We start from the raw sequence: 59,259 nt of genomic DNA, 5'->3' as shown, positions 1-59,259 counted from the left end.
GGGCGGCCCCCGCCAACCGGTTCCGGTTCAAGCGGGCGGTGCCGCCTCCCGCCGGGCGGCTGCGAGAGCGGCGGCCCCGGCCGTGCCCGCTCACGGGGGGCGGTGGAGGGGCCGCCCCGGCAGCCGCCGGCGGAGCCCGCCCCGGCTCCCGGCCCTCCCGCCCCGAGCGTCCCCGCCGACCCGCACACGGACGCTGTCCCACCGTCCCGGAGCTCAGCACGCTGGCGCTGAGGGGAGCGGGGGGTTCAGGCGCTCCCTTCCCCGCAGCGGTGCCTCCCGGCCCGGGGAGTCCTCGGGAAAGCCCCGTGCCCGTGACCGCGGCGGGGACCCCGCGGGGCCGCCCCTGGTCTAGGCCAGAGCCACCGCACCTGCCCCGCCGGGAGGGGCCCGCATCCTGTAGGGAAACATTCACTGGCGTCCCAGAGCTTTTTAGGGGCTGCGAACACTTTGAGAACTCGTTAGGTCTCCTGTAGACTGACGGTGCCAAAGAGAACAGGCCAAAGAGGAGTGTAATGCACCCCCTTCGTAGTACCTTCCCTGTGTTCAGGGCTTTCCCAGGCAAAATCCACTTTTGCTGTATCGGTGTAATGCTGAAGATGGGGATTGTGCATGGTTTTCATTAGTCTTTATTGTTTTGGTTTTTTTTTTCTTTAAATCTCTGTAATCTAAGCACATCTCATGACTGCTGGAGGTCTGAGTCATGGTAGTTGAATGGTTACACTGATAATTTGATAACAGAAACACACTTTTCTGTGTTTATAAAAAATGCTTTGACTTAAATCCCTGTGCCCAGGGAGCCGTTACTTGTTATTCTATCAGGCATCTCATGATATCTGATGTTTTCACAAGATTTGCTCAAGTCAGATGATTACATGAAAGACTTGCAAGTTTTCATCCTACATTTTTTTTCTCAGATCCCAAATTGCAAAGAAAAATTAATTTTTAATTTTCAACTACCTTTGAATGTTTATTTGATGCAAATAAAATGTGGGATACAAAGCATCAACAAGAAAGAAAAAGAGTGAAGTTTTTAAATGAAACTATTTTGAGGATGTTTTCTCTGACTAGTTTTGTGATACCCCCTCCTCAAGCATAGCTTGGCGGCAGATTTTGAGTTTCATCATCCCTTTGTGTTTGAGTAACTCAAATAAGGATAGGTTTACTATATTTTGTGTATTAGTGTCTTCAGTAGTTTGCATCAAGACCAAAGGAAATCAGATATTTGCTGGAGCTCTGATTTAGAAGTGTTGTCTTGTAGGATATCATGCTAGTGCTTCCACCACCATGTCATCACTTGCTGAGGGCACTTCAGCTCCTCCCTTGGAGCTCACCTTGGTCTTCAGATGAGCCTGAGCCTGTGCCCAGCTCGGTCTGCACAGACCAGGTCTGGGCTTAACCTGGTGGCAGGGTTGGTTAAACCTCACATGGGCATAGGCAACAATCAGAACATCTCAAACACGATTTTTTAAGAGTCAAATCATCTTAGTATATATACAATAGAACAGCAAGATGTTATTGAAGCACCTGGCTTATCACATCTCACAAGAGGACCTCAACAGAATTAGAGAGATCTCTGTGGAAGTATTATTATTATTATCTGTTTTCTTGCTTGCCATGGCTCCCTGACCTGCCCTGTTAAATTCTATCTTCCTGTAGGAAACAGGGACACATACTTATTTGTGGCCTTTTTGACCTGTAGTCTCCCAGCATGACATGGGCACTCAGGGCACCAGTGCCATTGTCTTTTAAATATGTGCTTGGGTAATGCTAACTGAGAAACCATTGTGTTGCCTTGCCTTGCTCTTTCAATCCCACTACATTTTTACATAAACATTTCATAACCCCTAATTATTTAGAAACTTTAACAGCTATATATCTATTGTAGCAAACTCTTGGACAAAACTTGCAGCTTAAACTTGTTCCATGATTTTCATAAGCTTTGAAACAGAACAGGCAACCACATGATGGAGATAGGTTAATTACAAAGTCTGCTTCTCTAAGTAGAGCTTTAAACAACATTTTCTTTATTAAAAAGGAATGATTTCAACTTTAGTTCATGTTTAAAACTAATATTCTAAAACTAAACATTTAAAATGTTTTAAATACTATTTAAAACTTGTGATCACCAGTTGTGACCATGTAATCACTATGTGATCAGTAGATGGATGATCTTTAAGATCTCTTCCAACCCAAACCATTCTATGATTCTATCCATCATTCTATCATTTTATGTAGCTACCTATTTTCTTACTTGCAGTCTTTCATTATGAATTTTTCATCTACCTTTATTCCTCCTCTTTTCACTCTAAGAGCTTGCTGAAGTACATTACAATGACAAAGGCACTAAAATACATATTTAAAGTCAAAGAAAAGGGATGCTGCTCCAGGGTAATGGTCTCCTGCTGGTATCTAAGAGCTGACAAGAGTACATAGGTGAAATACACACCAGGAAAACATAGTTTTGATTACTTTATTTCAGCTATCTCAAGTGTATGATGCAAATGTAGTTGCATTATTTGATAAATATTGGTACAGTAAAGCAAGAACTGTTCACTGTACCTTACTGGCATGCTTAGACATCATGTATATCTTTCTTTGATGGGAGACTTTTCTATTCTTGATGTTTACCATTATGTATTTTAACAAGTTTGCCCTCCTGAGCAACTGCATATGTCAGCTGAGTACCACATAAAGCTCCTTAAACCACGGCCAAGACTTTCAAGCTTGGTCAGTGCTGACATACCATGTTTACAAAGGGCTTATTCTTCCACAAAAATATTTTCAATCTGTAGCATCTCCCCTCTACAGAGGATACTCCACTATACAAAAGATAATGGATTTTAATACGCTAAAATTAATGATGTGACCCATTAAATTTTGTGCTTGAAATCTTCTTGGAACATTGTTGAAAAATATGAGTATTTCAAACCAGCAGATGTAGGTCAGTGTTTTGCTTAATATAAGCTTTTATCTGTTTTGAGTAGATAAAAATTGTAACAATTATTCAATCCAAAACTTTCTTCCTGCAAACCAAACAATTTGAGAAGCACAGTTAAAAAAAAAAATATCTTAAGATAAATGATTGGTGACAACCAGATCTTTTAATTCTGCTGGTCTTTCAAATACAGTCTGAGAAATTTGTGTCACACAATACCTTCCCCACACCGCCATCTGATGTTTAGTAAGAGTCCTACTCACAGTTTGGGCATCCACTCTAATGCCATCTTGCCAAATTTATCACATGTAATCATTGTTTGGAGTTTAAGCAAAAGCTTGAAATTAACATTGCTAGGTACACAGTGGTCTGGCTGGTCAGCTGAACCATACCCTAAACTTTGTTGATTGTAGTAGCTACATTTCTCTTGACTATAGTATTAAATTCCAAATCAACTAAACCACAGTCATGAACACATCTGAGGAATTCTTATTGTTAATATTTTATGTTTATTGTTACAAGTGTAAATTCAGTAGCATTAATACTTTCTTTCTCAAAGAAAGACCAGAGTGCATCCCAGTTGATTCTGCCCCAACCTGTATGGCAAAGCCTTTCACTGTGCTGCCTCTCAAGAGAATGAATTCATGGATCAGCTCTTAGATTCCCACCCCCATGGATCTGAATTGACTACTCCTGGGGCAGACTTCTCCTTTGCTGACGGTGTTGATTCTTCCAGGATTAAGGCAGTCTTTTTCTTCTTGGAGGTACAAATCCAGTGCTTGCCAGAAAACATCCTTTCAGCCTTGACACAAGTTGTCTGAAGCTCTGTCGATGCCAACCCCAACCATTGTGCCATCATCAGAGACATTTGGAGGTTTCTGTGGTACATTGCAGGGAGCTGCAGCTGCTGTTCATAGGAAACACATCCAGACGTAACAAGAAGCAGGTAAGAGATGGGAGCTACTGCTCCAGTGTTACCTGGCTTAAAAATACTCATGGTATCAGTGAAGTTAGTCCTCTGGTGAATGGCACACTTGTTTCACAGAAATCAAGTGCCTTACTTGAATCAGAGAGAAACATGCAGAGAGTAAATCAAGACTTCTTTTGGAGATCAAAGGAAAAATCTGGGCTACCTGGTTCATGTATTTAACTTTAGTGTGTAAATTGGGATATTATCTCATGCTAGCCAATGATGAGATACTATTCTAGGCAATAATGCAGAAAACAAAGTCACACTCGTACTCTGAAGTGTGTGGCAACCAGAGGACCCTGCCTATTTCCACTTACTGTACAGGAGAAAATAGTTGCTTCAAGAATAAAGGTGATAGACCAGAGAGCAGGTGTTACTATGGTTCTCTGAACATGCATAGCCCAGATAAGTGCATATTATGTTATATTATTACCTTTTTTATTATTGTGATGTTACTCACCAGCTTGAAATCACTGGAAAAAGAGGCAGTTTCCCCTCAGCTGGGGAAAGATTGTTCATTGTTTTAGGGGAAACACTTCAAGAACAGCTCTGCTGGAATATTAAAATAGATATGTAACTGTTTGGGGTTTTTTATTATTATTTCTTCAGGGATTGAACAAGATAAGATCTGCACTTGCAAGCAGCCAGAAAGCCACGCATTACCCATATGAGGGAAGATCACCCACACGGCACAGATCTGCCATGAGCATTGGGAGGGGAGGAGGCAGTTCAGCCAAGTGTACCATGGATGCCCTTGCATTGTGGAGAAAGGCACAAGCAATTGGATTTAACCAGCTGGGTGGAATTTGATTTGATTAACTTTGGCACAGTTTCACATACTCTCAATTCATCAGTGAATGGAGTAACTATATTGGAAAGCTACTGGGGAAAAACAACATTGCCCCTGATGCTGCTGTCACGGGCAGATAGAGCACAATCCCATACAGTCTCACTCTGTGTTTTTCTCTCTTCATTGTCTCCCTGGTTAGTTTTTTTGTGCCAGTGTGTGTCTTCCTGTATCAGGATTGGCTGCCTTTTCTTAGTCTGAGATCTTGGCATGGAAAGAGCAGTAATTACTCCATGGTATGACTCGATGACTATGAGCAAGGGTGGGAGTGCCCCCTCTTGAACAATAAAACCCCTTGTAGAGAAAAGCCTAACTAAACAAAACAAAATAATGTGTAAAACCAGGCAGTGCTGCCACAAAGCTCTTTGCCAGCCAGAGAGTCTATATGGAGTATGAATAAGAGCCTACTGTGTTTTATTCCGTTCTGCCTGTTAAAGATCCCATTCTATAAAGAGGTATCTGTTAGTCTGCTCTGATTTCATACAAGCCCAGGCAAATAAAACTTCTTTAGTTTCAATGAAGCTAGTCCTAATTTACAGTAAGAATGAGAACTGAACCAGCCCCAGCAATTTGGGATAGTATGTTCAGACAAAACTTTTTTTCTCAAATTCATCTTCAGAAAATAAAATCACCCACTTTTATTCAACTCTCAATACCTAGCAATTTTGAAAATCAGTCATGGCAGCTCACAGTTAGAAACATTTAAGTGTAGTATGAGCTTACAAGTCCTGTAATATAAGCTAATAGAGGTTAATATGCAGAAGATCAAAGTCTTTAGGAACACAGCTCACCAGAAAAGCACGTGTCTGTACATACATTTGCTCAGCTGTCTATACGAAGAAGAGCATCAGGGAAGTTTATTGCTTTATCCTACAGCTCCCCAGCAGACCAGCCTTTGTTTAAAGAATAGATTTGAAGAAAAGTTAAAGGTTTCAGAGACAGGGAATCAAGATAAATATGGTGAACTGTACAGACTCATCTCAAGAACTTTTTCTGTGAAACAGTCTCACACTGAGTAAAGTTCTCCTAAGTATTAACATCTGTATTGAGTGAAAATACTTTCCTTGGTTAACTTTCAAATCAAGAGGTGAAATTAAAAAGTAAGAACATTCTCAGTATGAGAATTAAAGCTCTTTAAGCATCCAAGTTTTCAATAGAGAAGTGTTCAGGCATGAGTCTTTTTGATTTTTAGCAAGGTACTACAACTGTAAATATGTAGGAAGTCAGAATTGTAGAGAAGCCAAAAATCACCCTTCTCCAGACAAAACCCCTGTGCATATGCCTGGAAAATACAGAAAATGGAAATATGGATCTTAGAGGTAAACAGCCAAAAATCAGTTAATGTACTTAACAAATGAACAACAGATATATAATTTTGAGTGTGTATTTCTGAGAGATTTTGTTCCATTTCCTCAGGTCCTGTATGGTATTAGGTAATACTTTTTCCTTTGAAAAATAATGCAAGATTGAAAACTATACACCAAAATGGGCCAAAAGTAGAAAGGAATAAAAGTAATGAAAACATTACCCCTTGGTAATCCAGAGTCCTTTCCCTCTCAATGAAAAAGTACCCAGGACATAACAAGCATACAGAACTAAAATTGAGGCTTCCATGTGAACATTTAAAAATTTCCTCTCAAATATGGCAAAAGCTGGCATGATCCTTAGAATCAGTTTCCATTATTTTGGGAAAAAAAAATCTGCTCCATTGCAGACTGTGTAAGACTCTTGAAAACCACTTAACCCCTGTATTTCAGGTCCCTTTCAGTGAATGGGAATCATAGAATCTCACCATAAGAAAGGGGATTTTTAAGACTAAAGTCTTTAAAACAGCAAGTTGTTCATGTGTTGCAGGAAAGGGGACCAAGTAAATAAAATGGATGTGCCATGGTATTTCTGACATGCACACCAACACTGCTGAATGCAGTGCCTGTACTGGTAATTAAATGTGAAACAAATTCTTGTCTGTTGTAATGCTTTTTGCCACTTGTGTAGTTTATTAGCTTTGCTGTCACCATCACTCAACAAGCAGATACATCAGTTGATAGAAGAAATGCCAACACGAAGATAGCAAGTTCATAGGTTAAAAAAGTCATCTTTTCTCTATAAATAGAGTTGGTATAAATCACCAGAGTCTGCAAAATGGGCTTGGGAAAATTAGTCACTGACCTACAAACACTTCCTGCTGGATGTATGGGAATCCATTTCACACAGTTAAGAGTGACAAGAACTAAAGCAGCTAAAGAAGCAGGACTTTATGGCAAAATAAAGAATAGAATGTCCTAGCAAACATGAAAATAAAACCAAGTCCAACTAATAAAAATACAGTTGTACTACTGTGGAAATATTCTAAATAATCAAAGGGTAAAATGAGCCATTTAAATCTACCATTTAATAAAAAAATAAGGGAATATTTTTTAAATTCTGAATGAGGAAATTATTATGTATTTTCAGTGTCCTGCAGTCCTTGTGGCAGCTCTGGAATTTCAGCAGCTGACCAGCCAGCAGGCCTCATGATATGCCATGATCTAGCAACGTGTGGTTAAACAGGGAACCCAGCACAGCAGCTTCTGTAGGAAACTGCTGACTAACTTGGGAAGAATCTAGTCAACTTGAATTATACTTCAAATTAAAGAGCATATAATTAATAAAGACATTTTTATCTCAAGTAAGGAACTAGCTTGCTGTTTTCCCTTCAAAGTTAATGCTACCCTTCACTGCTGGAACTCTTCAGCTAACATTATACCCAAGTGTCCTCTGCTGTCACTCAAAAAATACCCGTTAGGGAGTGCCACAGGAAATAAAATACATGCATTAAAACAGGTATTTTCTTAGCCCCAGCTCATTGAATCACCAGGTTTACTTCAGAAGACTTTTGTTGTGCTCACAATTGTGACACTTTCAAAACACTGACTAATTAAGTGATGAGTGTCTCTTTATTTTAAAGCTACTTCACTGCATAGGATTTAGAGACACCAGATTTTTACATTCCAGGAACTTTGAACTCTCACATAATTTGACAATTAAGTTCTAAAACATAACATTCAAACATATTACAAGATATGAATAAAAATTGCAGCCCTCCTAGATAAGTTTGGCTTCAAGCAGAAAAGACAGGCCTCCTCAAATTCATTTTGAAAAACAGAGAAGTGTCTTGTATAACATAGGACGGGATATCTGCACTTTTTTCAAATTTTGTAGTAAAACTTCTAAAATAGCATGAAGCCATTTCTAATAAATAGCAAAAGCCCAGTAAAAAATACTTGTTTGTTTCTGCAATCTCTGAGTTAAAATAATTTCTAATATTGTGTGAGTTACATGAATTGTAAAATTTGGTACAAGAGTACAAAACAAACTTCTTTCTTTGGAGTGCTTAGGCAATTCAGGTCAGATGTTTGCAGCTGCCCCTTAAAGATTTAAGGCAAATGAAATCCAGTCTGTATTCAAGCTTTACAAAGTCTCTAACCTCAACCTTAATTGTCTTTGTCCAAAATAAAGTTGCCAAGGATACATCTCACTGTTTAATAAGGTGGTTTATCCATAAAGGTAATATGGTATTTTCTCTTAGTCTGTTAACTAGTTTCATAATTCTCCCAGTTGTTCAGACTGAGATATGTTAAGAATTCACAGCTGCTTTGGCATTGCTTACATAGCTAAAATATGTGTCTTGATAATGGCTAATATCTCTCATCAAATATGTGTTGGCAAAGCATTTAGGTTCAGGATAAATCATGCTGCTAGCCACAGTGTAGTCAACAAAAGGATAAATATTATACATTATGTAATGCAAAATAAATTTTCCATAATTCATTGAGAGTGTTAGGGCTCACAGACTCCTTGAGTTTGATTTATACCTTTAATCATGCACAGTCCCATTGATAAGAGTTTAAAAAAGCCAAAAACAAACCAGAAAACCTAAACCAGCTTTGCAGACCAAAACTCCCCAGAACAAGCACTGGAAGAAGCAGAAATACAATCACTGAGTTAACTGTCTCATTGCAAGCCCTTGCACTTCAAAATATCCTGCTTTTAGATGTGCTTAAACTTAATGTACAATTCTGCAGATGCCATCAAAGCAGTAAATGTGTCAGGGGCCCCTGCAGAATACAGCACCACTAAAAGCTGCATGGTAGGGTCAGTCTTAGGGAGAATCCCAACAACTCCAAGACCTGCCCTGACCATTCCTTCAGCCCGGTTCTACCAATCAATTTTAGCAAGTCCATATTTAATAAGAATATTCCTTTTTGTTTTTTTTGTTCTTCCATAGAGGGCCAGTCATGTTGTAGAGTGTCTTTCCACTGACACTGCATCAAATCTCTTGGGCCCAATGACAGCAACACTTGCACATATGTAAGAGGGTCATTTCAGAAGGGAGATTTGCCATCCTGAGCTTTGGAGGTAAATATCTCCTTTCCAGTGAAAGTAAACAAGAACCAACAGCCTAAGTTTCATTGGCACCATTGGAAATCTCAGCTTAAACTGATGCATCCAGTGCACAGAACTTCTAGATCCCACTAATGGTATGCTGAACAACACTGGCCAACACTGAAAGACACAAACCTGTCCCTCTTCCCTTTCCCTGGGACAAGTACATAACCAGAGGAAGGAAAATCCTTGAGTGCTATTCCTTCTGCAGGCACATGAGTTGGGAACTTGTCCTGCCCTCAATGCTACCATTTCCCAACTCTGGCACTCGTCTCTTGAAAAAGCCAAAATATACTACCTGAAACTCACTCTAAATCACGTGTTCAGTGTTACAAACCCGGCTGTCCTCACCTTCCACATGCATGATCATGTCTGTTCCCCTCTGCTGATGTATTTGTATGGTTATACAGGAAGCTCCATCAGGAGCCTGCTCTGTTTGAAGCTAAATCAGCCAAAGGAGTTTTCAGCCAGTCTCTAACCCAGCTCACCATGTAATTGTGCTAACATTACTGCTAGCTCAAGAGAAGCAGTGGAAATATGCAACTGGGGAAAGATAACACTGTTTTTCTGGGTCATGGTCTCACTCAAGGGGCTTAAGTGACTGAGACAGCAGCCTAAATTTGGGAATCATGTCTGAAAGCAAATGTATTCTCATGAATCCTCTCTATTACTATTCCGATACTGCCACTTCCTTTTGTAGGACATTTCAGTGTTTTTCCTAAGTAAGATGCTGAAATAAAAGCAGGACAGTATTTTTAATCATGTGAATTTGACTGGTGCAGACAACTGTAGCTTAAGCAGTTTATTTGAAACCTTCCACCATGCTGTTCTCTCTGTATTGGTTATATCATTTGCTTCCACTTCATGAATCTGGAACATCAGACAGTATTGCTGAGCACAGACCAAGAATCAGAAATATATAATACAGATGCTGAAACAATCACTAGCTTTTTATTAATCCTGTTATGGTTATCTGTCATGCCGGAAATAATAATTCCAAATTATCTAATTTCACAAGCACAGTTACTGGACCTCTGCTTGTGCAATATTTGAAATGTATTTTTAAGTAAAAGATGCAAAGTTTTTTGCTGTGCCAAAGCATAATTAGAATTGTAATGTTCTGTCAAAGGAGGAGTTACATATTTTCTGACAAAAGAATAAAAAAAGTTTGGGGAAATGAGAGGCCATATAATCAAGTAAAACAATCTCCTTTCATGCCATTTCTGAGAAAAAAAATATTAACAGCTACTACACAATCACCCAACTTACCACTTCCAACCACTTCAACTTACTATTGGTTAGGCATGGGGAAATGACAAGCTACTGGTTTCTACTTCCAAAGTTGTGATGTCATGCTATCTTGACTTCTATCAATCTACTTGAGCATAAGGGAAGCTGATGCAGTAGAGAAGACTGCCAAGTATTTTATCTGACTGCTACCTTCACAAAACCAACAGAAATATGTTACATCAGGAAATAACCATTTATAATAAATTTGCAGCATTTTACCCTTTGAGGAAGGGCCTACAAATGCAAAGTTCTCTCAATTCCTTCTAACACTTCTGAGATTATATTGTATTTTTTATGAGAAGCTTTGGTATGAGAGTCCTAGAAAACTAATTTTCACACACTCATAGAACAAGCGTAGCCTTGAGGCTAAGAATTAAATCTTAGCTTCCTTGCAGTCAACTGAATTCCTCCTGAAATAAGAGAAAAATTATTCCTTCATTTCTTGAAGTCTAAGTCAAGAGTGGGCAGTTTTAGTTCTGAGTATTTTTGAGATAAAGATATTTGTGTATTGTCCTGCGTATCTCATTAATACTTTTATTTACAGATATACTTTTTTACCCTCACTCCAGTGGCATAAGACCTAAGCTGACTGTAGAACGAGTGAATTCAAACACTTGGCCCGAATAAACACAAACCCCAGCTCTCTAATAAGGCCTGAAACAGGGAAATTATGCACAACTAGGATTAGCATTTTTCAAATTATATCCATATATAAGATGTGGGACTAATGTTTTCAGCTCAAGTGTCTACACATAAAGACATGCTGTCTTCACTAACCACCCAACTCAGCAGAATTCTGGTGTTCTTACACAATTTCCTTTGCAAGACTGTCGTCCCCAAGAATTGGCCAGGAAGCTTAGGCCACAGACTAAGGTATCAAGACTTCTCATGTAATATTTAGACCTTGTTAGTTATCCATCCAAGAACTTGTTGGCTACAGTAGGAAGAGGAATTAACTTACAGGTTCACGGATTTGAGATTCTGAAGTCACAGAAGTAAACATCACAATGAGAGATGCATTATGCCATTAACTAAGCATTATTCAATACACATTTACAGTAAGCTCCATTCCCAGCATTTAATGCATGTAGCACAGAGATATTCTGTTCTGCTCATTCTCTTATTTTGAAATGCATCTTAGTTGCTTAGGCCTAGTCTTTCATCACATATCCAAGGGGAACGTAGGAATTGTCATAATGAGCAGGGACTGTAACCACCTTCCCTTCCTGCGTCACATCATGTAAATTAAACAGCATTTGTAGTATCAAAACAGTTTCCAACAAAAGGGTGCCCTGCTCACCTCATTTTATACTTCCTGGAGTTCATTTATGAAAAGCTATAAACCAGATGGCATCTTCACCACACCCACTGGTCTCTTCAGATCAAAAGAGACCAATGGAAGGTATCACAGGGAACTTTAATGTTCTACTCATTCTGGGGTTTCATACTCCTGTGCTGTCAAGTCAGAAGCCTTCACTGGCATTTTATATTTGTTTTGATTTCTTTTTCTATAAGAAAAGAGGTGAAATTATTCCATTGCAAACCAAGCATTTTTAGCCAGCCATAGCAGGAGGCAGCTGCCTTCATCACTAGGCAATTTCCTTTATATAATAAAGGGAAAAACACTGCTGAAGAAAGTACTGAGGTGCTGATGCCAGAAGAGACTAACTTAGTATCTGTGGGATTTTCTGAGGAAGAAGTACTCCTCTCTTTTTGGCAACTAAGGATCTCGGTTTTGTAACTCTTTATACCACTGCTACTTTCACCATTGAGTCAAGAGTTATTGCAGGTATGCATTGGAACCCTATTATGTATGTGATGTAACTGTGTGGACCAAAAACCCCACACATTTTTAGGGACTATTCTGACAGTTTTATTTCAACAAGCTGATCTGTAGTTCTGTATCCATATGTACTGGGCACCACCAATTAAAAGCCTTTGCTATCCTACCTACTAATACAAATCAATTTACATAAACAGAATGATGAGGTGCACAGAAACTGCAAGAGCATAAGATAACCACTGTTTTTCAGATAGGTTTGATTGGGTCAGGCACAAAGAATTAGAGAAGCAAGATCTGTAACAGCTCAGTAAGTCAAGATTTTTTGTGAGGTAGTGGTAAGACTGAAAGCATAAATACAGGATAACAAATAGGTTTCTGTCTCCACAGAGAAGTAATCACACATGTCCTAAAGCTGTCAGCAGCAGTGGCAAGTGGTACTGCAAATGAAGACAAAAATATCTTCAAACATTTTCAGATCTGCACTGATTATTAATTTATGTTGGTCATCTGAATAACATAACTTTTAAAGTTGACATCGGGAATCTACATAAACTAAATAACTATCTAGGTTAGACTAGAGATATGGGTTTGGGAACTTTACTGCAATATACGATTTGTACATTGTACAATGTTCAAATTTAAACCTTCCTCCCTAACAAATTTAAAAAAAGTGAAGAATTTTGGGGTTTTATTCTGAGACTGTTTCACAGGTAGCAGTGAATTCTCCTTTACCTAACATTGCTGACAACTAATTATTGACAAAAATACAACACACTTTAACAAGTTAACAACACTCTAGAATATCCTCCTGGGATTGTGTATTTTTAATTTCAAACAAATAGTTCACTCATTTGCAAGAGTCACAGAGTTACACTTTAGTTTAAGTCCTGTTTGTATTCTTATGCAATTGTTCAACTCTGTGAATATCCGTAAAATATTTCTAGAATACATTTGAAAGGTAGGAACTACTCAGAAATAATTTTTTACTTAATGCTAAATAAGGTAGAATATGCTAGCTGATAAAGAAGGGTAAAGAAAAGAGAAATAAAATAATCATTATCTAGTATTTAACAGTCATGGATATCTTTGTACTTCAGGCTTAATTATATCCACATTCACCAAAGTAGAAATATTAATGAGAACATCGTATTTGACTAAATACACTGCAACAGGGTCAGATCTAAAGACAAAGTTTTATTGTCTAAAATGGGATGTGAATGAACTTGGATATCTCAGTCTTAAGAGCTCTTGACATGGCTACAGTTTTGCTCCTGTTAAAAGCTACAATTTTTTCAGTGCTTATAGTGCTGCTACTTACACTCATCTAATCCAAACCCAGAACACAGGCCTGATACCATTAGGGGTTTAAATAAGCTTCAAAGTTATAAAACCTACCTCATACTTTCAGACCAAACTTGACCTATGAAGCCAACAAAGCTATTATTACCCTTTAAAATTACATAATCCACACCTGGGATGTTTTTGGAGCACCTTCTGTGGCACAGAATCAGGACTGCTGTCCTGAATGCTTAGGATACATTCAATTCCTCCTCTGCCTAAGAACATTAAATCTTACCTCTCCTGAGAAGTCTTTAGCTACCACACTGATCAGGGTCTGCCATCTGTACACCACCTCTACTTCTTACCATAGCTGTTCCTCTCGGGACTTTTTCTCAGGAAAGGTCAGGAATTCATAACCTTGGTGTTGGGTGTATTTTAATTAGCTTTAGTTATTGAAAAATCAGCCCTGTTTTCCTACCTCTTCTCTGAAGTGCTTGTTTGTTCAGTGGAAGGAAAGGGACTTCATCAAGGGCAAATAACTCCATCCTCAGAGTTATGGACCATACTGTGGAAACACTGCCTGCTATCCCACTGAAATACAACTTAGACTTCAGAGGAATACCCAGATTTTAGATTACCATTGTTAGATAAGACAAGTATTACTTGTATCAATTAACAAACTTGTCCAGGAGTCTGGAGAAAGAAGTCTTGGACTCTCCATGCCTATTCCTATAAACTTTTCTGAATTTTAATGTAAGTAGTCATGTACTGTGTAGACAGCTTGTGCACACAGAGATCTAGTTACCACACTCAGGACCGGATATCTAGAGTTTAGACATGCAACAATTTACAGTGCAGCCTAATGTCTGGCTCTTAAGATAAAAGTATTTCCCACAGCAGGCTCACAAATGCCATTGTAGTTCTCTTGGGTACCATCAGCGTGGGATGCTCTTCAAGGTTTCACCCCCTCTGGCACCTCTGCAGTGATGAGGCACAAGTACATCTGCAGCTCAGGTTCTGGCTCTGAAGGACTCTGTTCTCCAGGCAGTTCTGCTTCTCTCGCCATTGGACATATCAGCTTCACAAACACGGAAGGAAAACCAGACATAGCACTCCAGACTCATTTCGTACTACTCCTGAACACTGGGCTAAGACACTACTACCTTTTCCAGCCCATTTGTTGCAGTATATTCCTTTATTTTGCCACAGGTACCTACTGGGTTTGCCAGCCTTTTTGGTTTTTTTTTTAGCTTAGATGCTGCTTCTAGGTCCAACTAAGCTTTCTGCTACAATTATTGACTGATCTGAACAAACAAAACATGCTGATTTGGGCTAAATGTCACATAAATCACCTGGTCATGTATCGGCTACATTCCCTGTATTTTTGAATTCCTTTAATCCTACATTACATTGCTAAAGATTCTAAGCAGATGACTTAATCAGGAATATAATCTTTAATCACATTTAAAATGCATTTAGTCATTATCCTTGTGATTTTATTAATTTGATAGGCTTATTTCCTTATCAAGTATGTATTTTAAAACCAAGCTGCTGTCTTTACACCACATCTCTACATTATTGCAAAGTTCATATTTGATTTTAATAGGACTGTTTTTGTATCAGCAATTCCATTAAGTGTGTTTCACTTTGCTGGGCATCAGCCCAAGATCCCAGACAACTAATCTCTAAAAAGTGACCTACATACTTAACCATTGTCCTGCTCATATGCAACACTAATTGGCTCATATTTTATGTTTGATCTATACACAATTTCTCTTGTGCAGTTGCATAAATCATTACAAATTAGTAACTTTTCCATACATGAAGACTTTTCAAAGAGTTAATTCAGACAGATAAAATTGCCCCATATCTGAACCAAAAATTAAGTTTATAAGACATGGTTAAGCATGTTTTCCTCTGTCCCAAATACAGTCTTTCTGCAGCGAATAGTAAATCCATGTAAGCACTAGGTTTATTTGCTTAGAATTTTAGCAGAGGTAGGCATTACAATCAGATTTTTTACATAATCTCCTATAAACTGATTCTTTCAGACTCTTTAGACTGGCTGTACATCTGAAATCTTGTATTTTCAAAACTTTTCCAGAGGGCAGAGGAGTGTGTAAGGAAATACTTGGGCTAGATTTAAAATCTGTTATGAAACCTTAGAGTACAGCTTTGATAATTTTATTATGGGGGTGTTCTCTTCTTGTTGGGAGAAAACTTTCTCTACCTTCAAACTTGAGCCTATACTTTTACTTTACCTTAGTACACATGAAAAAGCTCTTGGATATCTTTGTAGGCATTCCCTTTGTGTGAAGTGTGTATGAAGAAGAGTAACAAGTTCTATTGCCCAAGGTGGAAGCTGACCACCTTGCTAGTGAAAAATGCAGACTTGAACATTGTTACCTAGAGGCAAGTAGGTCAAACTCCACTGCAAGAGCCATGGCACTGAGAAGATACTTTAAAAAACAAACTAAAAGGAGCTGATGGAAAGTGATACTTGCAGAAATCAGAATAACTTGAACAAGTTCTCTTGTATCTGATTTTGGGTAAATGTGCAGGAGAAAGCAGAGTTTCTTTTGTGAGTCATTTACTATGGGGATGTGCTACAAGCATGTCACTAGAGATGGCTCTGAGCTGAGGCCTGCAGATATTGCTGAGCATATTTGCATGAGTTGTTTCTCTTCTCCCCTCATACATTTCCAAGTCGGACAGTGAGACCTCTGCTGTTAGTAAAAGTGCTTTGCTGTGTTATGAGGGAAAATCCATTTCTGATCCTCAGGGAGTTAATGGCAAATGTGGGAGACCAAATAGAAGACTTAAGCATTTCCAGGGCTAAAATATCAGCTAAAAAAATGTAGCATTTATTTATTTCATTCTTGAAAGGGGGGTGTGTGTGAACTGGAAACAGAAAAACTGATCTACTCAAACAGCAAGAGCTAATGTAAGGTGTTGTTTGAGCAAAAAATTTCTAACCTCAGAAATGCTCCAGTCTGGGAAAGAGATCTACCACTGGCCAAACCAGCTAAGCTGAAAACAACTGGGACAGCAAATCAACTTCATAAGCTTTGCAGTCATACACTACAGTAAAAGTGGATATGACTCTCTTCAAACTGTATCAGTTGCAACACAAACTTTTTAAGAACTGCTTTAAACTGTGACCAAGTTAACATAACACTTATGACTAGAAATTGCATGACAATAGTAATTGATTTAAATGTCAAATTATATAAATATTTAAATTAATCTCTCACTCAATAACAACAATTCCCAAACCATGTCTCTTAATTTTTCACTGAATAGGCCCATAAACTTACCATATGGAAATTCATTTGTTGTTCTAGATCTTGACATCACATCTCATGTATTTGGCTAATTCTCTTGAATGTTTAGGTGTTCAGTTCACACCTCACAGGTGCTGTGGAAAAACACGACACAGTCCTATAGGAACCATGCATACAGACAGCCACTTGCAGACATGACTGTGGGGGACAGGATACTATATAATCATGGTTATAATGCAGAAGCGAGCAATTTATTAGAAAAGTGAAATCCATCTAGCCTGAAGAATGATTTTCTTCATCACTGTGCCTTTATCTTTTCCTGTGTTCTGCATTCCCTGTCTGTTTTTACCTCCCTCTTCTATTTGCAGAATATTTCCAAATGTCTCAATTAAAAGTGCATTATTTCATTTTCCCTTCACACCATTATGTTTCAAAAGATACTTAGATTTTTTATTATATTTAATGTTTGTGATCTAGAACTAATAACTACTGAGCTTCAACAGCCATATTTGTAATATCATTTTGATATCATTTGTAATCACATTTAGATAACATTTTATTATTATTATTATTATTTCTATAAATAAAAATTAAATAATTCTCATTTTGTCTTTCACTAAGTGGGACTATTGGTCAGGAAGACTATACATTTTAAAATTTATCAATATTATTTTTTCATCTCTTATAAGGCTATCAAATTATAAATCACTTATTTCTAACTACATGTGAACACAGGAACCACAGGAAAAATTAGTTTGTGTCCTCAATAGCCACAGAACACCCCACCCCCCCATATTTCCTCCACAGGATACTAGAAATTTCCTACTTCTAGAACATCCTTTGGCTTTCCATCGGTTTGGAAATAAAGTGCAGACATTTATACTCCACAAGGTGTCACTCTAAAACAGCTGGTAAAAACATAGTCACTTTTTTGCTTCAAACTTCACCCAAAAGGTCAGAAATTATTAGCATTTAAATTTAAGAGTGAACTACCAGACTCTACTCAGAGCTACTACAATACAACAGTAAAGGCAGTGGGTATTTTTCCTTTTAAATAGTGTATTTCAAAACCAGTCTATTTTTAACTTACGTACCTAGCTGAAGTGTGCAAAATTGTCAGTAACTGTTTAAATCTGAGAGAGCATTCAGCAAGTATATTATCAGGATACATGTCATTGTCCTTTAATCAGCTACTGCTGGCTTGGTGAAGAAGCAGAGAACATCAGACCCAACAGCTTAGGTCTGCAAGGTATTTAAGCTTTTTAATAAAATACATTTTGTTTATAAATACACTGTCCTTTTAAACAAATACGGTATATTCCATAGAAATTTGAACATCCTCCAAAAATACAAATAATTGTCAGCAATAAAAGTAACGAAACCTTGCTTTCTATGCTTCATGTGCAATCAGTGAATTAATTCTCTGGAATCTAATAGGAGAGAATTCCCAGTAAGTTTTCTTACGGTTAACAAAGCTTACTTCCAACTTTTCCTTTAGTAAGTCCATGCCCTCATAGCTAACTACCTATTTTCATGAACTTTTGAGAGATCTTTGACAAATCAACTTTAATTGACGTCAACCATCAGGTTCAAAACATACCAGAAAAAAAACAGACACAGACATGAGCGACTGTCATCTCACAAGAATCGAGATTCGTATTTCAAGAAAATGAAAATCATCTATAAAAAAGAACAAAAAATGTATGGAACATGTCTGTTAGCATGAAGGAGATAGCTATAGGTGACAATTTACAGAAGACACAATAGAACTAGAAGCAACTTTGAAATGTTAATGCTTTTCATCCTGTGCTCAATACTGCAGAGCTCTGATCCCTGCATAGACTAACAGGGTTCTTGCACAAAAAATACAGAAGAAAGTCCCACAAACAAACTCAAAATACCTGCCTGCTTGTGTTACTCTGTAACAGTACAGCTTTCAAACACCTTGTTCACTCCATCCTGCCTTTTTTTCCTGTTTCTCTCTAGCTATATTTCATATTAGGCCCATTTCTAGTAGACACACTTCAGAAAGGCTAACTAGGCCAGGCCTCAAATGAAAGAAGCAGAAGAATGTCTACGTTAAAGATCTCAACAGATCTGGGCTGCTCACCTGTGTCAAGAAAGCTGCAGTTGCAGGTCCATGTCTGGATCTCTGATGTAACTGAAAACTTCACAGTTAAAGATGCAGAGGTGTAAGGATTTAAGCATTTTCTTGTTTGTATGGCAGCTGACACACTTCAGAAAGCTTTTAGTTCGTACAAACAGGACCTTGGGAGAATGTAGTTCTTCAAAATCAATTTCATCACGCAAAATACCTCAGTATGCATTAAACTTTAAAATGTGTTTGCAGTTCTCTCACTTCCATAAGAACTAATAAAAGCTAGAAATCTGATGAATATCTTGATGAGGGGAAAAAAAAATCTTAAGAGAACTACTTTAGAAAAAGCAAATCCTATGGCTTGATAAACAACTCTGCAGCAGCTTTTACCTGATGTGAGCACAACCACATTGGGGAGGGGGAAGGCAGAACATGAAAGTGAGAACATTAGAAGCCTCATTCAAGGATGTTTGGAAATCATATTTTTGAAGCCACAAAACAAAAACAATGGCTTGGCTAGGTCACCAGATTTCTGAATTGTGACATTTTTATAGCTATAATTCCATTCATGAGATGTGTTAATCACACCCGATTCCACTGATATAGGCTATTAAAGGAGAGGAAAAACCTCAGCAGTAACCATAACAAATACACTTCCTTTACTGTTTTTTCCATTCAAGTTACACACAATACAATGAAGTTATTTTTTTCCTTAGTCTACATAAAACACTCAACTCTCACATATTCTCTCTTTTTGAGACTTTGTTCATATACACAGCTTCTGCTTCATACTATTTCAAACAAGCCAGTCGCAAGAAGGAAATTCTAACTCAGAAGTAGGAAAAAACAGAAACCTGAGAAAAAGTACTAGAAAAACTCATTAGACACAGAAGAAAGTGATTTTTTCTACCTGTCATTGCCTGCCTGAATAAGATGCTATCAAATTACCCTAGAACTTAAATAACTCATTTTCTTCAGTTTTGAAAGTAAGCAAATAATAGAACCAACACAGCTTTTGCCGGAATAATGAAATCATTATCGCTCATCCAGAAGAGCCTCAAAGTGCCTTAAAAAAAAATCCCCAACCAAATTAAGCCCCCTCCCCACACAATATTTTATACATGAAGGCTGACAACCGAAAGGCAGTTACTTGTGTCAGCTGCTTAACAGCTCAGCATTCACTGCAGTACACATGCAGTGGACATATGCAGTGGACACACCCATGCACTAAACAGAAAAAAATGTGGGCAAAATGAGTCAATGCAAACCAGAAGCTGAGCAGACCCCCTTTGTTTTCTCTGAAGTGATATTTCATTCAGAAAAAGATCACACTAAATTTAGCTATTACACTGATGTCTGCAGGATAACAGTACAGACTAGCAATTATGTTTGATAAGAACAGAAGGAAAACCAAATGGGAGACAACCTGCACTCCTTAGGACTGTATCAATGCAGCCAAAAAAAATAAATCCAATAATTATTCTTGGAAAGAGCAAAATCTATGGGAAATAACAATCAAAAAAAATCCCCTCAAAGAAACTAAATCCACACCTATTCACACAATATGCTTATTTTAATCCCTTTTTCCCAAGTCACAACAGCTGAGGCTGTTTTAGGGAGTCAAGAGAGATCTGCCTGGATAGTCCAGAGATTTCTCTTTGCAAGTCTGCTTAAGAAACAGCTATGACTCAAAGCTGTACCTTAAGAGGAAGCTGACTATTACATTCCTCATCACCCGCAACTCTAGAAGATTGAAGACATTTTTCAAGAGACTATTCTCGCTAAGCTACATGAAAATCTATTTGAAATAAAAAAAAATTAAAAATCCATGTAGTCTTGAGTACAACTTCCTGTAAAGGCCAATCCTCTAGCTATCAGTCATAAAGAAATTTGCAAACAGTTGTGTGGTTTCAGGAAAAGAGTTTCGTACCCCAGGAATGCAGTTTTCTTACAGAAATAAAAAACATAGTTATTTTGGCCTTTTTTTTTCTGACAATGAAGACAACAAATTCCTGATTCTGACAAATCCAAGCTTGGGCACTGCTCAAATTCTCTTGTAATAAACCAGCTTGGATTCATTTAATGTTTCTTTATTAAGAATGTGTTAAAAAGGTCTTTTTCCTGCACCACATCAAGCATTCTGTTTCACAAATCTGAACTGGAATCAGGTTCCTTTGGAAATTCCAAAGCTCAGAGCTATATTTTTATTAGGGAAATAGGTACTTTCCAGTCTTGTCAAGTGACAGGGTGACACAACTGTCAGGTAGGACAATTAAGAGGGAACATCTCTTCAGTTACTGTTTCTACTCCCAGAGGTTGCTAAGAATGTGGAAAAAGTATCAAATTGTGGTAAAAGGCATTAAAACTAACAACACACACTCTACAAAACAGAAGGCAGGTTTTGATATTGTGGTCAGGAAGTTCTTTGGAAAGAATACTGAACCTAAAGCCTAGTTCAATTGAATTCAGACCCCAGTTAAGTTTCAATTTTCAGATTTCTTCCATGAAGAGTAAGAAGTAACAATGAATTAGTTCCAACCATTTCCACTTATTCTGCCCTTTGAAAGGAAAACTAGCAAGCACAGGACTTTATGCATAAATGCAAGCTTGATGAACAGTAAGTCAAAAGAAAAATTCTCTTCCTCTTCATAGCACGTGTGCACCTACTGTGGACTCCAGTACTGGCACACATTCAGGAACATTCAGGACACTGATGTAGAACAAACTGAGTCCCACAACTGATCTAAAACATGAGAGGGTTAAATTTTAAGAGAAAAAATAAACTCAATGAAAACTTAATATATTTTCCTTTGCAATCTAAACTAATTTGTATATCCTAGCATATATCCCATCTATTGCTTTAATCCTCTGACACACCTCTTGAACAGAGATCCACAACTACAGCATTCCCATTTCACTGAAGTATTTTGGAACCTAAGTTTTTTGGTATTATTTCTCTGACAAACTCCAGTGGTATACAGACTTTTCCTTCAAATCTTTATTTAATCTCAAGTAAGTATCTCAAAGTTTTCTGTGTACATCTCTCAATCCAATTCAGAACTTTTCAGGGTTTATTCCTTTAAGTAGTAATCTGACAGCGGATTCTTGGCATTAGGGCACAACTGCCTTTGCCCATTTTGACATAAGTTATTTCCTTCATCACATCTTGGTTCTCCTTTTACCAACTGCAGATTTAAAATGTTCTTATTCAACAATAAATTTGCTCATTCTTACTTTAAAATACAGAAATGTGTGTTGCTAATTCTTTCAAAATTGTTATACCAAACTAAATTACTGAGAATGAAAGAATAATGCATCATAAAAACTTTTCCTTTTTTCCTAGTCATAGCCTAAATGAGCCAGCTTTTCTGCAGGCGGTTCTCTGAAATAGGATATTTCTCCCTGGTGCAGATAAACAGATCAAATGGAATTTTCCAGAACGACCATACGCCAGAAGCATTTGCATTTAGCTTCCATTATTAACAAAACACCCCCTCCAACAAGTAATCATTTAAATAAAAAATAAACATTAATCAAATGTTTTAAAAATAGGGCAGACTACTCTGTGCATAAGGAATTGGCTGGCTGGATGGATGCAGCCAGACAGTTGTGGTCAATGGCTCTATGCCCAGGTCAAGGCCTGTGACAAGTGGTGTCCCCCAGGATTCTGCCTTGGGACCAGTGCTCTTTAGTATCTTTATCAATGACATAAAGAATGAGATCAAGTGCTCCCTCGGCACAGTTGCGGGTGACACGAAGCTGAGCAGTGCAGTTGACACAACTGAAGGATGGGCTGTCATCCAGGGAGCCTGGACAAGCTTGAGAAGTAGGCCCATGACAACCTCATGATGTTCAACAAGTCCAAGTGTGAGGTGCTGCAGAGAAGGACATGAATGAACATTTGGTCATGACTCAACAATGTGCTGTGCAATGGCTGCACAGAAGGCCAGCTCCATCCTGGGATGCATCATAAACAGCATGGGCAGCAAGGAGGGAGAAGATTTTGCCCCTCTCCTCTGCCTTTGTGAGATCCTACATCCAGATCTGGGGTCCTCAGCACTAGAAAGGCATGGACCTGTTAGAGCAGGTCTGGAGGGGAGCCATGAACATAATCACATGGCTGGAGAATCTCCTCTATGAAAATATGCTGAGATAGCCAGGTTTCTTCATCCTGGAGAAAAGAAGGCTCCAGGAAGACCTCACTGGGGCCTTAGTACTTAAAGAGGGCGTATATAAAAGAAGAAAAGCAACTATTTCCACAGGAAGACAATGATAGGACAAAGGTGGACGATTTTTAAACCGAAGAGGAGAGATTCACATCAGATGTCGGGAATAAATTCTTTACTCAGAGGGTGGTGAGGCACTGAACAGGTTGCCCAGCAAAGCTGTGGATATCCCATACCTGGAAGTGTTCCAGTGAAGCAGATATTTCAAAGTTTACTTTACTTTGGTTCTAGACCTGCAGCAGAGCCCTAAGGGCCAAAAGGCAGCTTGTTTCCTCTTTAATCAACTGATGTGGCTGGCGAGAAGTGAGAGAGAAGACTTCTTCTTACAAACAGTCTCACTTACGTACCTAATAGGACTTTCAAAAGATTCGAGAAAGTTATCCTGTGTATTTCAAGTAATTTGGGAAACAAGAAAAAAAGATATACATGAACCAACCCATCCCAACAGGGTCAGAGTGAAGTGGGTTAAATGCAAATTCAGTTTAAATTAAATTAAGAAGTCTCAATGACTTCAGTATGATTCCATCCCTCCTCCCCTCCACACACACACACTCTCCTCAGTAAAGCCAATTAAGTAGGAACCAAGCCTTTCTTCCTACCACATCAGTAAGGCAATGGTGCTATTAGTTCCAGCAAAGCTCCCAAATACTCTCCTCGCAGACTGTAGTGGCCAACAAACAATTAGATCACTCCTGAATTAAAGAAATACCCAGAAGCTACTTTGCATAAGCACTATTTTCTTTCAAAGCACAATGGAAAGTGGCACATTCTGTATTTACAAGAGTTGTAATCTACTTTAAACATGGGTTTATTTTAAAGATCTTCAGCTCTCACCTATGGGCTATTTCAAAACCCAGTGAATCAGCAAATAGTTACTGTTTATTGGAAAGTTTCCTTCTTTAGGACACCTTTATCATCACTCAGTAGTTTGCTGAAACTGTGAAAAAACTGCACCATCAGTCTTCACTATAGGCAACTGTCCACAGGTGTACAGAATCAAGAATGTGAAGTATTCAGGATGCAAATTTAAATTTTGATATACAGACCTCTAATAAATCAAATATTCTGCAGACTACAGAAAATTTAGATAGCAGCCATATAACAGAGAGCTTCTTACAAGTATTTACAATATGTTTAGCATCATGTCATGAGCTTAGGTGTGGTTTTTTCCTTTGTCCTCTTCCAGATACTCATGGCTTTTAAAGCAGCTCAACCAGGTGTTTAAAGGAAATCAGACACTACACAGGTTAAACAACATGGTTCTATTAAAAACTATCTTTAACCATGGCACTCAGTGACAGCAATACAATACTTTTTTTCCACAAAGCAACTAATATAAAAATATGCCATAAAATCATCTGTAGACTAGTATGCTAGTATACATACATATAATCATAACATTCTTTTATAAACTCTTTCCTGAGATACCTTGGGTGGTTTGATTTTCTCATATTACTGGATGCATCATCTTTATAATTCATCTAAAACAATTGTAAAATATTTTCTATGTGCAGGACACTCAGTAACATGTAAAAAGTAGTATGTAAATATATGGCAAAGAAACAGCTCTTAGAAATTATGCGCTTTTTTACTCTGTTATATTTTTTAACATTTGGCTCCTTGGGAGACGGAAGGGAGGAGCATGAAAAACCTGAAATTAGAGCTATGAATTGACAAAAAGCAGGAAAGCATTCCGGAATGTTAGGAGTTGGAATATAATATAAATGACACAAAGAGGAAGCCATAATTCACATTGGCTATGTATTGTCTTATAAAGCAACTGGACATATCTTAGTTCACAGTATAATAAATATTTTTACTAATCTGTTTTGGAAGAGCAAATGTCTTTTAGGGTTTCAAGCTCCTGTATAAGTTTCTTGTTCTGAACTTCTAGCACTGCAACACGACTCTCCAGACATTTTATGTATTCTTTCTTCCGACGTCGACATTCTTTAGCAGCTTCCCTGCAAAAAGCAGAAGTAAAAAGTGCAAACAAAAAAGCCATTTGCATGCCATTAGAAAGCTCAGCAGAGTATGGAGACTATGACAGAATTCCAAATTTTGGAATATCTCCCAAATCAGTCTGACAACACTAAGCAAAACTGGGTTCCACAAGGGCCTCAAGTGTCTCTTTCTCAAGTTCATATGGCAATCTGTAGAATTGCTTCCTCTCATGCCTTGATTAAAGTTCATAATAAACGAGGTCCAAATGAAAGACAGTTATTCTGCTTTATGACAATAAAGATCTTTGAGGGCCTTGAGTTCCTCAATGAGAGTCTTGTTTTGGTTTTCAAGCACAGCCACACGATTTTCAAGACATTTGACATATTCTTTCTTCTTTCTGCGACATTCTCTGGCAGCTTCCCTGGAACCAATACAAGGCAAATGACTACAGGAACAGCCACAATATGGCAAAGACTGGATAAATGCAATTACCTGCAATCCCTGTGGTTCCACAATAACAACAACAACAACCACCAACTGCTGGATTGCACAAACAGAACATAAGGTAACAGCCAAAAGCAATAACATAGTTAAAATACAATTCAAAACAACTAGAACTTGAAACTAATTCAGCATCACCAAATCCGAAGATGGAACTAATACACAGAAGAACTGAGAAAAATAGTGAGTAAATGATAATGTATTGACTTGAATTGTACTAAACATTAGGATGGAAAGCAGCATTTCTTCTTCCAGTCACATTCCATTTTGTGTGTTTATCGGGAGCATTGTCTTCCGCCATCAAAATCTTAAAACCAAACCCAAAGAATTTACTTTCAGAAAACACAAGCATAACACTACTCTCTTCAGATAAAAAGCTAGATGCCAAGCTTACTAAGTGCTCTAAGTTTTTACCTTAAGGTAAGAACGTTCAGTAAAATTTTAGCCTTAACAAATACAATCAATTAGCATTTTAGAACTGGCCATCTGAGCACATTCACATGGGTCTGTATTTTTTGTTGGTGGCGTATGATAACTTGAAGCCATTCTCATAGTTCTGCTCAGAAGTCTGTTACATTGAAGCTAAACACTTTAAATAGTGTTTTCAGAGCATGTGACTAAACAAGCATTCAATTCCAGAAGAAATATTAGAAGTACTGGGAGTTCACTCCTTTACCACCTTGGAACATGATAAACTGTCAAACCATGAGAGTAACGTTTCAGCAAGTTATGAGCTATAGCATAGGCACTAGTTTTAAAACTGAAGAGAGGAGAAACAAAAGGAAGCACAGCAATGCAGTGATTCTCATGAGTAATTTAAAATAAAGGACAGGCATGAGAGCAAAGCAATACCATTAATTCAATCATAAGGCAAGCGGTTAGTCAGTGTATTAGAGATCTGCACAGCAGAATATTTCTTCTACTAATCTGCCAATGATAGAGATGGCTACACATTTAAAAAAAAGACAGACTCCCTTAAGAACAGAAAGAAGAATGCACAGAGAAAGACTGATATTTACAACATTCAGTCAAGTCCATGCCAACTAATTAAAAAATATACAGCCACCTCACACAATATGCCTCATGAAATGACAGGGGCACTGCAAAGTAACTTATCCCAGTAGTCAAGTATTTAGGAAAGTCTATAATTATCATTCCATCCTAGAATAAGTCCTCTTCATAGCATCATTAATGGACAGCTGCTAATGAGGTCCTCAGATATTTTCCTAACCAATTCTTTGCTGGGATGTTTCAAAATGAAAAAGTCCATCCTGTTCACTTTACTGTCAGAAGTAGGGAGGAGGGGAATTAAAATTCAACAAAAAGCACAACTCCAGATCATCACAAAAATTATCTGATACTTATTTCTGCCTTACCATACTATTTTTAAACTAAAAATCCATGGGGATACAGTCAACTCTAGCTTTCCAGAGTCAACAGCCAATACTCTATGCTATAAGGACGTGGGATGACTGACAAAGAATTTTCTGCCTTCCCTTCATCAATTACAAACAGTGCTCATGATCTTAAGAAGAAAATTTCATTAGAAGGTTTTGGGAGTTTTTTTGAACCTGATTATGAATTGTTGTATAGTCTTACCTATTTTTCAAAAGTCTCAGCTCTCTCTTGCGTGTTGCCTCTTCTGCCATTTGCTGAGGACTATGCAAAGTCCCTGGTGAGGCTGCCATGACCACTCCCTGAGGTAAGGTGGTAGTGGGAGTTCGAATCTGGTAAGCTGGCATGTCTCCAGTGGCAGCTGTATAAAAGAAACATATTTTAAACTTTATGGCAAAAAATAACTATGCATATGTTTTCTCTCTGAAAATAACAGATTTCTGCCAATGAGTTACCTGGGATCCCTGATCCATAGAATATTTCACAGGTCTGTAATGTCACAAATATATTTTTTACCTTAATAATGCTTATTTCCACACTGTAAAATATTTAAATTGCTCTAGCATGTGGCCCCACTAGCCAGCCAGATTGAAGCCTGTGAAAGTTTCCACATGGCTCTCTTCAGACAACATGGGGAAAGCTCTTTGAGAAACAGTTTAAGCATCCACACTTATTTCCTGTTTGCACAATCCCACAAAAAGATGGCTCTGCTGTTGCAGCCACTGAGGTTTATATGCTACCCTGTTCTCTAACAGATTTCAGGAATCACCCTGCTTCAGTAGACAACTTTCTCCTCCTTCCTTCTGATAGTCACAGTACCAGCCTTACATTCCCTCCTTCTCTTACAACAGCAGTTTGGCAACCCTTGGAAAATCAGTGAGAGCTGCTGTTGCTAAAATGAACAGGAACAGACAGCTGCTCATGAGGACAGGAGCGTGATGACCACTGATAGGATGCTGTGGCATTAGCAAGAGGAGGTGGCAGTGGTTGCACAGGAAGGGGTGCAGCTGTACAGTAAGTCAGAGGGCAAAAGTTCAGATTCATCTCCTGAGCCTACCAGTTTTGAGCTCTCCCCAAGCTAAATGCTGATCTAACATGTTACTTGAAACTGATACCTTTCTGATAGCCTCACTTCATTTCTGTATTTCTGAGGTACTTTGTTCCTACTCGATGTACCTCAACTTTAAAACACTGTGAAAGTCCTAAGCACTTGTGACTTGCCTGACGTAGAATAAAGAATCAAACAAAAAATGTATCCCTCTTCAAATTCTAAGCAAGTACTTATCTGTTCCTCTTTGTAAATATTTTATATTATTACAGAACAGAACTTCAAATTTTCTCATTAAAACAGTGGAACATAAAAGATGACATTTCAGAGGCTATTATGTTACACTTAATTTATACTTTAATTCTTCAAAGCAATATTCAAATAATGGAAAAACTTGTGTGTCATGGTTTAACCCCAGCCTGCAACTAAGCACCACACAACCACTCACTCACCCCACCCACCACCTCCCCTCTGATGGGATGGGGTAACAAAACTCATAGTTGAGATGAGAACAATTTAATAATGGAAATAAAATAATAATAAATGTAAAGAAAGGAGAATAACTAAAAGAAAGAGAAATAAAACCCAAGAAAAACAAGTGATGCAAATGAAAAGCAATTGCTCACCACCCACCGATGCCCTGACTGTTGCCAAGCAGCAGTCCCTGGCCAGCTTTTCCTACACTTTATGTGCTGAGCATGATGCCTTATGGTATGGAATATCCCTTTGGCTAGTTGGGGTCATCTGTCCTGGTTGTGATCTCTCCCAGCTTCTTGTGCACCCCCAGCCTACTCGCTGGCAGAGCATGGGAAGCTGGAAAGTCTTTAACTTAGCGCAAGCACTACTCAGCAACAACTAAAACATCGGTGTGCTCTCAACTTGTTCTCATCCTAAATAAAAACACAGCACAGTACCAGCTACCAGGAAGAAAATTAACTCTATCCCAGCTGAAACTAGGACAACTTGGAAAAATAAAATGTAGACACAAATATTTTGGGGAAGCTGACAGGTACAGAAATAAAGAAACATCAACTACAGGGGGAAGAACTAAACTTAATAAAAGATACTATTATTATTATATTAGTGCAGGTGCTTCGTTAATTAAATAAAAAAACCAGAATGAAGTTGCGTTTAGACTACAATTCCACAGCCATGTCCTAAAATCATTATCAGCTTAAACCCCCTGCACCTCCCCCAGCTCTCCATCCTTCGGGTAAAAGTGTTTGTGGAATTACAAGATGAACTGGACCAGTGAACTGACCTGGATAATCCCCGGGGGATGGAGGGATGAAGGGAGGGAGGGAGGGAGGGAGAAATCAGCTCAGAACAGCCCTGTGAGCACTGACAGGCAGCCGCCACGAACACAGGGCTTGGTTGTCTTGTACATCTACAGGGGAATTACTGAAGCCTTTCTTTAAGTTCTCCACAGTCACGTCAATGGAACGATACTTCAGCTCACTATTTATAAAAATGGAATGTTAGCAACTCTTCAGGCTCACCTTTATGCTGGCCACATTACATACATTTTATAGACTCTATGTTAAGAACTACCTTTTTTCTACCTCATCACTAGGCATAAAAGAGATGTTGTCTTAGTTTGCATTAGCTATAATGAATTAGAAATCCAAGCAAGCCATTCTGTCGATCAAGTCATGGGGAAAGCCCCACAACCCAGGTCACCTCAGCCTGGCAAGACCAACTGCTTTGTTGTCTTTGTTTGATTTGCACTCAGATGGCAGTGAACAGGGCTTACTGCTGCTGTTGTGAAGAGGACTCAGTGTGATCAGTACGTGCAGCAAGGCTTAACAAAAGTGATTCCCTATCTCAGCCGGGATCAGCAAACACCACTGTAAGTAACAACAGGTCCCGGTAGTGGCTGTCCCTGCCTAACAGTTGTCTCACTTATAAACCTGCCAGCATGATAACACAGATAAATAACCATTCTGGTGGTACAGACCTTGCAAACCCAGACATCACTGTCTTTTAAAAAAAGAAAAAAGCATAGCATTGACAGAACATCTTTTAGCTGAGCAGTAATATGTGCTTTATGATAAATCACTGCAAATCAGTACTTTCAAAGACTGCAAAGTGTTTTGTATAGTATCTCAAAATGTTAGTGCCACTGCGTTCCCCAGAAAAATACCTTGGGAAAGGTGAAATGGGCTTCAAGGAGGGGGAATAAACTATTTTACCAAGGGTATTTTAAATGTAGTAATGTGTCTATATGACAGAGAAGCACACATTTTGGCATCCGAGACAAATATCCCACACACCTTAATCCAGGCTGACAAACCTCTGCGGCCATTTCTAATAAACTTCACAAAGGTTTAAAGTAATTCCTAAGGCACCAGAGGTAGGACCGAGGCTATTAACAAAGCAACAAACCTTCAGCTGGCACAGTTCCCTAACACACTGCCCCAGGTCAAGTTTGTTGGGTTTTTTTTCAACTCCTTAAAACTGCAAGGGAATAAAAAGTCACTGAAAACCTGAAGCTTTCAGTAGAGACTTACAAAAAGAAAAATTATTACCAGGAAGAGAAACAGACAAAAAACAACTACAAAAAAAACCCAGACCACATCCAGAAGAGCACAACAAACTTCATAAATTAAGCTCTGACAATTAAAAAAAAAAATTTAAAAAGCAACACTACCTTGGAAAAAGTAGCTTGCTGAACATTAGAGACCATCCCCACACTCGAGTTCTTTCAGTGACTATCCAGGAGAAAAAAAGCCTGATGTATTTTTATGTCTAGTCTCCCCTTCTGTGAGTCATAATGGTGGGAGACTTGATTATCAAAGGGGTTTTAACTTCACCACTAAACTGGCTACACAGGGCATGAATCATTACCCCTTTGAGCATTAAAAACACCGACTCGGAGAAGATACTTATCTTCGGGTTAATCAAACAATGTGCGCCAGCCCCGAGCAGCAGCACGTAGGAGCCTGTGCCGGCCGCGAAGGGGTTAAAGCTGCCGAGCTGCCGGAGGCAATTGACGAAGCAGAAAGGAACTGACTAAATCGCAGCATGACTTGGAGCTGACGTCAATGTGTATCTTGTTTGGAGTTTAACTTTTCCAGCTCCCTACTGCAACACGATTCCAGGAAATCTAATGACGTCAGCCTTTTGAACTCAATTAGCTGAGGAACAGACCATTTTAACAGTGGAGGAGAAAACAAGCAGGCGTTACAACACTTAGAATTATTGCTCTCAAATTTATTTACATTCGGTATTTTTTTAATGATGAGAGCACAAGGTTTATTTACACTGCTGAAACAATGCACACCTTTTCTTTACAGCTAGGCTTAAGCCCATAGCTATCAAATCTGTACTGTTTATTGCTAAACAGAAAAAAAAAAAAAAGGCAGCGTCATTTTTACAAAACAAGAAGCAACTATAAACATAGTAGCATATATGACTATCTCTACAATAAAGAAAAATGCAAAAGAAGACCGGTGGCTTTTTTTCAGCAAAATTCTGCATCGAGTAGTAAAGATTATTTATCTGAACTAATCTCTGCAAGAACTCATGCACTAACAGTGATTTTTTGGTGGGTTTTTTTTTTTCCCACTTGAAATTATTAAAATTGCCCTGAAGTCCTACACTAACTAGATAGAAGCCATTTGTATGAGTTTTGAGAGATGAAAGAGTTACAGCAACAAGTTCAAAAGAAAATGTCACAAATACTAACTAAATCTGCTTAGACATAGAAAAATACCATGTAAAAGGTGAACAAAATTTTTACCTGTTTCATCTCCTGTTACAGCCATGATCAGCTCCTGCACACACAATTCTCCCGCTCCTCTACCAGAGCCCAGCATGAACTGTTCCAAACTAGCAAGCATGTGCAGGATTACAAGCAAGAGCACTGACATCACAGTGACCTCACTTGCTTACCACTGTCATTAATATGCTCTCTCACTGGAACAGCTCACTGAAACTGCAGCCCAAAGAATTCCTTTTCCAGTAAACTTGTTTTGTTTTTTTTCCTCTTCCATATTTTTATATTCCTAGCTTTGTTCTTTTTCCCTGAATTATTCATAAAGCTACAGAAAGCACTCACCACGACACTGGCTGTAAAGTACAGCCTGAAAATTCACAGCACTGTCTGACAGAAATTAAAATGTGGCTCTAGCACTCGTGAATGAATTGAAATGATAAAGCTATGACTGGATAGAAAATAAGGAAATTTTAAACAGACATGCAACTGTTTTGATTGGAGTAGTTCCACTAAAAGGCAGAGAACTCTGTTGGTCAGACATGCGAGACAGGAAAGCTAATAAGCTGTAGCAAATAGGTAAATGAAAGGCTAGAGCTCCTTTCTTTGTGAGGCTACCAATAACCCACTCATTTCATTTCAGTTAAAAGCTTCAGAAAGATTAAACAATGCTCCAACAAAGTAAGTCAACCTAATGCTAGTGATTTCAGGCAGAACAATAACTCTGGGTAGGGCTATCTATTCCTCCTTCCCTGCCTTTTCAAAATACGTCCAAGAGATCTGGTTGACTTAATTTTAAAAAATAAATTAAAAAAAAAATCAGCTCTAACAGAGTTCCTCCTTACTTATATCAATTTAAATAAGTTTCAGACCAACTGGTCTGCATGTAGGGCATAGCAAATTTCTAAGGTCCTTGTCTATAATAAACAAATTCAGACTGGTAATTCATCAACTGTGAAACTAAGCTGGATGGCAACAGTGGAAGCATCAATGTAAAAAAGGAACATTCTGTGATTACAGGACCACTTTAGGATCATATGAACAGAAGATCAAAACTGAAGCACACAAGAAATTCAAGCCACAGATCTCAAATATCACTGAGCATATAATGGAAATACACATAGATCCCAACAGAATGATTTTTATACAACTTTTCTATGCTCATTTTTCACTAATAATCAAACACTTTCTTCTTCTTCAGCTAGCAAAAAACCCCTTAACCTGTATTAAGAAACTGTCCAGACATTAGATCTGCCTCTTATTTTGCCTACAAATGTAAACTTGGAGCAAAAGCAGCGTCACTCAGTTGGATCAACACCTTTGGCACTTTTCTCCTAATATTTTTTCCCACCACAGGTTATCAGAAAATATCAAGTACAGGGTTTACGTAACCCATTATTACATGAGACACATCAACGAATACTTTAGAAAGAAATATCAATAAATATGTTATCTGAAAGATTCTGAAACAGATCTTTTCTGCCCTGAGACTGATATTTGTTATATTTTTTATTCCTTTACTTCTATGATTATTACAAAAAAATGTATGTGCCACCTATCCATAATAATTATAAATTATTACCATACGTATAAGTGGGAAGATACTAAGCAGAATGTTCTTTCCTATTATAATCTGTGCTATCACAATATAAGGTGACCATTCAACTACAAAGTGTACATAAATGACAAATATTCATAACTATATTCTTACAGACTTTCTAGCATAGGCAAGATGACCTGTACTAAGGACATTTCAGACACCTGTATATTCGCCTAATTCCATTGTCTCACTCCACCCTGAATAACTCAGGTTTGTTGACTATATACAGCTGCATCACTGTTAACATCCTCAGGTGCTTTCACACTCTTTTTATATACCCTTTTTTAACTAAAGATTTATTATTTTAATATTTTCCAGTATCAATAGCATGTATAGTAACTTCAAGCCTTTTATCTTCTCGTCATATTCAAGGTCATGCTCACTTATTGTTTGGTTTGTACTTTTCACTGTATATATATGTAGCACTTTTCTTCTGTGTCAACAGCAGCGAGCCTCACTAAAGCACTGGACTTTGAGCTAAAGGAACAGAGAATTCCAGGAAGTCAACTTCTCTGACCATAGACAGAGAACAAATCAATGTCATTAAAGGTATCTAAAAGCTTCCAGAAACACGATATGGCAGGTATTCAGTAACTGTCTCTCAATCCATTTTGAATGTTTCCATCCCAGGCAAGACACTTCATGAGCTATTCCAGCTATTCCCATCACTGGGACTGAGCAGCCCCGTCAAAGGACTACTCTGTAACCCAGAGTCTGTAAAGGAAGGTTGGTCAAACGAAATTCCCAAGGACTGAAATGCTGCCAGATAGAATCCTTAAATTCTGTGTCTCTTCACAGACTTGGGAAGTTTTTGGAAACAGGTGAGGAGTTACTCTCTCTGCCCTGACCCCAAAGCTCTGAAGAATCAAAGCAATACCTATAAAACACTACGGTCAACCTGGAGAGATGGAGAAGCCCCTGATTTAAGGGATGTGTAGGCACATGGATAGAAGATACTCCGAAAACAGGTACTGTCAGAGTGAGAAATCTGGTTGTGGGACAGCCAAATTTGTCTTAAAGCTTTGCTAAGAATGTATTCATAATAACATTTAGGGATGTTATAACAGTACTCTCTGCACAATAAAAACTAACATTTGACTGAGGGTTTTTCAATATTATAGCTTTAAAACTTTCCTGAAATGCTTCTGAGAAGTCTTGGGACTAAAATGTATTACAGCAAAGAACTAACCAGAGGCAATGGAAGAACTCAAATTTCATACTGCTATTTTGCATTGTCTCAACAAATTCAAATATCTACAAGCTATTATTGTTATTAACACTCTTGGCTACCTTTACAGCAAAGGAAGAGAAACAGCCACCTAAAGATAGAACTTATTTCAAACATCTACAGTAGGTAAAATAAAGCAACTGAACCTGGACTTCACCAACTACCTCAGATATTTGTGCCTACACTTATCTGATAACTTTCATCCACTCCATGAATACATATTTAACACCTTTCTAGCTCTTCTCATACTTTATTTCAGATAGCTGTTTTGGCTTATGAGAGCATTCATACAGCCCTCCCTTCCTACTTCTGTGTGTCAATAAAATAAAATTTTTTTAAAATCCCCTATATCCTCCACAGCTACTAATTTAGTGACTCAACAGAGAAATCTCTTCCCCCTTTTCAAAGGTTTTCATCAGCATTACCCAATTTCCCTGATAATGATAAAAATCCAAGACACCTTTGGTTCTCCTGTTCCCTCAGCATTACCAAAAGGCTGAGAACAGTGGAAGGAAAAACATCATGCACAAAATACAGTAAGTCTCAAAAATTCATTATTCACAGTTCAGTTCACGTGTGCATTTTATAGGATCTTCAAAGTGCTCTTCTGTGAGAAAAGTAGCTTCAGTTAAGGATCTGCACTCTAATAATGACAAGAGTCATAAATTGCAAGAAAATTCTGCACTAAACATATCCAAAGAACTTCAGAATTTGTGTTTTAATAAGATTAACTGCTCTCACTTCAATCTGTAACAGCAACTATACTCCAATTAAATATATGTCTCAAAAATCTGGACAAGAGAATTCTAAGCAGAAAGTGATTTTATATTGTTATTTCCTTCTTTTAATCAAAAGTAGTCGCTGCCTTGCTGAGCACAGAACCTGAGTCCCCTCCTAAGACTATCTTTCATCTCGCTATCCATAAGTATTGTATTTAATAGTGCAATAATGTCAACACAGTAAAAAACCTTTTAAGAAAAATTGTTTAATATGGAAAAAATTATAATGCATTGGACTAATAAAACATACCTTGAACAACGACTTGGCTTCCAGGAACAAAAAACTGTTGTGTGCCATCAGATGACTGTCCTGCATATTGCACAATGGTAGCACCTGGCTGAGGAGCTCCTGAATTTGTCACTGTCTGGATTGTACCACCTTGAGATATAGTAACTAAACAGAAAAGAAAAAGGTAAGTTAGGCAATAGGAAGAGATAACATATGCCAAAAAGCAAAATTCCCTTTTTGAAATAAACATTGTCTGATAGGACTCCTGGTCCTCTCCTTGCTTAAAGATCACATGTACAATAAAACTTAATGTTAATACTGATTCCCACAAATATAAAGCCTGCTTTGTAGTACATGCCATATGTATAACAGATAAAAAGCCATGTTCGACATATTTTACCTATTTCCAGAAATATGAACTCTCCTCGAATAGTGTTAATATAATTTTTAAAAATAGTAGCTCCTAGACATATAGAATCGTTGTTCTAAACACAAATGTAAAAGTTATTTTAAAAGCTATGTTTACTGCCTCCCACAAAACAAAACCCAGGACATCTAGGCAAAGAAAGAGAAAGTCTTCTGACACTCACAATCCTTTCCTTACTGCAAGACAAAGTTTAGCCTAACAACATTTATCCAAGTTGTACAAAGTTGTAAAGAGTCCAACATTTAGATAAAAAGAGAAATAGAACAGTGGGATTTTTCCATCCATGTAATCAGCAATATGAAAAATACAAATATACTTTCCTCATTAAAAAATCGTATTGTATTCCTTGCCATAATCAAATATTTAGAAAAAATGCAACTCCCTAGAGACATTATTAACTGTATATTCCTTTTGAAATTAGTATTGCCTTTCTTAAAGAGAGAAATATCATACAATGGTTTGAGTCAGAAGGGACCTTCAAGATCATCTGGTTCCAACTCCCCTGCCAGGGGCAGGAGCACCTTCCACTAGACTGGGTTGCTCAGAGCCCCATCCCGGCTGGCCTTGAACGCTTACAGGGGTGGGGCATCCACAACTTCGCTGAGCAACCTGTTCCAGTGCCTCACCATCCCCACAGTGAAGATTTTATCCTAGTATCTAATCTAAATCTACCCTCTCTGTTTAAAACTGTTGCCCTCTCATTCTATCACTACCCTCCCTGACAAAGAGTCCCTCCCCATCTTTCCTGTAGGCCCTCTTTAAGTACTGGAAGGCCACTGCAAGGTCTCCCTAGAGCCTTCTCTTCTCTGGGCTAAACAACTCTAGCTCTCTCAGGCTGCCTTTATAAGGAAGGCCTCCAGCTCCCGATACCTCCATGGCCCTCCTCTGGATCTGCTCAAGCAGGACCACGTCTGTCTTGTGCTGGGTACCCCAGAGCTGGATGCAATACTCCAGGTGGGGTCTTACCAGAGCAGAGGGGCAGAATCACCTCTCTTGACCTGCTGGCCATGCTGCTTTTGATGCAGCCCAGGATAGGATTGGCTTTCTGGGCCACAAGTGCTCATGGCTGGCTCATACCCAGTTTTCCACAAGTGCTCATGGCTGGCTCATACCCAGTTTTTCAGCCATCAGCATATCCAAGTCCTTTGTGGCAAAGCTGCTCTCAATCCACTCTTTGCCCAGCCTGTATCCACATTTAGGATTGACCCAACCCACATGCAGAACCCTGCACATGGCCTTGTTGGACTTCATGAGGTTTGCACGGGTCCGCCTCTCTACTTTGTCAAAGTGTGACCATCCAGTGAATTCCTTATCCACCAAGTGGTCCACCAGCCAAATCCGTGTCTCTTATGCTAATTAAAACAATCCTGAAACTTTCAGCCGAGAACTCAATTCCCAAGTAGTAACAAATTCCTTCCTCCTCTAAAAGATATTTAAACTACAAACATGATTGTATTTGTGATCTGAGATGCTACAAAAGTCAGATGTAAGTACAGATTAAAGTCAGATTCAGGCTTGCCAACTCCTATGAATTCACTGTCAGATTCACAGTATTTGATTACATTCTTGAAGGTTGAGCTCTGCTTATCGGAATACAGGATTTATGTGAATTTTGGAGATGGTTGATTTCAAATGTTCTGTTTTAACAAGAATTGAGTACCTTGAAAGTGCAACTTCAGATATAAACACTTCAAAGAGCACTGAGATTGCCAAATCCCAGCAGCTAAATTAGCTTCTTTAGGGCAAAAGGTGGAATTCCTCTCATGCTGAATGAAGTTCAGAGCCTTATCTGTAATACTGGAACAGGGTTCAGCATGGACCTCCAGTCCTGCCTTTGGAATGGGGAACATGCAATGTAGGAGCATCCTCACATGTACTGCACACAGGCTCCGTAAGGCATTAAGGAGTAGTGGGAGGGGGTGGCAGGGTGAAGAGAGCAAGATGTTGTTTTGGTCTGGCCTCTAAAGCAGAAAGTGCCCCATTTGGGGTAGGGTGAAAGAGAGAGAAGCAAGAGAAGTAAATTATTGTATTCTCTGTTCTTCAAGAGGTCCAGGACAAGAGCAGCAGGATTTGTCAACTCTACCTCCCAGAGAAGTTTTACAGAGTCAAATTCTGCCTCTCAAGAGTTAGCACCAAAAATGGTATGTCTACACCATCACAGAACCATATCACATAAAACCCAGTCAGTTTGGCTTCCTGAGCAGTAAAACATCAGCACAGAATGATTCAAAGCTCTTCACAGTGATTCTGGTTAAACAATTATGTCACATCTGTACTGCAATTATTCATTCAGATCACAATCCAGGACTTTCTAAACAAGAGTGAATTAACTCTAGTAATTGCCTCCCCTACAGGACTGATCCCTGCCATATTCCCAGAACAAAACACTGCCCATCCCCCCATTCACTGTCCTGATCTCGACCTCTGCACACACTTGGTTGTGCTGGAGCTCTACTGAAAACTGGGCTTTCTCTCAAGACCACAGGACTTTCCTGGACAGTCCCTGAAGGTGGATGGGTATAAGTAGTACCTTCTAGCCAAGACTGAAGACAATACTAATACCACTCTCTGAATACAATAAACTGCTCTAAACCAGAAAAAAAAAAAAAAAAAATCAGATCTTTCCCTCCCTCTCAAAACAGGAAAAGGAACTAAAGTTGGTCTTTGCCAAAAGACCTCCTAATTCTCCAATTGTTAAAACACTGCCCTAAGACAGCAAGCAACCCAAAAAGATGGCAAAAGAACTAATGATTTTCATTTCCCCTGCTTCTCTTCAGGCAGATCATCATGATATGCACAAGTAGGCAGGGAGGTGGGGACGTTGATTCACACACTCCAACTGAACAAACAATTCCTGCACATTAGACCACCACCATAGGTGAGGAAGAAACTATTTTTTTTCAGTATGAAATAACCAACATGACAGAACTACAGCCAATGGAGTAGGTTCATAGTCAAACAAGGCTACAAGGCTCCTACACGAGGCAGTGCCTTGTGCAAAACCACTCATTCCCCTGACAGAAAGATAACACATATGTTGATAGAGGTAACTGGCAAAGACATTTTATCTGGTCATGCCTGTCAGTTTGTCTGCTTCCATAAGCCAAAGCCAAGAAGCTCTGAAGAAAAAGATATATGGAAACCATGGCAACATACCATTTTGGTTGCTAAAAAGTGGAGAACAGCCATCGCTGTTGCTAACAGAAAAAAAAATACATTTGTTTTCCAGAAAAATTTACTTATCAAGTTATTCCAAAAATAGTTATCCCAGACATCCAGACACCAACATTCAGTCAAAATGATCTTTTCAACTAAACTGCCTTTCCTGAATACAGGAATAGAGAGAACAGTAGAGAAAAAAGAACCAGCAAATGCAATAACATATGACATCTCTTTTCAACCAGGGCACACCACAGATGGCCACAGTGACACTGTAAGACCAGTTCTTCATTGCCATGGACACTGTACAAGCTTAATGCATAAACTGCTGGGTGCCTGCACAGGACAGGCTGTGCAAACAATGCTGGCCAGGAAGAGAGGAGTGCTCAGGCATAATAATGATAGGCAGCAGTAAAGAGCTATTGACCGGAGATGTAAAGATAAAGTAGATATGTGTGGTGACCTGCATAACATCCAGTTTAAAAATCAACACACAGGTTGCTGCATTCCCACACTGTTCCTGGTTCTAGCTAACAGCAGTTCCTGAGAATCACAGGCAGCCAACAGGACAGCTCAGAAATGCTCCAGATCTGTGCTTTATACATGTAAGGACTAGAAGTGAACAGTTAAGCTCCCTGGTAAATTCCAAATTTGGACACGCTCTACTACAAGGCAATGACTATCCTTGCTACCACCTGGTACCAATTTTTTCTAAACAGAATTAGAACATGCAGACTTCACTGAAGCAAAAGATGGGTGATAGTTTAACTTACAAAGCTGAACTTAAAAAAAAAAATCAAATAAATAAACAAATAAATTGGGTCAGAGAAACCACTTCCAGGAAGACAAAGCTCTCAAAATGAAGGTTTGGAGCCAGAAACAAGAGAGTCCATGAAGGCTGACATTGCATCCTGAAGCAATGCCTCATTATGATGAGAACCTTAAATATACAGCACATGTTTTAGGCTACAACTATAGCTCAGTCAAAGAAAAAGTAGTAAAAACCCAGAAATCTTCCAAGCTTAGCTTATAGGCAAGTTTAAATTAAGAGAAATGAAATTTAGTTAAATCTTTGTGGATTCTGTTGTTCAAGCACATTGTTGGTATTGCTTCTCTATTGCTTAATTTTCACAAGTAAATTTCTGATTGAACAAGAAAGCAAAAACTGTCAATCTTGTTATTCACTTCCCTATCCCTATGGTTTATGGCTGTGTTCAAATGAAAATACACCCTACTAAGAATCACCTGCTGCAAGACATTGCCAGTCAAAGTACAACTCTGGTTTCCTAGAGAAAACTATGATTAAGAAACCTAAACTCTAAAATTTCTTAGAATCCTAAAGGTTTTCAGGCTCCCTAGATCATACTGATAGTCTAGCACTTCTTTTTAAGCCTTGAAATGGCAGACATATATGTATTTTTTAAAGTAAACCTAAGCAAAGCCAAAAATAATATTAAAAAATTTAAGAAAATCATTTAATTTGGTCATAAATACCTGCCAGATTCTGTACTAGGTAACTGTAATTTTGCATGACCATTAGTCCACAGAAAAGAACACTTCAGATGCTTGACATCACACAGTAAACATTTATCTATGTCTATAGCTTATAGAAAGGGTAAGAAAAGCACCCTAGGAGCACAAGCAAAATTACTTTTTGTGCTGAAAGGATAAATAATATTATAGGCAATTTTTGCCTTCTCAGAGTTAATAATTAGTTGCATAAATTAAAAATAACTGAAGAACTCTAAGGGTGACTAGAATACAATAGGAGAGCCATTCTATCCTCTTTTATATGCCATTGCAATGTTTTAATAGACTTCCTCTGTTTTCTTGTTTCAGGAAAAAAAACCCACAACACTTCTTATGCAATCTTCCTGTCATTATATCAAAGGAAAAATACCTGTACTTTAGTGTGTCTACTTATGAAAAGACATGAAAAAACCCTGTAGGGGTTTTTTCCTACTTCACAGTAGGAGTGAAGCTTTCTCAAACACATAATTGAAAAAGAGTTATTATAAAGTTAATCCTTAGACAATATCTGATTAAGCCCAAAGAAGCCATAGAGAGCAAGTTAAACAACACTTTTACCATAAGTACAGGAATAAAAATATCCAAACCCAAATCTATAGAACAGAACTGTGAATCTAACTTTTAACTTGCATTTGGACGAAGTATCAAATGTTGGAAATCACAATTTAGGTTAGTTCTGCAGTTCAGGTGTTCATATATGACAACTGGAGACATCGTTCATTTAAGAACAAAAATTGAAAGTTAACAAATAATTTCATACTCCAACCTTACAATTCAAAAAAGTCTTTTTCATCAAAATCCAACATCCCTATTTTATTCTGAAACTCTTACAAAGAAATCTGTGCTATGTATGTTGTGCAACATCACATAGTACATGTGCAAACATACGGTATTGCCCTGTGTTAGTATGATACAGGCTGGTTGGCATGGCCATGGCAGAAATACCAGAAGGAGTTCCTTCATCTTCTGACTTCTCTTCTTCTTCAATCTTTGCTACTGCAGGAGCATCTGATGAAAGTTCATTCAAAATTTTTCTAAAAAAGAATGTAAGTAATTTTATGTATTTGAAAATCCATATCCATAAGAAAACTAAATAACTGGCTTTTATCAGACAGTTTTGCTGTAATATATAAGCTGCCTTTAAAACCAGCAAAACCAAAATAAAAAGTCCTTACCGGTATGAAGGCCTTCTTGAAAGTATTTCCCTACGTTTTTGGGAATCAATTATCACTTCTGATACTGCAGCTTCATCTGCAATCGATGCTACCTGTAATAGCAAAGTTCCTGAAATTCATAACTTCATTAAAAAAAAGATAGCAACAGAGAAAAAAAACTATTTTAAAAAATTCCTTCTATGTTTGCATATAGGAAATTTATGCACTTATTTATCACCAATCATGAGATTTCAGACTTTTTTTTCCAAAGCAAAGAACAAATTATGAGGTTAGACAGACATAGCCACTTGGTTGACATCTTCCATTTGAAAAAGAAAAAAGTCAGAGTAATCCAGGTTACTTTTTTTGTGACTGACACAAAAAGTATTGAAGATAGACTTCTTTAAGTATAACAATATTATACAGTTTGATTAGCTTTTAAAGTGAAGTTAAACATGTAAAACACAATATACTTCACTAATGTGCCTTAAAGAATAGTATACAATATAAAAGTCTCTCCACACAACAAAGCTATTTAGAAAATAACTTTATTTAAATGTACGCATTTATTACACTTACTAACACATATGCATAAATACAAAGACATTGCTTAGCAATGTGTGAGTTTTAGAAACACCTGACAAGTCCACAATGTCTCATTTTCTCAGACTTTTAGCATTAGTATTATCACATCATCTTCTTCTCTTAAAATTACCCAAGACAACATTAAGGCCTGTGGCTGAATCACATTCTTGACCACTAACTATATTATTACACAGAATTGAAAGTCATTATTGAACAAGGAAAACACACCATGTTCTTGGATTCATTTAACTACTCAGAACTATCAGTGTGTTAAGATTTCCAAACTGAAACACTGTGATAAAAAATCTTTTCACATAAAGACAGACTAGGCTGCAGTTTCAGACTAAGCACTGTCTTAAGCACTGAACAAACATGATGTGACTAGAAGGCTCAGTGTTTGACCTGGGAACAGAGGCTGCTCAGGGAAGTCAAGGAATAGTTCTAGAATTAATGCATCTGCCAGGCTTCTGTGTTCAATGCTAGAAAGAAAACCTACTTGACCTCAACAGAAAATCAGTGTCTGGAAGGTTCTGGAAATTTATAGGCCTGGGTCACCTCAACTCAAACCTGCAGAACTACACCTTGAAGGAACTACAGATTATTGCAGAATAAAATTGCAGAATGGTCCCTTCACTTGTTATTTTTATTAAATGCTATTTCCGTGTAAAAATACTTGTTGCAGCCTCATTTTGCTGGGTAATATGCAGCAAATATCATATCACTCTATGTCTGCCTCTCTGCCACCTAGAAGGTGAGAGGTACTTCTGCATGTGTACAGGTGTTCAGCTCCAAAACAGACATCAGAGCTCAATGGCAGAGATACAAGTGCTTCGAGAAGTCTGTGTTCCTCCTTTTGCAGGATGGACCAATACTGAGAGGCAGAGAGAGGTCCTGAAAGGCATTTCCCTCCCAATGTGTCTTCAGTGATCCTTCAAAACTAAGACAGTATTGCATAGCCAAGAGCTTGGCCATCCTTACTCAAAACAGAATTTTCATTCTGCTAGGGAGTGGAGGGTAATAAATATCTATTTGCTACAGCACAAACAGCAAGAAAACAAGACCTTAGTTGCCTTTCAACCTTCACATTAGACTAAAGGTTATAGATAGCCGCCCCTAGTTTCTGAAGATGGCTGAAGAAGCTGGGAACAGTCATACTTTGGGAAGAAGGTAAGGAAATCACAAGATGATTTAAGAACTTTAATGTGGAAGAGGACATTTTCTGCAAGAAATTTCAGAAGTTCTACTTTTCATCATGACAAAGAGAGAAACTAACATTTCAGATCATTCTAATAGCAAGCAACCATATCCATGATGTTAACAAACAGAAACCATTTTTTCCTGGACGTCGTTTCCTGGACGTCGTTCAGATTACAACTTTACCTACTTCAACTTTATTTGCATGGGAACAAATCTAACTCCAAACTGGCGTTAGTCTGCCAAGACCCAATATGCTACAAGGGGAGCAAGCAACAAGTCAAATAACAATCTGAACTTCAAATCTTCCTACAAATAAAAAAACATTAACAATACAATAAGGAACGTTACAGAGATAAGCATTTTTTTTTTTCACTCAAAAAGCAGCAGCATTATGAGAAAAATGTTGAACTTTCCGGTTGGGAGCTGCAGGTGTTTGAGGGAGAGGTCACGCAAGCTTCAGCATCAACCTTCAGTATACTGGGTTTTTTTATTAAAGTGATATAATTTCCCAAGTCCCCCATTGTCTGGCAGAGAGAAGATATCAAGTTAAAGCCAAATGATCTGGAGGAAATGCCAGTTGGCAGAATAAAGTACTGAACAGGAACACAAAAGGGCTGAACGCCCTCGGTAATGGAGTCTTTAACAGCATCTTCAAGCCCTTCTCACAGAGTGATTTGCCATTAGCAGCTCAAATGAAACTAAAGCAAAAACCTGGAACTAACTAGTCGGTATTAACTGGGACAAAAGTTTCTTGTTTCTACTCCTTTGGGAAAGGAAAGACAGCCAGAGTTCACTCAATACAACAAATAGTTGTCTAAGACAACACAGCAGCAGCTGGCAAGAGATTCCTGAGAAATTGCTCCTTCTGAGCTTTGAAGAAAGTCCTCTACCTTTGCATGTATATCCTGCCTATATAGAATGACTAATATGCTTATCAAATATAGGTTACTCTGGTAAATTACAGTCAGAAAGAATTCAAATTAAAAAAAAATGTAATTACTTTGAATACTCTGATTTGATTTCATGTTTGACCAAAACCAAGCCTCTTGACATCTACTGCATGTCTTTCGAATTCCAAAACCTTACAAGGCTCCATCATATAGACCTACCGCTCAAAAATAAAATATTCATTATCTGGCCAAAGTTTTATTCCTTTTCTCTAATATAAATCGTACCTACATGTGCTTTTTTTAGTTATTATTTTTGAAAGTTACTAAGAAGTCTCTAACATTAAAGACAGCTTCTCAAGAAGATTGCAACATGTTAAAGAAGAGCCATGTGTTGCCAATAACCGCAGGTAAAACAGTTCCCACGTGACAGGTGTATCGCCTCTCTTACCAGAGGTATCAACTCTATTTGCAAAACACATTTTGGTTGACATTTCCCAATCAGATTTTAACAAAATAGAGCAAAGGCCTTCCTAGCTTACAAGAAAAACACCAATGGAAGACCAAGTCACATTCAAAACACTGTAAATTCATTCTCTCTCTAGTCTTTTTCACTATTTAAAAGCTCTGAAAAGTCTTACTCATTTTGCATTGATCCCTGTTTTCTAATACCAGCAACTTGAAACATGTGAACATTTGCCACACAAATGTTTATTTTGAGGGTGCCTGTATTTTTGGTCTCTACATACCCACATTCACAAAAAGCAATACCTGATGCTACAACAGGGCCTGCTGAAAACAAGGAACCACTTGACTGTATATGTAGTTTCATTACATCCAGACCCTTTGCAAAAATAAAATATGAGATATTTGAAAATTTATGACTTCATAGTCTCATTAGAAACATGATGTTCACAGAATTTAGCAAAGCAGAAAAACTGCAAGACACAACTAGAGTAAGGCCACGTTATCCCATAAATTTACTGTTGCGTAAGTGCAGAGTTCCAAGACACCATTTTTTAGAAGATAAACAGGAAGCATTAAGGAAATGCTACACAATGCTTGTAGAGCTGCTACTGGTTGGATGTTTGCCACCCTTCCCTCCGCTGTTTCCTGCGCCATATGAGTAAATCTTGCAGCACTGGTAGGAATGAAGAGAAACTGAAGATGGATTGGGAAAAGAGTTATGAAGTACCAAATATTCATGAAAATGTAACAATAAAAGAGCTAACCTGAACAGCTTGCATGTGTGGTGACTGAATGACTGAGGGCTGTGTGGCTTGAATGACACCCTGGACATGAACAGTTTGACCAGAAGGCAACTGCACTAGAGTTACAGCTGGAGATCCTCTTCCAGCACTTGAAGCAGCTACAGAAACCTGTAAAAATTACAATCATCATGTTTAAGTAACATGTCTTAAGACTTCAGCAAATGCTTTCAGAAGCGACACTAAAACAAACTGATTTTGTTGCCATATCTAAAATAGCTTAGATGTGTATAGTTATCACCCACAAAAATTAACAAGTTTTACTAGTCAAAGTTTGGCATGTCCCTTTTCAAAGGGTATGGAAAGCTTAAAACTGTTCCCTAACAAATTGCAACTCTTTCTTCTTTTTTTTTTTCCTCCATAGACTTCTTGTTTTCTTTTCAATTTAAAAAAAACAAAAACAAAAACCAAAAAACAACCAAACAACCAACCCTAGGCCAACACACGCCAAATCTGCTGTTGCTACCATGAAGGTTAGGAAGAACCTCAAGAAATATAACAAAAAACATGCATATTCACTGAAGTGGTATGTTGTTGCAACAACATAAAGGGCAGAATATTCTTAGTCAGGAAAATAAAAAAAAACAGAACTGCTTCAGTTTTGCTTTCTTTGTTAGGTAAGAAGTTATGCTTTTCAGATGGATGTCTCAAGAGATGAGAATTTTTCAGATAGCAAAAAACCACCCTGTTAAATAAAGCAATCAAGGATTTGTAAATTGATTTAGTTTAACAGACTCTTGTTTTATATATATATTTATATATCAAGAAAAACAGAGTTGGAGTGTACCAGGGCTTCAAAACACCAACAAAAATAAAGAACAGCTGGATCTTCTTTAAGCCTAGCACAGCAGAAGTGTTCTGTTTAGGAATAATCTGGTCCCTCTTTCTGATGACATTTTAGAGGACACAGCTTTCCCCAGCCTTTGGCTCTCAACCCTCACTGCTGAGGATGAATGGGTTAAGAAACAGTTTAGCAACTACAGGCTAAGAAATAGTTCAATATTTTTGCTATTAGTGTTAAGTCTATTAACAGAAACAAATGCTGATGCAAAGGGAAAACAACTACAATTGATCTCAAGTGCTGCGTGATGAAACATCTCTAAACTCAGAAAAGGAAGAGAATTACAAACAAACTATATGATAAAAAGAAATACTGTGGTTTTTAAAGTAAACTGCATTGAAAAGTCTTATTTCTATATCCCACACAATCAACAATAAACCCAGACTCATATATAAAATTCTGATGTTATTCCCTTCCTAGCTTTGTTCTCAGTCCCAAAAGGTACCTGGATTAGTAAAGCTAAAATTGAGATCAGAGAATCACAGAATATACTGAGTTGGAAGGGACCCACAAGGATCATCCAGTCCAACTCCTGGCCCTGCACAGGACATCCCCAAGAGTCACACCATGTGCCTGAGAGCATTGTCCGAACGCTTCTTGAACTCAGACAAGCTTGGTGCTGTGACCACTTCTCTGGGGAGCCTGTTCCAGTGACCAACCACCCTCTGGGTGAAGAACCTTTTTCTAATATCCAACCGAAACCTCCCCTGACACAGCTTCAGGCCATTCCCTCAGGTCCTGTCACTGGTCACCACAGAGAAGAGATCAGTGCCTGTCTCTCCTCTTCCCCCATGAGGAAGTTGTAGACTGCGATGTGTGATGAGATGACAGTGAGAAGACAATCATGATGAATGCTGAATATTCAAGAAAAAAATAAAGAAAGTTTTGTAATTTTTCTGTATTTACAATTAGGGGGTTTTTAACTACAAATATGAAAGAAGTTTTCATTCCTGATCCATAAGCCATAGCTTGCCTGGGAAATATTCCTTTCTTGAAGCAAGTGAAAAATGTTAACTACTATTAAGATGCACTGCTCTCAAAAGACTTGATGGTGGTTCAAATTATCTTGAAGAAACACTCTTTCTAGGAAACAGAGACAGGATCTTGTCAACAGTCCCCATGCAGTTGTTCAGTGTTAGAGGAACCTGAACTGCTTTTCAGGAAATAGAACAATTTAAGACATTTCTAACCCTGAAATAGAAACAATCATTCCTTAAGTGGCATAAAATTATATGTAGAGAGGACGTGCAAACCTTTTTCCCAGTCTGTAGAATAAATATTAATGTTAAGAGAAATTTATCATAAATACATATTTGCGATTGAGCTCTAGAAAGTCTCAAAGATCTGAAGAGAATAATCTATTTTGTGGCAAAGTTGACATCCTTAACCCAAGCTTCAAGGAGAGAGCACAGACCAGTCTAAATGTTTACAAAGCATGCCAACTTCCAAAACATTATAAAGGCAATTTCACCAAACCTTTTGACTTACTGATACCTTTGTAAGAGTTCTAATGTGATACAATACTCTGTGTATCAGAAAGAACTTTCTGAGTACAACACATAGAAAACAGTACAAAGTGAACAGTTTAAGAGTTTCTATTTGTACACAATGAGTTAGGCACACATGATCAGGAAATAATCCAGTACTCAGGATTAAGAAACTACATTAATTTAAAAGCTCCTTAATCAGTATAACCACAAAAGAAAAAAAGAAAAAAAACCACACTCAGCTAATCTCTTTTGGACTGAAGTTTACAATACCACAGGAGAAATTGTTCTGTTCCCATTAATTCAGATAAGAGATTAAATGAGGGGGGGTTAGGGTTGAGATGGCACTATTATAAAACTTTCAAAAGTCATATTCTGCATCTCTTTTATTAAATATTAGAAATTATTAAACCAATTTCAATTCACGTTTCCTTTTGCAGTTTTCAAGCTGAATATTCTGGTGTTAACTGAAACACTAGAACGTTTTGGTGCTATCATGCGTAAATGCTGACTCAAACAGACTTGGTAAAAAAAAAATTCCTTTGTGACATCAGTGATGAGCAATGCCACCTCTATCGTCATCACCTCAAGGGCTGTCTGGCACAGCGACTGAAAACAATCTGCAGAAGCAACTCGGGAACACAGTGGGGGAGGGGAAGCTTAACACATTCTATGGATTCTATGCTCCTAGGCGTGCAACAGCCAAGTCTAACAGCTTCAACAAATACCAACCACGCAATCCATAATAGCAGTATGGTACTATACTCCGTGTGTTTGGAAATGTAAGTGCTCCCTCTTCCACAGAGAGAAAAGTAGCCAACAAAGAAGGTCATACACTACTTTCATATCAAGGCACAAACTCCTGCAGAGAAAGGGGTTCCTCATCATTTATCTGACTTCAAGATGCACTGTCCACCTGAACAGTTATTCGGTGGATGTACACGCTCCCTCACACACGGTCAGATAACTTTTCCCTACTGAGAATTAGAGAGGTTACATTCACCTTCAACCCCTTGTACCTTCAACACTGCCAGTATGAAGTAAGCAGTACACAGGTCCATCTGATTTCTGCCCCTGCTGTTGAATCTAAACACTGCAAAGACTCTAGAAGTGAAGTGAAAATTCTGCGAAAGGAAAAGTCAAGGCAAACCCATCCTGGATTCACCTAACAGAAGAGCAAAGGACTCGCCACGCTCAGGTACTGAGTACCCTCTACAAGGAAAAGCTGGAGATAGGGAAGTTTTGATCAATTCCAAAGCTGATGCAAAAATAGAAGCATATACTTTTAAGGAAAACAATGTTAGGCTGATTTCAGACGTGGTGACAGCATACCCTTTGAGGAAGCACAAAAAAGTGACAAAGCTGCACATTTATAATCCTCTAACATCAGCTTTGCTAATGGTCTGGAGTTGCATTTGGCAGACCAGTTTTAGGACCAATTTTTTTAAAGTCTGGCAAACTCTTACAGGGTTCATACTACTGGGGCCAAGATATAACACAGTTTGATGTTGAGAGCCCACAAGGACAACACTCCTGAAGTGCTAAACCTGAGCAGTCCCAGCTTGCACTGGCTATGCACTCCAGGCTCTGAAAATCTCCCTCTGATCTCTCTGACAGCAGTTCTCACACTGTAAATCCTGATGTATGTCTAACTTAGGGTCAGCACCAAGAGGTCGACAGATGGTATCTCAGACAAGGACAGCAGACAGCTCTACTGACAGACAACATGACAAAGTTGACAAAAAGTGAATCAAAGAAAAACCATCAACATGTAGGATTAAAAAAAAACCAAACATGACAGAACTGAAAGTATTTTTGTCAAATCTGAAAAAGGTCTAAGTACATTGATCTTACATTTTTATACTTATATTTAGTGTAGTGAGCACAGGGCAACAGAGAATGCAGTGTGGCTTCTAGAAATCCTGCAAAAGGAACATCTAATTTCTCCTTGAATACCGTTGCAGATGTAACTGTTCCAAAATATAAGTTTGGCTATCATCACCACTATCAGAATATTCTAATAAAAATTAACTTCCTTTTAAGAACAGATCTATATGTATCAACAGAAGATCTGTGCATGTGAGACAACCCATGGAGCCCATCTCTAAACAGGTTGAGAAATTTTCCATCTTGCTCCTTTGCTCTTCCCTGAAAGCATCCCTCAAAAGCATCAACCTTTTGTACAGATGTTCTGTACACTTTCAACAGCTTCTAAAGAAAACCACCAAAGTTTTTACCAATTAATATTTTCTTACCTATTTCTTTTGGTGGCTGGATCACAAAAGACTATGTCAATTCGTTAACTGGTTGAAAGTGATGGATCCAAGAAATTAAACTATAAATGCAATCTTATTCTACATTAAGTCACTTTATTTTAAAAATAACCCTTTAATGGACGGAAAAATGTACCTCATTTTTGCTAGTTTCAAATTTATTCATTTTTGCTTTTGCAGAAAAAGTAGTTTTACTTTCATCACCAAAAATTGCAGGAGTATATAGCAGTATCTATGACACAAGCTAGGAAAAATCCCCAAACACTATCTTTTCCCTACTAATAATGTATAATAGCTCCTTGTTACATCATAGTGCTCCAGCTCAGACATTCTTAATGTCTCCTCTGCCTCCCAACAGGGGACACATTAAAAATGCTTCAGCACAAAACAATCTCTGCCCTCTACAGATGATCATCTTATGGAATACTTGTCCACCTTTTTAAAACTAAATGGCAGGTAATTCTTTAAAAAGCCTGAACTCCAGGGGAGGGAAAAACAAACATGCACACAAAAAAAACCCAAAACAAAACAAAAAACAACAAACAAACAAAATCATCTCCACATCAAAAAAACCCAAAATCAAAACCACAAACAAACCGAAAAAGCCCACCTCCTACGTAGTTGTATCCCCAGCATTTTGCTTGTCATTCCCTGGACGAAGTCATAATAAAACCATTACATTCCATCTGGACATAAAACTCCCACCCTTTTACTGCAAGAGCAGTCACCTGCTGGCACAGATGCCCAGAGAGATTCTAGAGACTCCATCCTTGGAGATATTTAAAACCCAAGTAGACACAGTCCTTCGCAACTTGCTCTCACTGACCCTCGTTGCTCAGAGGGGTCAGACTAGATAATCCCAAAAGGTCCTTCCAACATCAGCCCTTCTACAATTCTTTGGTAATACACAGAAAACTACAAGTTGAGTATTAAAAGACAGCGTTTTACTTCTGACTGAAAAGAACCCAGGTTAAACAAATATCTTGCTGAAAAAAACAAACAACAGCCCCAGTCCTCTGTGCCCGTCCCCAAGACATCTGAAAGGGAGCCCCCTCAGCTCCAGTGATCAGGCATTTTAGCTCTTGGTAAGAATCAAGTCATTCTTTTCTCTATTTCTGCATGTTTGCAACTAAATTAGTAGGAGGGATGGTTGGAAGTTGGCACAAGGTACATTTCATTCACTCTTAGTGGCTGTCTTCTCTTCACCACACTTGTCCAGAGGCCAAAGAGGGAGACAGGATCTGTGTCCCTCTGTAACAGTCAAAATACACAGACACTGGACCAGCGGCACAGCCACAAATTCCTCAGGAACACCCCAAGTTTCCCATCTGGTACCACCAGCAAAACCAGTCAGATGTCCCACACAAACCCCTCAACACGCACCCCTGACTCTCATTATGACAAAGCACCTCACCTTCCAAGCCAGCCAGGTAGGAACATAGACTAAAAAATTCCTACTCATCTTAAGTCAAAGGAATGTCATAACAAGGTAAGTGTTCCGTTCAGGCCCGCTTAACCAAAATAAATGCTGTGGCAGTGCAGCCTCAGGGCACTGAGGGGGTGTCAGGGCTGCAGGCCCTGGGAGCCAGTGGCAGCACTGGGTGGCTGAGGAGACAGGCCTGTCCCTGGAGCCCTCTAAGCTCCGCTCCTCTTCAGAGTGGCACAACTGCACCAACCCACTTTTCTGGACAGCACACAAGAGGGATGTCTACGGCTGCCGCTACGTACATCAAGCAGCTCTGACAGGTCCAGGAGAGCTCTCTGGGCCGTCTGACCAAAAAAAGGGACTCCAGATGTCAACTCTTGACATCTTGAAGGTTAATCTCAACCTTCAAACTCAAGTACATGTTTTGGTTTAGTGCTAATTGAATGAGATCCATCAATACTTCAGAGTTATTAGTTTTAACTGAAAGAGATGAAGCCTATACCCAATACGGCTGAACCTTCACACACAGTACTCAAGCATTAAAGGCACACAAACAGAAAAAGTGTTTTCCTTGCAGACGCAGTAGAATCTCTCCTACAGCATTAGTGACAGCTTTGTCTCTGGATCAACGTTAAAAATCCCAAGTGACAGAATTCACAGGTATCTTCTTCAAACACTATTGCACAAGCCAATAGATTTTACACATAATTCATCCTGTGAAGTTAAAGCACAAAATTTGAACTGAACTACTAAAGAAAGAAGAAATGAGGGGATGACATCAACAGAACAGCTCAAAGTTCTTGATTTCATGCTCCACTCTTAAAGAAAAAAAAAGAAAAAACCCAACAAACAATATTCGCAATGCTGCATATATATATAAAAAAAAAAAGTTGGTAAGTATTTTGCAGTCTTTGTGTCTGAAGATGTGAGAAAAAGAGCAGCTGCCTTCAGTTTTTAAAACATACCTATAATGTAAATCAAGTATCTAACATACCAAATACATGGCATCAAATCTTACAGATTCATAAATTCTGTAAGATGTTTTTTAAAATCGCTTCCTTTATTTCACAAAGAGGGTTTGAAGATCCTTTTAAGTGGTTCATACAGTTTCCTAAAGCTATAAATCTTAGTAAGGTCAAGAACCTTATTTCTCTCAAGTGTCAAATGTTTCATATTTTAACATGTATATATTTTAAATGTTTGAGAATTGTTACTATATAATCTTTTATCCATTAACTGCCATAGAATAATCCAGATAGAGCAACCATACAGAACACGTGAAGTATGTTTTTAGAACTCCAGTCACTGTCATTGGATACATTAAAAATGTACTTGCAATTAGATGAAATATGTTCTGTACAAAAACTGGAACTAGGAGAAAATCATGGTTGGTTTTATTCATGTTTTCATTTTTGTTATTCATCACATCTTCAAGATACACGTTTTAGATCCTTGATCTTCCAGTCACCTCAATTCCTTAGGACCCTCTCCCCATCTCTATAACAAACAATCATCTTGTAAAAGCGAACGGAAAGAACCCAAACGTGTCCACCAATCATTCTACTCTGAAAAAGCTGGTCTCCTGAAAGCATTACCTTTTAACAGACCTCATGTTACACTGGTCCTCTGTTAACTACTGCAGGCATAGTTTCCAGTATACCTTTGCTATATTTTTCCTATTTGATAGCAACACTTATAAAACATGAGAATGCCATGCAAATTGATAATTTAAAAATCACTGCAGCTCTGAATATCACTTTATTGATTCTTCTCATCTTTCCACATTTCAGCTTACCTCAGATCCTGAGGAAATCTGACTTCGGCCTGACTGATTCTGAAGGTGACCAGCACTTCCCTCTGTCATAGAATCCACTGCATTGTCATCCTGTTCAACCATTTCCATGGTCATCTGTCTAAAAGTAAATACATACACATTTAAATAATGCAGTACATGGAGGTATATAATGCAGTACATGGAGGAGTGCAGTTCTAAACTATTTTATATTCGGAGCAGACAACTAACAGAAAATAAATAAATTTCTGTCAAAATGATCAGATTAACTGAATCCTTTCTTCCTGTTCCCCTGCATTAAAATATCAATTCATATAGGCAGGAGCCCTAAAACAAGTATTTTGGAAAGCTGCAAGGACAGACAGTTCTGGAAATGGCTGTCAGGGAGGGACAAGCACAGAGTCCCAGGGTCCCAGATATTGTCTCCAGCAGGGCTGGGAGCGCAGTGCTCCAGAGCAGCCCAGCAGCACCGCCCACAGCAGGTCCCCCGGGCCTCACACCTTGCCACGGACATGGCTCAAGCTGCCCAGCAGCCACGTGCTGCTATATTCCTCTCAAACCTTCCAAGATGCTGATTCCCAGCTGGGATCTACACTTGAACTGTCTGTAAACTACTCATGGCTCAAGACCCACAATGATTCTTCTAATTTTGCAGGATTAAAAGTAGGGTAAGTTTCATAGGAAAATTAGTAACTTGCTGACCCTCAATTCAAACTAAGAGTTTAAACTCCGTACAGAAAGCTTCCAAATGTATCTGCTATATAAAAATGCAATTACCTGACAGTTCCTTTTCGATATCTCTTGGCACACTTAGTCATAACGGAAGGTGTGAATTTTAAAACAAAAGCTCGGTTCTCTTCGGCTCCCTTTCTCTCCTACCAAACCCTGCACTGAAGGTGCAACATTGAACAGGTGATGTCAAACATTGCCATGGCAACAGGTCAGTTTACAAACAGAACAGAGACAGGATAGGGTCAGGCAGAGGCAGGCAGGCCCTCAGGCATGCTCCCACCTACACCCTACTTACACAACCAGTTGAGGCCGCAAAAGGAAGGCATGGTAGAGATGAGGGATTTAAGAGGCAGCAAATCTCAATTCCTTGGGTTCTGTTACTATAATTAGGGGATGGCAAGCCTGTCTGAACTCAAAGTTCAGCTATTTCAACTGGCTGATTGTTACTTTGGTTTCTTCTCAGGTCTTATACTGAGAGATGGAAGAGGCAGGGAAGGAAAACAGCTACCCATCTGACTCTGAGACTCTGGAATTTAGTCCCACATGTTAAAAGTAACTACACTGAGTCAAATTAAATGTAAACCAAGCTCCTTTTGCGGCACTATTTTAGAGAACATTCCAGGATCTTCCAGGATAAATTTTATTGGTTTCTTTGAAAGTCACCCTTTTCACCCAGAATAAAGGCATGAAAATATTAAAAGATATCCAGTCAAATGATGCAGAACAGAGTTTGAGCTCATATGCCTCCAACGGTATTCTACTGACCAGACTTACAGTACTACAGCTAGGGGTAGCCAAGCTGTACACAATTCAACATTTTATAAGTTAACATTAATATTTCTGCCCATATAAGTTTCGTATCCTATCCAGTATCAATTCAGATTAGAACCATAAGAAGTTATTTTACATCTAAAATCATTCTACATTTTTGTCTTGTTAGTTACCACTAATTACCTTTTTCTCTAGATCCAACCAAATTAAGGATCTACTGAAATTCACCAAAGTCAAACAATTCTGGGGAGAATATTTTCACCAAGCTTTCCACCATATTTTTTCCTAAGAAAATATTATCTTATTAAACCATTCTGGTTTTATATATACATGCAATGTAACAACAAAAATAAAGTAGGAAAAAAAATTCTTTCTTCGCAAACTAGGGCCATCCATAGAGTCTTAAACATGAAAGCTCTATCTGGTTCATGGTAAGAATGCCTCCATAAGCTTCGTAACAGCTCACACACTAAGGAAGATTAAATAATGCATAGGTACTGGCAACATATTCATTGTAATCTCTTCCTAAAGATGGGAATAAAGTCAGAATTAATTCACTTTATGAAGGTCGTGAAGTATTTTTGTATCCAGAGCCATCTGTCACAGAAAACCTACTGTTGGAGGGGGGGGAAAAAAAAGTACTTATTATTCCCACTGAATGCATTTCATAGAAATTTTACCTAGAAAGAGTCATTTTTCATCTTGGAAAAAAAAAGGTTTTAGTTCCTAATTTTAGCTTAATTCCTCACTGATTGTAGAACACTATAAAAATTTATTTATTTTTACTATTTATCAGGATTTTTCTCCCGAAGTCTTGTCATCTGCAGTGCTCCAGTAACTGATTTGGCAAATAGCTACGAGAAGAGCATCAGTGCAGCAGAAAGTCTAACAAAGCTATTCCTCACACTTTGCAAAATACAATACAGACAAAGGGGTGTATTTTTTAGATTATTTATGTTTAATTAGAAAAAGAACAGCAAGTACTATACATGTCAGTGAAATGACAAATATATGTAAGATTCTTGATATACATGAAAAACTCTGGAATTTATATAGATTTTCCATTTTTAATTGTGTATATGCTGACTCTTGATACAAATGATTGCTTAATTTAGAACTTTAGCAAGGTGGAGTAAAGTCTGCAAATCTGACTGTCATAAAATGCAACTGTTACCCTGGAACACAGCAAAATACTCTTCCTAGATAAGCTCAAACCCATCTCTTTTTGACAACCTCTGCTTGTAAACAGAGACTTGACTAGAAACAACATTCAAATATAAAGATCCAACTATAGCCTAAAAAAAAACAAAACAAAAATAATGAAGTACATAAGTAATTTTAAAAGATACACTAGTTATCTTGGCATAAACCTTCAATGAGAAAGCTGGCTAAAGATAAAATGAAGAACATTAGTATCATAATTCAGACATGTTACAAGATTAGGAGTGTTTGATAGACTTAAGCACAGGGGATCACAAAACTCGCAGGAGCAGGTCAGTCAGCTGCAGTCATTGGAGCCCACAGGGTCAGTCACACAGAGCTGTGTCACCTCATGTGGGCCTGTGCACAGCTCAAGGCCAGGCATGCCAAGGAACTCCTCAAGTTCCCAGTCCAGTCTGGATTGTCACTGTCTTTGGAGCACTCCCATAAACTGCCAGATTCCTATAACCTGAATTGCAGAGGGTTTGCATCCTGTATATAATTTTAACATGAATACTCCAAACTGTTTTTAAGAAATACACAGAAAAAATACTGAGCAATATCATAATTACGCTTTTCCTAAAACTTAACTAATACAGACTGTGCCACAAAACAGTTTTAAACCCAGTTCAGAAACTACTGACATAAACAGTTTCCACATGTATCACACTCAGTCTACACTGCAAGCAAATTCTAACATATGCATTGCTTTAAGTTTCAAAGAACGAAAACAAGAATTTTCTGCCAAGCACTAAAAATCCTTTATAAAAGTCTCTCAGTAGTAGTATATAACACGCTTTAAAGTTCACGTTACTTTCCTTCTGTTTTAAAGTAAAACTAAACAAACAGTTTTTACGTATGTGGTCTCAGGTCCTGTTTAAAATTATGTGTTTTTCTTCACTGTAAGATTAATTATATACAAGTTTTAGTCTTATACTCAGTATTAATACATTATTTTCTTACATTTTCTACCTTAGTTGCTTACAGTCACTGAACAGTAATTTTAAATATTCATCTGGATTTTTAAATTAATAAACAAGTTATATATCTGTATTTCTATAAAAACAGGGTAAAAATGGTTTTCCATAATGTAAGCTAAGACACCTGCTTCTTTCTACAACTTAGCAAAGAAATCTTCAGGATCTGGCACAAAGTTCAACCGCTACCAAAGCTTGTAACATTTCAATATATAAGCACATGTTTACTACAGTCCCTGAGATGAATGTACAGCGGGTCAGTAGCAGATAAACACTGACTAAGATGATCCACACAGTGCACATCATAAGCTTCTTCAACTGCCATCAGTTGAAGCATCCCTGGCAGGACAAATCTGGCAGACAGAATCAGCTGGAGGAAAACACTGCCAGGTTTCCTAGAAAATTGGGAGCAATTTACAACTAAAAGTGTGAACATTTTATATTTTTGTCCACAGGTAAAAGATGAAGGATGGCATCTGCATTAAGATACCCTATTCTGTAATGAAGAGCACAAAAAATCCCTTCACTTCCCCCAGTATTGCTGCTTGTTTTCCATCACTGAATATTCATACAAATACTTAACGTCTGTTGATGAAATTAAACTGCAAAAACAAATGGGTACAATATTTTGCATATCTGAAAATGTGTGACTGTCTAATTAAATACCCAGAGACATTTTAAAAAACAACTTTTTTATTTCAACCATACTTTATACATCAGAGACTCCTTACAAAGGAGGCTTATTACAAAGAAACTCATAAGGGGCTGAGAAATATGTTTCAGCCCTTGCTCCAAATAATTTTGAAGGCTTTTATTCACAGGGGAGTTACTAGAAAGCAAGGATGTGAATTTACAAGCACCTGTTTTGCATTTATTGATGACTCCAGTGAGTGTGGAAACTCTCAGAATGCACTCGTTTCAAAAGGGCATTGTGTTTTCAAGTATGAACTCTAATAACCTGTTTTACTACCCTATGGTGTGAAGCACACCAGTTGGCAAGGTGGTCACGGCGTTCAGCCAGGTAAAACAGACCAGATTTAGCAAGTGTAAACTTTCAGGTTTTTTTATCAGAAGCTTCGTGACGAAGTTTCTTGTGTCTCCTAAACTCTCACTGTTTCCTCATTTTCCTCCCCATCCTTTTCTTCCTTGAACACCCTAGCAAAACCCTAAAAAGAAAATTTAAAAGCCGAACCTGCCGTTCTTGTGCGCAAAAGCAATGCTACCTGTCCACTCTGCATCTGCCACCTCAACCGCCCGGAGCAGGCAGTGCCGAGCCCGCTGGGAAGAGGACACACGGTCCCCCTTCAGAAGGGTCCAACCAGTCCCTGGACAGGCCAGAGGACCACTCAAGCATCAGTCCCTCTGGAATCACTTAGCACTCAGCACCACGTATGATGCTGCCGCGGCAGTGGAGGATGCAGACAAAACCCTCAAACTTAAGACCTCGGGCTCACGGTGCCCACTGTGATCCTCCCCCCCCTGTTCTGCTGACCCAGCTCGGAAAGCCCTGTGGGCCAGGATGTAACGGGGTGTAGCGGGCTACGGAGAAACGATACCGGCTATCCCCGCTTCGCCTCGGCCGGGCCAGCCCCGCGGAAGGCCCGGGACCGGCCGTCGGGGCGCTCCGCCCGCAGCGGGCCGGCACTGCCCCCGCTCCTCCCGCTCCGCCAGCCGAGCCAAGCCGAGCCGAGCCGCTCCCAGAGCAAGGGCCGGAGCCGCCCCTGACAGAGCCCGGCGACACCGCAGCTCCCGGCCGGTAACGGAGCCGGCGCTCCGCGAGCCTCGTCTGGAACTCCCAGGACGCGGAGCAGCCTCGGGGCCGCCCGGCAGCGCCGTGCGGGCTCTGCGCGCCCGGCCCTGACCGCGGCGCGCTCCCGGCTGCCGGCGCGGCCACCCTGGGCCGCCTCACTGCGCGCTCCCGGCGGCGGGGCTGAGCCGAGCGCGGCACAGCGCCCCCCGCCTGCCCTGCCTTGCC

General features: G+C 38.6%; 1 protein-coding gene and 1 long non-coding RNA gene across 8 annotated transcripts in view; one reads left to right on the top strand and one right to left on the bottom strand.

Moving 5' to 3' along the window:
- Window positions 1-6,131, top strand: part of LOC113949602 — an 8,204-nt gene extending 2,073 nt beyond the window's left edge. The window contains exons 2-3 of the long non-coding RNA XR_003528480.1: window positions 3,700-3,881; window positions 4,515-6,131. This is a non-coding gene — a long non-coding RNA (uncharacterized LOC113949602). The remainder of the gene's footprint in view (window positions 1-3,699; window positions 3,882-4,514) is intronic.
- A 17,286-nt stretch (window positions 6,132-23,417) lies between these two features.
- On the bottom strand, window positions 23,418-54,494 carry CREM (cAMP responsive element modulator). 7 transcript variants are annotated; one of them, XM_027648394.1, is made up of 8 exons: window positions 54,382-54,494; window positions 53,608-53,725; window positions 45,750-45,896; window positions 41,870-41,961; window positions 41,583-41,728; window positions 35,600-35,743; window positions 27,184-27,340; window positions 23,418-25,504 (listed from the first exon to the last, which is right to left on the bottom strand). In XM_027648394.1, the coding sequence occupies exons 1-8, from the start codon at window positions 54,420-54,422 to the stop codon at window positions 25,360-25,362; spliced, it is 990 nt and encodes a 329-aa protein (XP_027504195.1). In that variant the 5' UTR covers window positions 54,423-54,494; the 3' UTR covers window positions 23,418-25,359. The 7 variants fall into 7 exon arrangements, with proteins under 7 accessions (XP_027504195.1, XP_027504196.1, XP_027504197.1 ...); XM_027648395.1 differs by having other exon boundaries at window positions 23,418-25,103; XM_027648396.1 differs by having other exon boundaries at window positions 41,640-41,728.
- Window positions 54,495-59,259: the final 4,765 nt, after the last annotated feature.

Source organism: Corapipo altera, unplaced genomic scaffold (genome assembly GCF_003945725.1).
Source record: "Corapipo altera isolate COAL_440 unplaced genomic scaffold, ASM394572v1 47, whole genome shotgun sequence".
Taxonomy (NCBI): Eukaryota; Metazoa; Chordata; class Aves; order Passeriformes; family Pipridae; genus Corapipo; species Corapipo altera.
Note: the sequence above shows the minus strand (reverse complement) of the source record. Positions and strands in the feature narration are given on the sequence as shown.

What these genes read in the sequence shown, in the direction of transcription:
- CREM (XM_027648394.1), bottom strand. Translation starts at nt 54,422, where the DNA reads ATGACTAAGTGTGCCAAGAGATATCGAAAAGGAACTGTCAG. An exon ending in TATCGAAAAGGAACTGTCAG is followed by an intron (nt 53,726 to 54,381) that starts GTAATTGCATTT and finishes ATTTACTTTTAG; the next exon opens with ACAGATGACCATGGAAATGG. An exon ending in CACACATGCAAGCTGTTCAG is followed by an intron (nt 41,962 to 45,749) that starts GTTAGCTCTTTT and finishes TTGCTATTACAG; the next exon opens with GTAGCATCGATTGCAGATGA.